The sequence below is a fragment of the Saimiri boliviensis genome, chromosome 1 (genome assembly GCF_048565385.1).
Source record: "Saimiri boliviensis isolate mSaiBol1 chromosome 1, mSaiBol1.pri, whole genome shotgun sequence".
NCBI lineage: Eukaryota > Metazoa > Chordata > Mammalia > Primates > Cebidae > Saimiri > Saimiri boliviensis.
The window spans coordinates 33,260,849-33,332,937 of NC_133449.1; the positions used below are offsets into that span (position 1 = coordinate 33,260,849).

The 72,089-nt window shown below is 39.9% G+C and overlaps 1 protein-coding gene, 1 non-coding gene and 1 pseudogene across 2 annotated transcripts; 2 read left to right on the forward strand and 1 right to left on the reverse strand.

Annotated features, from left to right (window-relative positions):
• Nucleotides 1-25,124: 25,124 nt before the first annotated feature.
• Nucleotides 25,125-41,605, reverse strand: FAM98A (family with sequence similarity 98 member A). Its single transcript, XM_003926819.4, has 8 exons — nucleotides 41,448-41,605; nucleotides 37,816-37,964; nucleotides 34,103-34,237; nucleotides 30,080-30,264; nucleotides 28,985-29,065; nucleotides 28,314-28,430; nucleotides 27,014-27,181; nucleotides 25,125-26,929 (listed from the first exon to the last, which is right to left on the reverse strand). The coding sequence occupies exons 1-8, from the start codon at nucleotides 41,498-41,500 to the stop codon at nucleotides 26,252-26,254; spliced, it is 1,566 nt and encodes a 521-aa protein (XP_003926868.1). The 5' UTR covers nucleotides 41,501-41,605; the 3' UTR covers nucleotides 25,125-26,251.
• Nucleotides 41,606-43,738: 2,133 nt separating this feature from the next.
• On the forward strand, nucleotides 43,739-44,563 carry LOC120368094 (V-type proton ATPase subunit e 1-like; annotated as a pseudogene).
• Nucleotides 44,564-54,574: 10,011 nt separating this feature from the next.
• Nucleotides 54,575-54,677, forward strand: LOC120361993 (U6 spliceosomal RNA). The gene has a single exon (XR_005578008.1). It is a non-coding gene; the product is annotated as a U6 spliceosomal RNA (small nuclear RNA).
• The last annotated feature ends 17,412 nt before the right edge of the window (nucleotides 54,678-72,089 follow it).

The following is a 72,089-nucleotide window of genomic DNA, read 5'->3' on the forward strand; positions in this document are numbered from 1 at the left end:
AGCACACCAATGGGTTTTTACTTTTTATCCAATTTGCCAGTCTGTGTCTTGTGATTGGGACATTTGGCCCATTTACATTTAGAGTTACTATTGTTACTATTGTGAATTTGATCCTGCCATTTTGATGCTAGCTGGTTGTTTGTTGTTTTGCCTGTTAGTTGATGCAGTTTCTTCATTATGTTGATGCTCTTTACCATTTGGTATGTTTTTGGAGTGGCTGGTACTGGTTGTTCCTTTTTATGTTTAGTGCCTCTTTCAGGAGCTCTTGTAAAGCAGGCCTGGTGGTGATGAAATCTGAGTAATTGCTTGTTCGTAAAGGATTTTATTTCTCCTTCACTTATGAAACTTAGTTTGGCTGGATATGAAATTCTAGGTTGAAAGTACTTTTCTATAAGGATGTTAATATTGCTCCCCACCCTCTTCTGGCTTGCAGGGTTTCTGCCGAGAGAACTGCTGTGACTCTGATGCACTTCCCTTTGTGGGTAACCTGATCTTTCTCTCTGGCTGCCCTTAGCATTTTTTCCTTCATTTCAACACTGGTGAATCTGATGATTATGTGCCTTGGGGTTGCTCTTCTTGAGGAATATCTTTGTGGTGGTCTCTGTATTTCCCGGCCTTGAATATTGGCCTGCCTTGCTAGATTGGGGAAGTTTTCCTGGATAATATCCTGAAGGTTGTTTTCCAGCTTGGATTCATTCTCTCTGTCACATTCAGGTACAACTATCAAATGTAGATTAGTTCTTTTTACATAATCCCATATTTCTTGGAGGCTTTGTTTGCCTCTTTTTTCTCTAATCTTGCCTTCTTGTTTTATTTCATTGAGTTGATCTTCAACCTCTGATATCCTTTCTTCTGCTTGATCAATTCGGCTATTGAAATTTGTGTATGATTCGTGAAGTTCTCATGTTGTGTTTTTCAGCTTCATCAATTCATTTATATTCTTCTCTAAGCTGTTTATTCTCATTAGCATCTCATCAAACCTTTTTTTCAAGGTTTTTAATTTATTTGCATTGGGTTAGAACATGTTCTTTTAGCTCAGAGGAGTTTGATATTACCCACCTTCTGAAGCCTGTTTCTGTCAATGCATCACACTCATTCTCCAACCAGCCTTGTTCCCTTGCTGATGAGGAGTTGTGATCCCTTGGAGGAGGAGAGGCGTTCTGGTTTTGGATGTTTTCATCCTTTTTGCACTGGTTTCTTCCCATCTTTGTGGGTTTATTTACCTGTGGTCTTTGTAGTTGGCAACTTTCAGATGGAGTCTATGTGGACGTCTTGTTTGTTAATGATGAAGTTGTTTCTTTCTGTTTTTTAGTTTTCCTTCTAACAACAGTCAGGCCCCTCTGCTATAGGACTGCTGGAGGTCCACTCCAGACCCTGCTTGCCTGGGGATCACCTGCAGCGGCTGCTGAACAGTAAGGGTTGCTGCCAGTTTCAACTTCTGCTATCTTTGTCCCAGAAGGATACCCGCCAGATGTCCGTCTGAGCTCTCTTTATGAGGTGATTCTTTGGATATACAGGGGTTGGGGAGCTGCTTGAGGAGACAGTCTATTCTTTATAGGAGCTCAAGTGCTGAGCTGTGAGCTCCATTGTTCCATTCAGAGCTACTGGGCAGGTACGTTTAAGTCAGTTGCAGCAGAACTCATAACTACCTTTTTTTCCTCCAGATGCTCTGTCTCAGGAAGGTAGGGCTTTATTTATAAGTTTCTGTCGTGCTGCTGCATTTTTTCAGGGATGCTCTGCCCAGCAGCTCTGAAGGGAGCAACGGATCTCCAAGCACAGCACTTGAGCTCTGATAAGAGACAAACCGCCTCCTCAGGTGGCTCCCTGACCCTGTTTATCCTGACTAGGAGACACCTCATGGAAGAGAGCTCTGGCTGACATCTGGAAGGTACCCTTCTGGGATGAAGTTACCAGAGGAAGGAACAGGCAGTTATCTTTGCTGTTCTGCAGCCCCCATGGGTGATTTCTAGGCAAGCAGGATGTGGAGTGAACTTCCAGCAGACCTGCAGCAGAGGGGCCTGTTAGAAGGAAAACTAATCAACAGAAAGAAATAGCTTCAACATCAACAGAAAGGACATTCACTCAGAAACCCTACCCAAAAGTCACCAATATCAAAGACCAAAGGTAGATAAATCTACGAAGATGGGCAGGAACCAGTGCAAAAAGGCTGAAATCAGCAAAAGCCAAAATGCCTCTTCTCCTCCAAGGGATCACAACCCCTCACCAGCAAGGGAACAAAACTGGATGGAGTTTGACTAATTGACAGAAGCAGGCTTCAGAAGGTGAGAAATAAAAACTTATCCGAGCTAAAGGAGCATGTTCTAACCCAATGCAAGGAAACTAAGAGCCTTGAAAAAAGGTGAGAAGAAATGCTAACAAGAATAACCAGAGAGTGGAGAAGAATATAAATGAAATGATGGAGCTGAAAAACACAGCATGAGAACTTTGTGAAGCATACACCAGTTTCAACAGCCAAATGGATCAAGCAGAAGAAAGGATATCAGAGGTTGAAGATCAACTCAAATAAAGTGAGAAGGCAAGATTAGAGAAAACAGAGTGAAAATAAATGAGCAAAGCCTCCAAGAAATATGGGATTATGTGAAAAGACCAAATCTACATTTGATGGTGTACCTGAATGTGACGGGGAGAACAAAACCAGATTGGAAAACATCCCCAACCTAGCAAGCCAGGCCAACATTCAAATACAGGAAATACAGAGAAGACCACCAAAATACTCCGCAAGAAGAGCAATCCCAAGGCACATAATCATCAGATTCACCAGGGTGGAAATGAAGGAAAAAATGCTAAGGGCAGCCAGAGAGAAAGGTTGGGTTACCCACAAAGGGAAGCCCTTCAGACTCACAGCAGATCTCTCAGCAGAAACCCTGCAAGCCAGAAGAGGGTGGGGAGCAATATTCAACATCCTTAAAAAAAAGTACTTTCAACCTAGAATTTCATATCCAGCCAAACTAAGCTTCATAAGCAAAGGAGAAATAAAATCCTTTATGGACAAGCAACTGCCAAGAGATTTCATTACCACTAGGCCTGCCCTACAAGAGCTCCTAAAGGAAGTACAAAACATGGAAAAGGAACAACCAGTACCAGCCACTGCAAAAACATACCAAACTGTAAAGATCATCAACACTATGAAGAAATTGCATCAACTAGCAGGCAAAACCACCAGCTAGCATCAAAGTGGCAGGATCAAATGCACACATAATAATATTAACCTTAAGTGCAAATGGGCTAAATGCTCCAATCAAAAGACACAGACTGGCAAATTGGATAAAAACTCAAGACCCATTGGTGTGCTATATTAAGAAAACCCATCTCATGTGCAAAGACAAACATAGGCTCAAAATAAAGGGATGGAGGAAGATTTACCAAGCAAATAGCAAAAAAAAAAAAAAAAAAAAAAGGAGTTGCAATCCTAGTCTCTGATTAAAAACTTTAAACCAACAAAGATTAAGAGACAAAGAAGGACATTAAATAATGGTAAAGGGATTCATGCAACAGGAAGAGCTAACTAACTACCCTAAATATATATGCACCCAGTACAGGAGCACTCAGAGACATAAAGCAAGTTCTTAATGACCTACAAAGAGACTTAGACTCCCACACAATAATAATGGGAGACTTTAACACCCCACTGTCAATACTAGACAGATCAAAGAGACAGAAAATTAACAAGGATATCCAGGACTTGAACTCAGATATGGACCAAGTGAACCTAATATACATCTACAGAACTCTGCATCCCAAAACCACAGAATATACATTCTTCTCAGCACCACATCACACTTATTCTAAAATTGACCATATAATTGGAAGTAAAACACTCCTCAGCAAATGCAAAGAAACAGAAATCATAAGAAATGGTCTCTCAGACCCCAGTGCAATCAAATTAGAACTCAGGATTAAGAAACTCACTCAAAACTGCACAATCACATGAAAACCAAACAACCTGCTCCTGAATGACTACTGGATAAATAATGAAGGCAGAAATAAAGATGTTGTTTGAAACCAATGAGAAGGAAGACACTATGTATCAGAATCTCTGAGACACATTTAAAGCAGTGTCTAGAGAGAAATTTATAGCACTAAATGTCCATATGAGAAGTGAGGAAAGAGCTGGAGGAGCAAGATCAAACAAATTGAAAAGCTAGCAGAAGGTAAGAAATAACTAAGATCAGAACAGAACTGAAGGAGATAGAGACATTAAAAAAACTTCAAAATAATCAATAAATCCAGGAGCTGAGTTTTTGAGAAGATCAACAAAATCAATAGACCACCAGCCAGACTAATAAAAAAGAGAGAGAAGAATCAAATAGATGCAATAAAAAATGATAAAGCATATATCACCACTGATTTCACAGAAATACAAACTACCATCAGAGTTTACTACAAACAACTCTGTGCACATAAACCAGAAAATCTAGAAGAAATGGATAAATTCCTGGACACTTACACCTTCCCAAGCCTAAACCAGGAAGAAGTTGAATCCCTGAAGGACCAATGACAAGGTCTGAAGTAGAGGCAGCATTAATAACTTACCAACCAAAAAAAGTACAGGTCCAGAGGGATTCACAGCCAAATTCTACCAGACGTACAAAGAGGAGCTGGTACCATTCCTTCTGCAACTATGGGTATCCTCCCAAATTCATTTTATGAGACCAACATCATCCTGATAGCAAAACCTGGCAGAGATACAATTGAAAAAGAAAATTTCAGGCCAATATCCATGATGAACATTGATGCAAAAATCTTCAATAAAATACTGGCAAACCAAATGCAACAGCATATCAAAAAGCTTATCCATCACAATCAAGTAGGCTTCATCCTGGGGATGCAAGTCTGGTTCAACATATGCAAATCTATAAACATAATCCATCACATTAATCCATCACATAAATAGAACCAAAGACAAATAACACATAATTATATCCATAGATGCAGAGAAGGCCTTCAACAAAATTCAACAGCCCTTTATGCTAAAAACTCTTAATAAACTAGGTAATAGAAATGTATCTCAAAATAATAAAAGCTTTTTATGACAAACCCACAGCCAGTATCATACTGGATGGGCAAAAACTGGAAGGATTCCCTTTGAAAACTGGCACTAGACAAGGATGCCCTCTCTCACCACTCCTATTCAATATAGTATTGGAAGTTGTAGCCAGAGAAATCAGGCAAGAAAAAGAACTAAGGGATATTCAATTGGAAAAAGAGGAAGTCAAATTGTCTCTATTTGCAATGACATGATTGTATATTTAGAAGACCCTATCGTCTCAGCCCAAAATCTCCTTAAGATGATAAGCAACTTCAGCAAAGTCTCAGGATACAAAATCAATGTGCAAAAATCACAAGCATTCCTAAACACCAATAGCAGCCAAATCATGAGTGAACTCCCATTCACAATTGCTACAAAGAAAGTAAAATAACTAGGAATACAACTATCAAAGGATGTGAAGGACCTCTTCAAGGAGAACTACAAACAACTCTTAAGAAAATAAGAGAGGACACAAACATTCCATGCTCATGGTTAGGAATCAATATCGTGAAAATGACCATACTGCCCAAAGTAATTTATAAATTCAATGCTGTGCCCATCAAACTACCATTGACCTTCTTCAAAGAACTGGAAAAAACCACCTTAAACTTTATATGGATACAAAAAAGAGCCTGCATAGCCAATACAATCCTAAGCAAAAAGAACAAAGCTGGAGGCATCATGCTAGCTGACTTCTAACTATACTACACGTCTACAGTAATCAAAACAGTACGGTACTGGTACCAAAACAGAGCTATAGACCAATGGAACAGAACAGAGGCACTGGAAATAACGCCACACATCTACAACCATTTGATCTTTGACAAACGTGAAAAAACAAGCAATGGGGAAAGGATTCCCTGTTTAATAAATGGTGTTGGGAAAACTGGCTAGCCATGTGCAGAAAGCCAAAACTGGACCCCTTCCTGACACCTTATACAAAAATTAACTCCAGATGGAATAAAGATTTAAACACCATAAAACCCCAAGAAGAAAACCTAGGCAATACCATTCAGGACGTAGGCATAGGCAAGGACTTCATGACTAAAACACCAAAAGCAATGGCAATAAGAGCCAAAATAGACAAATGGGACCTAATTAAACTTAAGAGCTTCTGTACAGCAAAAGAAACTATCATTAGAGTGAACCAGCAACCAACAGAATGGGAAAAAATTTCTGCAGTCTATCCATCTGACAAAGGGCTAATATCCAGAATCTACAAAGAACTAAAACAGATTTACAAGAAAAAAACAAACAAATCCATCCAACCCCATCATAAAGTGAGCAAAAGATATAATCACACACTTTTCAAAAGACATTTATGCGGCCAACAAACATATGAAAAAATGCTCATGATCACTGGTCATTAGAGAAACGCAAATCAAAACCACATTGAGATACCATCTGACGCTAGTTAGAATGGTGATCATTAAAATATCTGGAGATAACAGATGCTGGAGAGGATGTGGAGAAATAGGAACACTTTTATAGTGTTGGAGTAAATTAGTTCAACCACTGTGGAAGACAGTATGATGACATTTGACCCAGCAAACCACCTTGGCATGTGTTTACCTATGCAACAATCCTGCACAATCTGCACATGTACCCCAGAACTTAATTTTTTTTTTTTTTTTAAAAAGGCAATCTTTATAAAATCAGGAGACAACAGATGCTGCAAAGGATGTGGAAAAATAGGAATGCTTTTACACTGTTGGTGGGAGTATAAATTAGTTCAGCCATTGTGGAAGATGGTGTGGTGATTCCTCAAGGATCTAGAAATAGAAATACCATTTGACCCAGCAATCCCATTACTGGGTATATAACCCAAAGGATTATAAATCACTGTATTACAAAGACATATGCACATAATCTGTTTATTGCGGCACTGTTCACAATAGCAAAGACTTGGAACCAACCCAAATGCCCATCAAAGATAGACTGGATAAAGAAAATGTGGCACATTTATACCATGGAATACTATGCAGCCATAAAAAAGGATGCTTTCATGTCCTTTGCAGGGACATGGATGAAACTGGAAACCATCATTCTCAGCAAACTGACACAAGAACAGAAAACCAAACACCACATGTTCTCACTCATGGGCGATGAGAACACATGGACACAGGGAGGGGAACATAATACACCAGGGCCTAGGGGATGGGGGACTATGGGAGGAATAGCAGGGGGTGGGGAAATAGGGGTGGGATAACATTAGGAGAAATACCTAATGTAGATGATGGGGCGATGGATGCAACAAACCACCACAATGGCACCTGTGTACCTATGTAACAAACCTGTACGAACTGCACATGTACCCCAGAACTTAAAGTATAATAAATTTAAAAAAATTTTTTTTTAAAAAAACTCACTCAAAACTACACATCTACATGGAAAATGAACAACCTACTCCTGAATGACTACTGGATAAATAATGAAATGAAGGCAGAAATAAAGATGTTCTTTGAAACCAATGAGAAGGAAGACACAACACACCAGAATCTCTGGGACACATTTAAAGCAGTGTCTAGAGAGAAATTTATAGCACTAAATGCCCACAGGAGAGGCAAGGAAAGATCTAAAATCAATATCCTAATGTCATGATTAAAAGAACTAGAGGAGCAAGATTAAACAAATTCAAAGCTAGCAGAAGACAAGAAATAACTAAGATCAGAGCAGACTGAAGAAGACAGACACACAAAAAAACCTACAAAAAAGGTCAGTTAAGTCCAGGAGCTGGTTTTTTGGAAAACAACAAAAAAACAGACTGCTAGCCAGACTAATAAAAAAGAGATAATTGAATAAATGCAATAAAAAAATGATAAAGGGTATATCACCACTGATCCCACAGAAATAAACTACTATCAGAGATTACTACAACCAACTCTATGCAAATAAACCAGTATATCTAGAAGAAATGGATAAATTCCTGGACACTTAGACCCTCCCAAGACTAAACCAGGAAGAAGTTGAATCCCTGAATAGACCAATAACAAAGTCTGAAATTGAGGCAGCAATTAATAGCCTATTAACCAAAAAAAGTCCAGGTCCAGACGGGTTCATGGCCAAATTCTATCAGAGGTACAAAGAGGAACTGGTACCATTCCTTCTGAAACTATACCAAACAATACAAAAAGAGAGAATCCTACCTAACTCATTTAATGAAAGGAACACCATCCTGATACCAAAACCTGGCAGAGACACAACTAAAAAAGAAAATTTCAAGCCAACACCCATGATGAATACTGATGTAAAAATCCTCAATAAAATACTGGCAAATCAAATCCAACAGCCCATCAATAAGTTTATCCATCATGATCAAGTTGGCTTTATCCCTGGGATGCAAGGCTGGTTCAACATATGCAAATCTATAAACGTAATCCATAACATAAAGAGAACCAAAGACAAAAACCACATGATTATCTCAATAGATACAGTGAAGGCTTTTGACAAAATTCAACAGTCTTTATGCTAAAAACTCTCAATAAACTAGGTATTGATGGAACTTACCTGAAAATAGTAAGAACTATTTATGACAAACCCACAGCCAGTATACTGAATGGAAGCATTCCCTTTGAAAACTGGCACAAAACAAGGATGCCCTCTCTCACCACTCCTATTCAACATAGTATTGGAAGTTCTGGCCAGGGCAATCAGGCAAGAAAAAGAAATAAAGTGTATTCAGTTAGGAAAAGAGGAATTAAAATTATCTCTATCTGCAGACAATATGACTGTATATTTAGAGGACCCCATCGTCTCAGCCCAAAATCTCCTTATGCTGATAAGCAAGTTCAGCAAAGTCTCAGGATACAAAACCAATGTGCAAAAATCACAAGCATTTCTATACACCAATGACAGACAAAGAGCCAAATTATGAGTGAACTCCCATTCACAATTGCTACAAAGAGAATAAAATGCCTAGGAATACAACTAACAAGGGATGTGAAGGACCTCTTCAAGGAGAACTACAAACCACTGCTTAAGGAAATAAGAGAGGACACGAACAGATGGAAAAACATTCTATGCTTACGTAAGGAAGAATCAATGTCATGAAAATGGCCATATTGCCCAAAGTAATTTATAGACTCAATGCTATCCCCATCAAGCTACCACTTACTTTCTTCACAGAATTGGAAAAAAATACCTTAAACTTCATATGGAACCAAAAAAGTGCCCACACAGCCAAGACAATCCTAAGGGGTGGTGGGGGGCGGCGGGGGAAGCTGGAGGCATCATGCTACCTGACTTCAAACTATACTACAAGGCTATAGTAATCAAAACAGTGTGGTACTGGTACCAAAAATAGAGATGTAGACCAATGGAACAGAACAGAGGCATTGGAAGTAATGCCACACATCTAGAACCATCTGATCTTTGACAAACCTGACAAAAACAAGCAATGGGGAAAGGATTTCCCTATTTAATAAATGGTGTTGGCAAAACTGGCTAGCCGTATGTAGAAAGCTGAAACTGGATCCCTTCCTTACACCTTATACAAAAATTAACTCCAGATGGATTAAAGATTTAAACATAAGATCTATGACCATAAAAACCTTAGACAAAAACCTAGGCAATACTATTCAGGACATAGGCATAGGCAAGGACCTCATGACTAAAACACCAAAAGTAATGGTGACAAATGGGATCTAATTAAATTAATTAGATCTAATTAAATTAAAAGTTTCTGCACAGCAAAAGAAACAATTATTAGAGTGAACCAGCAAACAACAGAATGGGAAAAAAATTTTGCAAGCTACCCATCTGACAAAGGGTTAATATCCAGAATCTACAAAAAACTTAAACAAAATTACAAGAAAAAAACAACCCCATTGAAAAGTGGGCAAAGGATATAAACAGACACTTCTCAAAAGAAGACATTTATGCAACCAACAAACATAGGAAAAAATGCTCATCATCAGTAATTATTAGAGAAATGCAAATCAAAACCACACTGAGATACCACCTCATGCCAGTTAGAATGGCCATCATTAAAAAATCAAGAGACAACAGATGCTGGAGAGGATGTGGAGAAATAGGGATGCTTTTACACTGTTGGTGGGACTGTTAGTTCAACCATTGTGGCAGACAGTGTGGCAATTCCTCAAGGACTTAAGACGTAGAAATTCCATTTGACCCAGCAATCCCATTACTGGGTATATACCCAAATGATTATAAATTATTCTATTATAAAGACACATGCACATGTATGTTTATTGCGGCACTGTTCACAATAGCAAAGACTTGGAACCAACCCAAATGCCCATCAAAGATAGACTGGATAAAGAAAATGTGGCACATATACACCATGGAATACTATGCAGCCATAAAAAAAGGATGCATTCATGTCCTTTGCAGGGACATGGATGAAACTGGAAACCACCATTCTCAGCAAACTGACACAAGAACAGAAACCCATACACTGCATGTTCTCACTCATAAGTGGGTGTTGAACAATGAGAACACAGGGACACAGAGAGGGGAATGTCACACACTGGGGTCTGTCAGGGGGTGGGGGTTAGGGGAGGGATAGCATTAGGAGAAATACCTAATGTAGATGACAGGGTGATAGATCCAGCAAACCACCATGGCACATGTATACCTATGTAACAAACCTGTGTGTTTGCCACATGTATCCTAGAACTTAAAGTATAATTTTTTTAAAAAGTTTCTATTTGTGCATAAAGATAAAAGAAATGTGGGAAAATACCAAAATGATGACTCTCGGTAAAGGGTACACAGATGGTCATTGCACTATTTTTTAAACTTTCATAAAGTTTTGTGATTTTTTATAAAGTTGGGAGAAAACCATTATTCCTTCTCTTACAGGAAATCATTTTAAAAACCATCAATGAGAATAAAAACAAACAAGTTCAAGAGCATCAGAGATTGATCAGAGAGGCTTGCAGGAGGACAAGGACTGACACTGCTCTGGGAGAGAAGGATTCAGTAGCTGCAATTATTTAAAACATACACATAGGGGCGGGTGCGGTGGTACACACTTGTAATCCCAGCACTTTGGGAGGCCAAGGTGGGTGGATCACTTGAGGCCAGGAGTTTGAGACCAGCCTGGCCAATATGGTGAAACCCCACTTCTACTAAAAATACAAAATTAGCTAGGCGTGGCAGTGTGTACCTGTAATACAGCTACTGAGGAGGCTGAGGCAGGAGAATTGCTTGAATCCAGGAGGCAGAAGTTGCAAATAAGCCAAGATCGTAATCCAGCTTGGAGTAAGGCACTGTCTCAAATACACACACGCACACGCACACGCACACGCACACGCACACACACACACACACACACACACCAGGCGACAGCAAATATCCCTCTCAGAGAGAAGGGACACACCCTGCAGTGCAAATCCTCAATCCTCATTTACAACAGAAGAAATAAGGATATACCGGCCAGTGGCAGGAACTTCCTGGGCCTGTTTGGTTCTGAGAAGCAGGAAAACCAGGGCACACTAACCAGCAATATTTGCTAGAAGCAATCTGAGTCTGTGACAGCAGAATGCCAGAGGGTTTTTATGATGAAACAACAACAACAACAACAACAAATCCCATGTTTGCCAGTCCCCAGCAAGATGTTAATACTAACAAAACTCACATTCACACTCAATACTTAGGATCATAAGAGAAATTCCACCTGGCCTGAACACTACTCTGGTTCCTTTCCTACATGAACTTCCAATAAATTATGAATAAAAGCATAATTACAACAGAGCTAAAACAAAAGCCAAAGGGATATGAGAAGAAAATAAAAAGGACCATTAGACAAATGTCAGAAAACTCACCAGAAAACAAAACTGCTACAGATCATAGGAAAATTGTTTCTCCAAGAATTAAAGCTACTTAATGAATTCCTGATTCACAAAAATCATGGTAATAACAAATGCTTACTGTTTTATGTTACTAGATATTAGGGTATTTTGTTACACAGTACACATGAAGACAATATCCTACAAGGCAATTAAATCATAACTTTGAAGTTATCTTCTCTACTGGACAGAAATAATTTACACATCTACCAGATAAAAATCGGTTGTATCTTACCCATTTTCTGGAAGTCAGAAACTGAGCCCTAATCCACAGTAAATAGTAAATTTTTAAAAATTACATTCCCCTAAAGAGGATTCCTACATCTCTGTACTATTTACATTTGGGGCAAGAGAATTCTTTGTTGGGAAGTGGGCCATCCTGTGCATTGTAGAGTATTTAACAGCATCCCTAGCTCTGCCTTCTAGTTACCATTAGTACTTCCTTTATAACTAAAAATGTCTTCAGACATTTCCAAATGTCCCCTAGGTGGCAAAATTGCTCCTGGCTGAGAACCACTGTCCATGCATCAGCGTCACCTGAATGTTTGTTAAAACACAGATTGCTGAGCCCCATTCACAGAGTTTCTGATTCTGCTGGTCTGGGGTGGGGCCTGAGAAGTTGCATTTCTAAGTTCCCAGGTGATGCTGGCGCTGACCATGCTAGTTGGGTACTGAACTTGAGAACTGCTTCTAGAAAGTCAAGTGGCTCCAAGGAAGGGTTGTTAGACACTGCTGCAGAATGACACCAAAGGACAGACAGCCATCTTTTGCCTTATTTTCAGGTTTGAGATCACCTCTTTTGTAATTCTTTCTAAAGAAGTATAAAGTGAAGGCAATTCTACCTAGTTATAAAGGTCCACATTGCAGCAAAATTTTAAGTCTTCCTAAATATCAGAGTAAATGCAAAAACCAAAGCAAAGAGACTCTATATAAAAGATGTTTAAAAGCCGTAAAAACAGAAGACAGAACTGAACAGAACTAAGTTCAAACATCTGTTATATAAATATAAATGGGCTAAACTCACTTTTTTTTGAGAGAAACTCTTGCTCTGTCTCGCAGGCTGGAGTGTAGTGGTGTAATCTTCACTGACTGCAACCTCTGCTTCCTGGGTTCAAGTGATTCTCCTGCGTCAGCTTCCCGAGTAGCTGGGACTACAGGTGTGCGCCACCAGGCCCAGCTTTTTTTTTTTTTTTTGTATCTTTAGTAGATACAGGGTTTCCCCGTGTTAGCCAGGATGATCTCCTGACTTCATGATCCACCTGCTTCAGCCTCCCAAAGTGCTGGGATTACAGGCGTCAGCCACCACGCCTGGCTACTCGCTTTTTTCTTAAAGGATACTCAGACTGATAATACCACCACCAAAAAACCCCAATTCTATGCTGTGTACTAGAGACCAGCCATAAAGTGATTCAGGTGGTTGAAAATTTTTTTCAATGGGCAAATAATACCAAACAAATGCAACCAGAGAGAAAACACTGATCATAAATATAGTATCACACAAAATTAAATTCAAGGCAAAAGGCACAGAGACAAAAGTAGGGCCATTTTAATGCTAAAGGATACAGATCACAATCAAAATATAAATATCTTTGTACCAAATTATAGACCATCATCATTTATAGAATAAGAAGAATAGATTATTCAAAGATACACAGAAATATACTAGTGGCATAAGATATTTATTATCATCTCACTCACCTCATGATACAGCCAAGTACCAAGTACATACAAAATAAGGCGCTTAGACCTGTGCCATTCAACATGGTAGCCTCTGGCTACATGTGGCTAATTAGCACTTGAAATGTGGCTAGTCCAAACTGACGGGTGCTGTAAGTACAAAATATGCCAGATTTCAAATACTTAGTATAAAACAAAGAAGGTAAATGAGCTAATTTTTTTCTACTGATATATGTAATAATGTTTTTGATATAATGGGTTAAATAAAATTTCACTTATTTATTTTATTGTATTTCTTTGTCTGATGGAGTCTCACTCTGCTGCCCAGGCTGGAGTGCAATGGCACAATCTCAGTTTACTGCAACCTCTGCCTCCTGGGCTTAGGCAATTCTCCTGCCTCAGCCACCGGAGTAGCTGGGATTACAGGTGCCTGCCACCACGCCCGACTAACTTTTTGTATTTTTAGTAGACTTGCGGTTTTACCATGTTAGGATGGGTTCAATCTCCTGATCTCGTGATCTGCCTGCCTCGGCCTCCCACAGTGATGGGATTACAGGCGTGAACTGCCATGCCAAGCAAAATTTCACTTTTAAAAAAATTCCTTAACGTGGCTACTTTAAACTTAAAATTGAATGTGTGGCCTGTATTATATTGCAGTTGGATAGTGATGCTGCTTTAGAACTAATAAACAAGGTAGATCTAAATGCTTATAACAGCTAACACATGTATAATATTTATTTCATTCCAGACACTGTTCAAAATATTTTACACGTTAATGCATTTAGTCTCTCAATACCCTAAGCAGCCATTAATCATTTTACAGATGAAGAAACTGAGGCACACAGAAGTGATTTGCCTAAAATCACAGTAGTGAATCTGAGATTTGGTCTCCATCAATCTGGCTCCAGAGTCTGTACTCTAAACCATGATGCTACAATTGATAAATGTATGTATTGAACTATGTCCTTTGAAAACAGAGATATATATCTCCTGTTCCATCTTCTTCAGTGAAACAATCACAAAAATTGACCACAGATTAGGCCACAAGAGAAATATCAAGTTTCAATACTGGGAAATAATATAGAGGATATTATACCATAATGCTATAAAATTAAAACTTGACAGCAAAACTAGAAAAATGAAGTAAAGTTCAGAAATGAAAACAAAACAACACAAAACCCACCTCTTCCAAAGAGCTCTTGAATAAGAGAGGAAATCAAAGACTAGCAAATGATCATGAAAATACTGTTCAGCCTCAGCACTACTCACAGAAAAAGTTATAGCCTTAAATACATTAACAGACAAGAAAGTATAAATAAATGGCTACTCTTCTCAAATCCAAGCCAAAACAATAAATAAAAACCAAAAGTAGATACTTTTCTAGGAAAATAGAATTTACAAAAACTGAGAATTAAAAATGAAAAGTGGCCAGGTGCAGTGGCTCAAGCCTGTAATCCCAGCACTTCGGGAGGCAGAGGCAGGCAGATCAAAAGGGAAGAGATGAAGACCATCCTGGTCAACGTGGTGAAACCCCGTCTCTACTAAAAATACAAAAAATTAGCTGGGCATGGTGGCGCATGCCTGTAATCCCAGCTACTCAGGAGGCTGAGGCGGGAGAATTGCCTGAACCCAGGGGGTGGAGGTTGCGGTGAGCCGAGATCACGCCATTGCACTCCAGCCTGGGTAACAAGAGCGAAACTCCGTCTCAAAAAAAAAAAAAAAAAAAAAAAAAAAAAAAGAAAAGTACAGTTGTTGAAAAGCTACTATCAAAAACTATCGGGGTCAGAAAATTTTTATCAAATTTCTAAAGTTTGATAAAACTTTAAAGTAACCCATAATCTTACCTGTGTTTCTAGTCCAGGTATGATGATCAAAATCTCTCCTATAGGCTGGGTCCAGGTTTGAGAGTCATCATATGGCCAGTGACGTAGGTTCAGAAATGAGTCACCATCCCAACTGTGGGCTGTGCACATGTAGTAGGGTCAAATTACCTACGTGCCCAGGCCTGTAGATAATTTCGGTGTAACTTACATTGTTTTTAAACACAAAAAACTTTTAGAAGCTTTTAAATGAAGGTAATATAACATTATTCTGCAATAGGACTGTGAAAAAATAAAAAATAAAATGACAACACAACAATAAAAACAAAATGGAACATTGATACCAAAACCCAATAAGAATTGTCCAAATTGGCCGGGAGCGGTGGCTCAAGCCTGTAATCCCAGCACTTTGGGAGGCCGAGGCGGGTGGATCACAAGGTCAAGAGATCGAGACCATCCTGGTCAACATGGTGAAACCCCATCTCTACTAAAAATACAAAAAAATCAACTGGGCATGGTGGCACATGCCTGTAATCCCAGCTACTCAGAGGCTGAGGCAGGAGAATTGCCTGAACCCAGGGGGCGGAGGTTGCGGTGAGCCGAGATTGCGCCATTGCACTCCAGCCTGGGTAACAAGAGTGAAACTCCATCTCAAAAAACAAACAAACAAACAAAAAAGTACACCATGATAATTCCAAACAAATGAGTGATTTAAAATGGAAAGAAAAAGAACCACAGAAATGAACCATATAAAAATTATTTTTAATTATCTTGGACAGGGGTGTGTGACACAGTGCTAAGTGTGACACAGTTCTCAGAAGCCATAAGAAAGAAGAGTGACAAAAATCTGCCATGTAAAAAGTCTGATTGGCTGATTACACAAAAAGTTAAGGGCAAAAATAGACAAAAAATACTTTAAAACATTTGCAAATCCTATCACTAACACAGAGCTAATTTACCTAATATATAAAGATCTACAAATTCATAAGAAATGTAATGTCCTGGTTTCAAATAAAATGAATTAAATAAGCAATCCACACCAAAAGAAATCCAAGGGATTCATAAAACCACTTCACATCCCTCACAAAGAAGAAATGCAACTTAAAAGCACACTGTGGGCTGGTAGATGTGGCTCAAGCCTGTAATCCTAACACTTTGGGAGGCTGAGGTGGGCAGATGCCTTGAGTCCAGGAGTTTAAGACCAGCCTGGGCAGCAGGCTGGTGGCAAAACTCCATCTCTACCAAAAATACAAAATTAGCTGGGCATGGTGGTGCACAGCTGCTTGGGAGGCTGAGGTGGCAGGATCACCGGAGCCCCGGGAGGTCCAGGCTCCAGTGAGCCTTGATGGCGCCACTGCACTCCAGCCTGGCGATGGAGTGAGACTCTGTTTCAAAACAAACAAAACAACAAAACTAACTGTGATAACAGTTTCACTCATCAGACTAAAAAAAATTTGAATACTCTCTTGGCTCAAGTGTGAGAAACAGACATTCTATTCATACGCCACTACTGGGAATCACTACTGGGCAGATCACCTGAGGTCAGGAATTCAAGACCAGCCTTTCCAACATGATGAAACCCCGTCTCTACTAAAAATACAAACATTAGCCAGGCGTGGTGGCAGATGCCTGTAATCCTATCTATTGGGGAGGCTAAGGCAGGAGAATCACTTGAACCCAGGAGGCAGAGGTTGCAATGAGCCGAGGTCATGCCAGTGCACTCCAGCCTGGGCAACAGGAGTGAAACTCTGTCTCAAAAAAAAAAAAAAAAAAAAAAAATTTAAATAGTAACATTAGCAATAATAGTAACAGAATGATATGGATCCTCCTTAGGGTCTATGTCACAGAGGAACAAAGGGAGGCAAGGTAACAATGACAAATGTGAGGACTGACTGCAGCAGAATGTCTAACTACCCTTTTCATAATCACATAATGAAATAGAAAAACCCAGAACTAGTTATTAGAACTGAGACAAGAATCTTAAAAACTCCTAATACAATCCTCTTTCCATCACTCTTGTTTTTCCTATAACTAAATGACTTCAAAGGTGGTATTCTATCACAGAAAATCGTAGAGGTTGTAGTCTGAAAAAGAAAGTTGGTCTGCTATATCATATTCAGAGAAATCCCTCTCTGGTCTGGGACAGTGTATTAGTAATGAAGTATCCCTTAGACACACAAAGACATTTACCAAATTAGTGGTCTTTAAGCCCTTGTACTTACCTGCTCATTTTAAAGTTTATATACAAAATGTTTCATCATAAATTTAAATAAGCTTATTGTTTGCCATAAGATGAAATGAGCATTGACTGTGATTGGAATAAAATATTTCATGACATGATTTGACAGCCTAGGTTTTAACTAGCTTATTGCATTGAGAACCCTGAATGTGAAAGAAGTCATATAACAGTTTACTTTAATATATCTTAATAGATTTGGTTTTCATAAAATATTCTAGTTACACTGAAAACAACCCACATAACTAACCTATATTGTCTTGGTTGGTCTGAATTCAGAATATCCCCAGACAAGCCAATTTGATCCTTAAGGGAAATACAGTACCAAAGGATTTAAAGGGTTTGAATGCCTTCTTTATGTAAATTGGGAAAAGTTGTTTTCTCAGCTTGTTTTGGGAAAAAGTAACTGAGGAAGATGATCTAGAAACCAATTTCCTTGCTTAAATTTACTTGACTTAGCAGCATATCTCTTGAAGTGACATGAAGTCACTTAATCCATTTTGGAAAACACTATGCTAAATCACAGGCATCAATCTACCTTCTTACTGTGTTTTTATTTTATTTTTTCTGAGATGGAGTCTCCCTGTTACCTAGTTTGGAGTACAGTGGCCTGATATTGGCTCACTGCAACATCCCCCTCCCGGGTTCAAGTGATTCCTCTGCCTCAACTTCCCAAATAGCTGTGATTACAGGTGCACACCACCATGCCCTGCTACTTTTTGTACTTTTAGTAGAGACAGGGTTTCACCATGTCAACCAGGCTGGTCTCGAACTCCTACCTCAGGTCATCTGCCTGCTTTGGCTCCCAAAGTGCTGGGATTAAAGGTGAGCCACCACACCCAGCTGTATTTTGATTTATGAGAGACAAGGTCTCACTGTTGACAAGGCTTAAGTGCAGTGGCACAATTACAGCTCACTGCAGCCTTAAACTCCTGGGCCCAAGCAGTCCTTCTGCCTTAGCGTCCCAAGTAGCCGGGGAATACAGGCATATGCCACCATGCCCAGCTAATTGTGTAAAAGAAAAAAAAAAAATTTTGGCACAGATGGGGCCTTGCTGTGTTGCCTAGGCTGGTCTTGAACTTCTGCAGTGATCCTTCAACCTCAGCCTCTCAAAGTGCTGGGATTACAGGTGTGACCCACTGCACCCGGACTATTTTGTTTTTGATGGGAAAATAAAAGGGTGCCCAATGAGAGGGAATGTTCCATAGGGACATAAAAAGAATTCTGTGGCCACAGCGGCTTATGCCCGTATTCCCAGCACTTTTGGAGGACAAGGCAGGTGGATAATGAGGTCAGGAGATCAGACCATATTGGCTAACACGGTGAAACCCTGTCTCTACTAAAAACACAAAAAATTAGCCAGGTGTAGAGGCTCACGCTTGTAATCCCAGCACTTTGGGAGGCTGAGGCAGGCAAATCACCTGAGGTCAGGAGTTAGAGACCAGCCAGACCAACATGGAGAAACCCTGTCTCTAATAAAAATACAAATTTAGGCAGGCATGATGGCACATGCCTGTAATCCCAGCTACTCGGGAGGCTGAGGCAGTAGAATAGCTTGAATGTGGAGGCAGAGGTTGCAGTGAGCCGAGATCGCACCACTGCACTCCAGCCTGGGGAGCAGTGAGACTCTGTCTCAAAAAAAAAAAAAAAAAAAAAAAAAAAAAGGAATTCTGTAACATGAGCCAATGACTCACTCCCTTTGTTGACCTTAACAATGCTGTTACAGAGCAGCTCTATTCTATGCAGTCACATGCTGAATACTACTGAAAAAATTTCACTAGAAAAAAAGCTAAAATACAAAAGCAGACTTGAGCATCATGTTTTACTGTTTTTTTTTTTTTAAAAAAAGCAAAAAGATGCAGAGCAGATTGCCCATCATAGATTCTGTATGTGTGGGTACTCAGGGTATCTTAGGCTGTTTTGAAGTTGTAGGAAGGGGAAATAATTGGGTGCTATGCCCTTCTTTGCAACATGTGTTCCAAACCTGAACCAGTAGGAGTAAAGAGATTTCTCCCTGAGATTGTGCTTAGAAAGTTCCTGAATATTAGTTATATCTGTATTGATAATAGCTAAACACTGAGTATATATTATGTGCTATACATTGTGGTAGGTATTTTACAGGGATCATCACAATCCTCCCAGCTCTTCTAAGAAGGTGGGAATTACTTTCACTTTAGAGATTGGAAGATGATGGGTTAAATAATTTACTCAACATCATGTAGCTAGTGTACCAGACTGCCTCCTGGAAATTTAAATGAATTGTTAGGCAAGTATTTATTGTATCCACTCATTGCTCTCAAATTTTAACATGAAGCTTCTAGAACCAGAGTGGTCCCTTGGTATACATGAGATTAGTTCCAGGACCCCTGAACTAATGCACACACCAAAATGCACACATACTCAGTCCACAGTCAGCCCCGTGGAACCCACATATATGAAAAATCAACCCCTCCCTATACAGAGGTTTTGCATGCTGTGAATATATTTTCCAGCAGCATTTGGTTGAAAAAACTTTCTCATATAAATTGACCTGTTGTTCAGGGTCAACTATAATCTAAATTTATGATTTCTTATCTAATTCCTTCCTTAAGTCCAAAATACTGGTCTCGTTTTTATTCTGAAACTGCTCTTGAAAATGCCACAAGAAAAAGCAACACAAAAACACCACAAGACATAATGGCTATTTTTCAACTGCAGTTGGTTGAATTTCTCTGTAGCGCCTGGAATTGTGCGTTACTGGGCTCTGGAGCCACATGGCCCTAGGCTTATTCCAGCTCCCCTGCTTACTAATTATATGGATGTGGGCAAGGCTTCTCAACTATTCTGGCTTCATACTCTTTACATGTGAAAAGAGGGGTAATAGTGCTTGTGTTGCTCTCAATAAACAGTAATAATAGTAACAATTACTACTCTTACCACTGATCCTAAGCTCCCATGCCACTGTTCTCTAGGTGTCCTTCTTACTCTGTGACCCTGCTCCATCTACTCCTTAACAGATTATTCGTTAAGATCCCATCCTTGGTCCACTGCCCCTTTCCTCCCTTCTTGGATGGTTTAATTCAGAATCATTTTTTCTGACAAAATGTTCCAATGCAAAAATCAATAGATGTCGATCATTCCCAAACTTCTATCTCCAGGCATTTTCTGGAGTTTCAGACTGAAATCATTTCCTGCAACACACCTTTACCCCTTCTTATAATTTCTATTTCAATTGGTAATTCATCATCCACTCAATCACAAACCAAAACAAAACCAAACCAAGGTTCACACTAAATTTCTTGTTCTAATACACTCCTATAACATTTGCCTCCTACATAATTCCCAAATCTGTCCCTTCTATACCTTTATTATATGACATTAGCTTAAGCTCTATGCTTCTGATTTCAATCTTTTCCCTCCTTGAGTCTATCCCCTCTTCTTGAGCCAATCATTTACATAAAACCAAACTTGAATATGCCATGTTGCTGACAGACTACCGTACACAAAGTAGGTCCAAGTTACTCAGGACAGCATGGAGAGGCCTCTATTATCTATCTGACTCCTGCAATCTTTACAATTTCTGCCAATTTCCACCCCATATAAGCAATACGGAAACACCAGGCTCTCCTAGTACCCACACATTATTTTCACTAGTATTTATGCTACAATTATCTATGTTTTTGGCTCTGTCACTAGACATTTCTAGAGGCAGGGACCTCCTACCTCAGCCCAGTCCAGCGCTGCAATATAGCAGACACTCATTTTTATTGAACTGAACTGCAGGCTTTTCCTTTTTTTTTTCTGAGACAGAGTTTCACTCTGTCACCCAAGCTGGAGTGCAGTGGTATAATCTTGGCTCACTGCAACCTCCCACCTCTTGGGTTCAAGCCATTCTCCTGCCTCAGCCTCCCAAGTAGCTGGGATTACAGGCGCCTGCCACCACACCCAGCTAATTTTTGTATTTTTAGTAGAGACGGGGTTTGGCCATGTTGTCCAGGCTGGTCTTGAACTCTTGACCTCAGATGATTCACCCACCTTGGCCTCCCAAAATGCTGGGATTACAGGCGTGAACCACCGTGCCTGGCCAGACCTTTTCTCTTCTTGAATATATTATAACTCAATTTAACAAAGAACTGATCATTTTGAGAGATTCCCCCCGCTCCCAGGATTCCCTGCCCTACCCAAACTCTAGGAAACATGGTGTTTTTGTTTGTTTGTTTGTTTTTCTAATTCTGCTCCGCCACTGGCCTCTTTATTTACATTTAGTGGGCAGGAAATGTTTACTGTGGAAGTTCTAATACCAACAAGTTATGTTTACTCCAACTTACAACCACAAATCTGCAGATGACTAAAATTATGAAAGAGGAAGGCCGGGCGCAGTGGCTCAAGCCTGTAATCCGAGCACTTTGGGAGGCCGAGGCAGGTGGATCACGAGGTCAAGAGATCGAGACCATCCTGGTCAGCATGGTGAAACCCCGTCTCTATTAAAAATACAAAAAAAATAGCTGGGCATGGTGGCGCATGCCTATAATCCCAGCTACTCAGGAGGCTGAGGCAGGAGAATTGCCTGAACCCAGGAGGCGGAGGTTGCGGTGAGCCGAGATCGCGCCATTGCACTCCAGCCTGGGTGACAAGAGCGAAACTCTGTCTCAAAAAAAAAAAAAAAGAAAAAAGAAAGAGGAAAAGTGAGCTGAAACACTGACACGCATACCTGTTTCAATCAGTGATTTGAACCCTAGAAATACATTAATGTATACAAACATGGGAACAACAACAAAAAAAGCATTTCTACTTATTTCCATGGTAATGATGAATGAGAGAAAAAAGAAAAACAGGAAAAAAAAATAATTCATAAAATGCTAAGTATTTTGTGATAAATGTATTTTTTAATTTACTCTGGCCCTCTCTGTTAAAAAACAAATGGATCAAATGCTACCCAAATTACCTAAGGAGGCAAGGGGATGATCAAATAAAATAAACATCTTTAAAATTTATTTTCAAAAGGATGTAATACAGGCAGACAAAGTATCCAGAAAGATATAATGAGCACAATCTAAAATATTTAAATGTAAGGAAGAAGATAATCTAGGCACTGAGAAATCAATTAAGTATATATAGAAATTATTCAAATGACTTGTCTCAGCAAGAATTTGCCTATTCTGTCTGCCACAGTTGGATACTAGATTAGTTTGGATCTAGAGCAAGAAATAAAAATGATAGTGTTACATCTTTAATAGTTTTCAAAGGGCCGGGCACAGTGGCTCAAGCCTGTAATCCCAGCACTTTGGGAGGCCGAGGCGGGTGTATCACAAGGTCGAGAGATCGAGACCAACCTGGTCAACATGGTGAAACCCCGTCTCTACTAAAAATACAAAAAATTAGCTGGGCATGGTGGCGCGTGCCTGTAATCCCAGCTACTCAGGAGGCTGAGGCAGGAGAATTGCCTGAACCCAGGAGGCGGAGGTTGCGGTGAGCCGAGATCGCGCCATTGCACTCCAGCCTGGGTAACAAGAGCGAAACTCCGTCTCAAAAAAAAGAAAAAAAAAAAAGTTTTCATAGAGAATATTGACATTCTAGTTCCTGGTAGTAGGAGGAAACAGGACATTAACAAAAGGTACTGTCTGTCTCACTGTATCCATTTTAAGAGATAACAGTTTAAGATTTCACATGTTAAAAATTCTCTCCTAATATTTTTCCTTGTTTCTCTAAGACATTCTCATATGCCCTAGTCCAGTAAATCATTATTTACTACCAAGTTAAGGTTAAGAATGTGTATAAGATCAAAAGATACTCTTTATATAAAACCTAAGAACTTTAAGATAACAACAAAACTAACAGGTGGTTTGAAATATCCTTTTTCTAGAGGACTTCATTTATGTTCAAGAGAAAAAACTCAATTCTTTTATGGTTTCGGAGTGGGGAAGGAAGGGGGAGAAACAAAAAATGCTGGTAAGGTTCCAGAGAAAAGGGAACACTTACACACTGTTGGTGGTAGTGCAAATTAGTTCAACCATTGTGGAAAGCAGTATGGCGATTCTTCAAAGAGCTAAATGCAGAACTACCATTTGGCCCAGAAATGCCATTACTGGGTATACATCCAGAAGAATACAGATCATTCTACCATAAAGACACATGCATGCATATATTCACTACAGCACTATTCACAATAGCAAAGACATGGAATCAGCCTAAATGCCCATCAGTGACTGACTGGATAAAGAAAATGTGGCACACGTAACACCATAAAATATTATATAGCCATGAAAAAGAATGAGAGCCCATCTTTTGCAGGAACGTAGCTGGAACTGGAGGCCATTATCCTTAGCAAACTAACACAGAAACAGAAAACCAAATACTGAATATTCTTATTTATAAGTGGGAGCTAAATGATGAGGACCCATGAACACAAAGAGGTAAACAACAGATAGGGGTCTACTTGAGGGTAGAGTGTAGGAGGAAGTAGACAAACAGAAAAGATAACCATTGAGTATTGGGCTTAATACCTGGACAGTAAAATAGTCTGTATAACAAACAGCTGTGACACAAGATTACCTATATAACAAACCTTCACATGTACCCCGAACATAAACAATTTTTTTTTTAAAATAATAATGTGGGAAGAAAATCTAGTTTGAAGCAGGAGATGCAGATTTCAGAAAGAAATGTATCATTTGCTTATTACATGCTTATATTTGAAAAAGCAATCTATTAACCATAAAGATAAATCAAAATTATATTTTTCAAAAGAATGAAACCTGAATTCATTTTGCAATCTGAGGCTACAAAACAGATCAAATACTAACCTAAATATGAATACATCCTAAAGATATGATAACCTTGACAATGTTATTCTAACAGGAAATCCTATATAAACATACTTATTGAACAGTTTAAAGAAACCAATACAACATTCAAGACAACTTAAAACTTTAATTTACTTTAATGATAAAAGTTGAAATTGTCTTCAAATTTGAACATTTTAAAATAATCATAAATGATGGCTGAAAAATAAACAGGTAAAGTTAAAAGGATCAATGTGGGCTTTAAAAGATGGTTTTAGTTATTAGAAGAATATGCTTACCTCAGTAGCAAGTAGATTATTTCAAATGGCATGACACGAGTTGATTCTTTAAAAAAGTCCAATTTAGTAGTAGAAAGACAATACAACTTCTCTTTTAACAAACATATTTATATTTTCAGTTACTTCCTTTTAAGAAAAAAGTCCCCCAATCTTAGGAAGAATGGAGAAACAAAATTACCCAAAAAACCCTAAAAACTTAAGACACTGATCTTTGCTTAGTATGTGTAGCAAGAGCTACACCCAGTGGCCAGAGATGAGTAGTGACGGTTTCTAGCTACGTTGTTTTAAAAGAAAACCTGGAGCGAGCCATTTTTCCATTTATTTAAGGTTTTAGGGTTAACAGTCACCTTTCACTAAAATTAGATTTTAAGGAAATACTCAAGAATCTTTGGGAACAAAATCCTTAGCTCAATAGTTTGACACAAGAGTCCAGAATAATTCAGCAGCTAAAATAAAACTCAAAGCAAAGAAAGAACTTAACAGATACTTTATTGCTCACCTTTCACACAAAGCACACCTCCAGCCATTTTCTTTCACAGCTTGACAATGTTTACATATACAAAAACCCAGCAAGAAGCATCATATTATGTAGATTTCGGTAAGGGAGAATGTAAAACATCGACTCAGCCAGGCTTTTGTTTTCTGCAGCAATAATAAAGGGCCTCCTGCACTTGGCAAAAATCTGTCTTAACTTTGTAGTGCATTTCTTCCATTACAAAAAGTCTCCTGCCTAAAGCAAACTAACTTGTATTTGCTGAGCCAGTGGTATTCACTCATGCATAAAACAAATTTCGGTTTGCTGTTTCTCCTAGCAAATTTCAAGTAAAAATAAGGTTGAAGGAGGAATTTGTTTTGGATGGATGCAGGTCAGTTTGAATTGCTATACTTAACTAAATGCCTACATGTACTATAGATTCACAACTTAGTTTGCTTTTATAATCTTTATGGATTTTGGCCGTGTTCAAGGTTTTCAGTTGAGCATATGATACAGTATTCCATCAACGAAATAAGGCTACTGAATGTGCTATCTGCAGAAGAGCTCATTTAATAGGAACTGACCTAGAGGATCTATCACAAAGCACATGTGGCATAACACCTCTGAATAAAAAGCCAACTGGGGGCAGAACTGTGCTTGGAAAATAGGCATTGGAATACTTTAAGCAAAACACATATAAATGGATTATTAATATGAGGAAGGTTTCCTAGTAGTAAATCTAAAAAAGTCTAGGCGAATCCTCATTTTCAAAACTGCATATTGAAAACATGAAAACTACTTATTCAAGTAATTTCTTCAAAAAAGTATGCATGTTCTGACTGTGGAATTAGTCTACTGGTCAATTAAAGGCAATTTTAATCACCTTTTAAAAAATTTTTCATAGAAAGGAGAGATGTTACGTGTTTCTCAAATAAACAGCATTATGTAAGTCCAATAAAAAAATTCAACAGAATTGAATGAAGACCTACAAATGCTTATGCCAAGCAGGAATCTGCCTGCCACCTGTGGTCTCACATTAATTCAAAACAGGTGCTGAATTCAGGGTTCTGAAACTAAGTTTCTATTACTTGAGCTCTAGCAAAATACAAGGTTCGGTAGCCTCAACTAGTATAATGTCTTCCCTGTCCAAATCCAGAATGATTATACTGATAACCTCCATGCTGGAAATGCTGTTCAAATTGACCCCCTTGGTGATAATTCTGGCTTCCTCTTCCTCCCCAGCCTCCTCCCTGACCTGCACGACCACCTCGCCCTCCACGACCACCTCGCCCTCCACGACCACCACCACGATCACCATGGTGCCCGCCATCTTGGTATCTATTGTCCTGCTGGTAGCCACCACCCTGGTATCCACTTCCTGTATACGAAGATGTCTGGAAGCCACCATAACCTCCGCCTTGATAGCCACCACTGTGGCCACCATGATAGCCACCTGGCTGGAAACCTGAATCTCGATAACCACCATCTTGGTAGCCACCTCCTCCTCCACTCCCTCCATCTGTCCAGCCTCCTTGATGCTTATTTCCTCTTCCTCCCCCTCGGCCACCATGGTCATAGCCACCACGTCCACCTCTCCCGCCTCCTTGTTCATGACCTCCTCGTTCATGACCTCCTCGTCCTCCGTATGAGGAATGTTCATAGCCACCTCTCCCTCCTCCTCGGCCTCCTGTTTGCTGCTGGGGGCCATCTTGCCTCTTCTGCCATGGTGGCATCTCTGGGGGTGGAGGTTCAATTTCATTGGGTCTACCACCTCTGTCAGGCACCCTGCCCATCAACACCTACAGAATAGGAAAGGTATTTTAAACTTCTATTTTATGAACAGAAATAAATGCATTGGAAAAAATTAAAGGTACTCTAATCACCTTATTGATAGCACAGGCAGTCTTTTCTCTTATAGAGCCGCTGCTTGTCCTTAAAATCTTTGACAAGTCCTGTCTTGCAGCCAAAAGATGGGCAACAGAAATAGTACTTTTAGGGGATAAGACTGAACGTTTCGGCTGGTAAACCTTGGCTAATTTTTCCGTCTGACTCTGTTGAAAGAAAAGCGTTGAAAGAGAAATGTCGATTTTCAAAATGACATAAGAAGCACATACTAAGTAAGTTAAAGGTCTCCAAAATATCTGATGAAGATATTTACTAGGCTCCAGATGGTAGGAAAAGTTAATACACTCACTACTGCTCCTATCTAGTCAAGCACTACCTTAAAGGTACAGCTGCCAGACTAGTTGACACAACAAGGAGTGACGGGGACTGTTGGGGCAGGGGTGGAGTGGGAGGGCTTCCCTTTAGGGTTACGAAGCCAACATGATAAAAAGGTTCCCCCATCACTGGTCTCAGATCAAACATACTCATTTTCTCTATTTAAATATATGAATGTAAAGTTATTTCAACAATTTTGTTTTTTAATTTTCCTATCTTTGGTTTCTATGAGGTAATAATTATCTGTTGCATGACCAAGGTCTTTACCTGGATTATCTCATTTAGCTGAAATAAAACTTAAATCTTACTAGAATTCTCCAATTCTCTAGAAATCATACTAAATCCAATATTTCTAACTTCCATTACCAAATTAAATTGTTAGCTTGAAGTAAACAAATAATTTGAAATCAATTTATTATTTTAGTAATTTTCAAATAACTCCACTTCTCTCACTAACAGGTACTTCCAATAAGAACTAAAAAATTCAGATTTCTGGCCGGGCGCAGTGGCTCAAGCCTGTAATCCCAGCACTTTGGGAGGCTGAGGCAGGTGGATCACGAGATCGAGACCATCCTGGTCAACATGGTGAAACCCTGTCGCTACTAAAAATACAAAAAATTAGCTGGGCATGGTGGTGTGTGCCTGTAATCCCAGCTACTCAGGAGGCTGAGGCAGGAGAAATGCCTGAACCCAGGAGGCGGAGGTTGCGGTGAGCCAAGATCGCGCCATTGCACTCCAGCCTGGGCAACAAAAGCGAAACTCCGTCTCAAAAAAAAAAAAAAAAATTCAGATTTGTTAAAAAATAGAAAATTGAAAAACAAATCTTTTCATTATTGCTGAATGAAAAATCCCGATGTGTGCCTTCTATGTATTTCTCACGTAGTCTCCATGTATCTAAACTGTTTATATGTTTAGGGATCATGTCTATAAATAGTCTGCTCTTTTAAATTATTTAATGTGTACCTTAGCTCTGTCAGACCAGCCAAAGGACTGTACAGTGACATCCAAACGTTTTATTAGCAGCTTTCTCCGGACTTCATATTCATTGGCTATGGCTTGGTTAATTGCTTCTATCTTTTCCTAAAGCAAAATTAAAAAGACTAGTTAGAATTTAAATCTCCTTGATCCTCTGAACCCAAGGGGCAGAAACTGTGTCTATGTCATTCATAACTGAGATCCCAGCATTTAACAAAGTTCTTATTCCACATAATACACTAACAATTAATGAAGCAATAGGCAACAAAAAGCTGATTCTCAAAACATAATGAAGAATATATGAAGGACACAATTCTTATTTATCTCTCCCATAATTTACTGTGTGAAGCTCGGCCCAATGACGTTTTTGGCTTGAAGGGAATCTATTTGGCAATAAGAAAGAGGCATCATACTGAATTTCAGTTTACTTTTATCAGCTGTGTGAAATATTTACAGATTATGAGAGAAGTGCTTCTAATCTCACACAAATAAAATTATTCCACAGAAATCCTGAGATTCACAAAATGATTCTAAGGGTGTTCAACTAGAAAACTATGTATTAGAAAATATAATTTTAAAAGCACAAAATATAAGTGTTGACATGAAAATCCTAACTCTATAGTTGTTTACAACGCTTACTCAATGTGATTACTACTCACCCAGTGGGCTGGTCCCATTGGCTTCTTCAGTAAAGGCTTTCCCACATGATTAGGTGGAACTTTTGCTAACGTTTCCTTTAACTGACACAAAAACATGAATAAATGAATAAAAACTCTAAAAGTCAAACATCCTCATCTTCCCAATTCCCATCATATCTTGCCATCAAAAGAAGATTCCTGACAGAGGCAAAGGTGGAGGATGTTTTGAAATGCAAATGTAAAAGACCCACAAGATAAAGACACTCACTGGTCCCACTCCTCAAGCCTACAGAAGTCCTTCATTGCACCTAGAACAGTGCCTGACAACAGTAGGCACTCAATGAACATTTGCTGAATGAATGAATGAACACACAGGAAAATATGGACTATGGATACACTGCTGCTTCCCTGTAGAGTTCAGCCAAATTTGTGCATCATGGTGCTGGTCTACCCCACAATGCAAAATGTACCAATTCTTAAGAGTCCAGCAGATAAGCATATAGGGAATAACTCTGCTATAACAAATACCATTCTCTTCTACTCATTTTTTGTTAAAATTGCTTGTTCCTAATTAATTATATAGAAAATCTTAACTGATAATCTGTGGTTTAAAAATAATTCTAATTTCTTTTCACATACTAGATTATGTTAGCAGTCAACAAATCAGTTTGTCAACTGAAACATGAGACTTGAAGTGACTGGATTAAAAATCAAAAATATTAACATCCTTTTCTGTCCAGTCAATGGGGAGCAGGGTGGTAACATTTAATGATAAAGACCTTAAATTGACTGTATCAAAGCTCAATGATAAAACAATTTTTAAAAGGACTGAAATCTTAATCCTTTTTACATTATATCTAGCTTACTTTAGCTTACAAACCAGTGTAGAATTTCCTTTTTGAAAAAGAAACATGGTAACATGTTTTTAGGAAAATACTAAAATACTAATTTATCTTTAAGGCATCTAGGATTTAAAACCCAAAATTCATTTTGTAACAATTACTTAATAATATGCACATTAGGTTCCCATTAAGAGAAAGTAAATTAATTGCTTCATTTCAAACAAATGTAGGACTATGCCTTTGATACACTACAATTTGGTACTAAAGGTCTTACTTTTTTTTCAATCCCGCTGAAGAATTGGAACATAGTTATATTGGCTGGAGGTTTGGACATTCCTAGAGCAATACAAATGCCTTTCAACTCTTGAAAGACCTCACTACCGCCTCCTTCTTGAGCTTTTTTTGGAGGAGCATTCACACAGAGCATTCTGGCAGCTTCTAGTTCTGAGATGAGGTATGCTGAAGTAAACAAAATAAGATTTCAAAATGAGATACAGCTATAGTTATAGTCATAAGTCTGGAGTCACAACTCTATAGACCTAATGATATGTAACTGTTAAAGCTGCAAGAATGGATAAAAACAAGAAAGAAAAACCACTTTTACCTGCAAATGAAACAAGATATAAACTGGTTATGTAATTCAGGTATTTAAGCGATACGTAATGTTTAAAGGTTAATTTAAAAATAAGCGATTCTCCTTTGAAACCAAAGTCTCAAGGTAAGTAACGTGTAAAAATTTGGATTCTTGAATTCCAGTATTTAGAAAGCTCCAGAACAGGGGTTGGCATCTGTTAAAAATTTTGCAAACGGTGGCAGGTGACCAATTTTTAATGACAATTTTTTTTATTTTTTACTTCTCACTACTTGCAAGCATCAGTGATACAACTACCTTGCTCTCTTGTCTCCCAATGCTTAGGTAGCCTGTCTAGAAGAGATGTGAAACAACATTTATAAGTTAAAGCTTAAGTTACAAAAGAAGCAGAAAGGCACCCCAAAGTTCCTTTCCCACAGTCTCCAATTCTTACGTTGCCCTCTGGCTGTTCAAATAGATTCCTCTTGCATCTATATTCTTCTCAGGGCTCCCTTCCCCCTACCTTCCTCAACCCATTCCCTTCAAAACAACAATAAAACTTTCAAAACATTTCTTGGCATAGTCCCCTCCTTCATGTCAATACCATCCTCTGTGTGCTGATTTCAGCCGGGTATAATGACGGCTGCAAACTGCTTCAGGTAATTCAGTTGAAAGTATAAATATTCAATCCTGTTCCTTTAACCTTCCCAAGGACATTTCAATTTTTATAAAAGACAATTAAGAATCATTTGAATCTTAGGATTTCAGGTTACATGATAAAGTGAGACTCTTCTGACAATACAACGAAACCAGTTTTGGAAAAGATATTTTCAAGGCCCTTAGGGTCCTATTAGAAGTAGAAAAAAAGTCAACTTGTGTATCAAATTTCCTATACCCAAAATGTAATCCTAGAAGGATAGAGGCCATAATTTTGGCAAATCATTTCCGAAAGGCTGCCAACTCCTGTTCTAAAACAATAAATAAGCTAAGTTTTTGGAAAGGTCATACTAAATGGGTTTGACACTGTAAAATCTTAACATGTTCCATACTGCAAACTGTATTTATGAGTTAAAACATCCAAACAGTAACACCCCACTGTTATGACAATAACCACTGTTTCTGTACAGAAGGTTTTATTAGAACACTGCCAGACTCATTTATATATTGTCTATGGCTGCTTTCATGCTATGACAGCAGAGTTATGTAGTTGTGACAGAGAATGCAGGGCCCACAAGCCAAAAATATTTACTATCTGGCCCTTTTAGAAAAAGTTTGCCAACCCTTGTTCCAGAAAATCATACACTTACATGATTTAACATGTTGGTTCGGTAAATTTGGGATAACATAGTTCAGGTATTCACAAAATTAGGTCACCAATAATTACTGTGAAAAAACTTTAATCATAATTAATGTGTTCAAAGCACTGGGAAAGGCACTGAAGATATAATTTTTTAAAACATCAAAAAGATTATCCCTTCCAACAATCTAGTTAGGAATAAAGAATATATGCAAAAATAAAGATGAATAGTTCTTCACCTACTAGGAACTCAGATATCTTACTTAATTTACATAAGGGAAACACTGAGAATCATAAAAGGCCAATGAAGAGCCAGATTCTTTAATCTGACGTGAGTTTTTCAGCTGCTCATTCAAAGGCTATTCTATTTTACCAACAATTCTAATGAGACTAGTTTGTTTCCCCCCTAAAATACAATGTGATAAAAGGTTTGAATTAGTGAGGTAAGGGTGCTGGAAAAGTAAAATTATAGCGTCCAGATGTGACAACTGATACTTCGAAAGATGAGAACTATTTACACAGACCAAGTACATGTAGGTAAATGCTAGAATGAAAGAAAGGTTACAAACTGGGGAGAATATTTTAGAAAGGGAGAAATGGCAGAAGCAATGGTAACAAGGGAAACAGTGTGTAAGTAAGTATGTATGTATGAAGAATATAAAAAGTGAGTGACCTCTAGATGATTTAGTCATTTAATTGAAGAGCAAATAGTTGTATATTCTTGAAAAGCTTTTGAGGTGATAGCACATTAAAGTATAGAATTATGACCCTGATCCAAAATAATGTTCACTGAAGTCTGCTTAAGAAACAGAAAAGTGGGCCAGGCACGGTGGCTCACACCTGCAATCCCAAGCACTTTGGGAGGCCAAGGCAGGTGGATCACTAGATCAGGAGTTCGAGACTAGCCTGACCAACATGATGAAACCTCATCTCCACTAAAAATAGAAAAATTAGCCGGGCATGGCAGCATACGCCTGTAATCCCAGCTACTCAGGAGGCTGAGGCAGGAGACTCGCTTGAACCCAGGAGGTGGAGGTTGCAGTGAGCAGAGATTGCACCACTGCACTCCAGTCTGGGCAACAGTGTGAGACTCGTCTCCAAAAAGAAAAAAGAAAGAAAGAAACAGAAAAGTGTAAAAGGCATCTTATATTTACATTCAAAGTGGTTTTTATAAGTATCAGTGCTAAAAAGACCCAACTCTGAGCTCTTTGGAAGAATTAGCTATTCAGGGTCATAAGTAAGCATTCCACACAGCTATTATTGTCCTATGTAGATAACATATCCTAAGTGCCAAATATCGGTAAGGATAAGCAATGCTATAAAGGAATTATCAGCTGAGTACCCTGCTATTGAATCAGTTACAGAAATTACACAATACGAAGAATATTGAATGAATATGTAAGAACCAGCAACAGCAATATCAGTAACTAAAGCAACCCCTAACCTTATGTGCACATTCCCACAATAACAATCATTTCACAGACAAAGTGGAAGTTACAAAAGTGATTCTGGAACAACTTAGTGCCTAAGTATAATGGCTATGAACACTTATTTTTTTTCCATTGAACCTTAAAAACTGAAGTTGCATCATTTTTCAGAAACCATAATAGAGTTGTAAAGACAAAATATTTTTAAAACCCTCTGAACTGTCTGTCATAATGAGAACTATTAATAGCTAATTAACCAAAGCTTAATGTAAATGTGCTTCGGAATGCTACATAAATTCTGAGTTAAGACTATAGGTTGTATTTATTGCAAAGTTTATAGAAGGCAATAAAATTTGTGAGTCTACTTACTGTTTTTCAGTGTGAAGAGACAAAACAGTAGTATGTAAAAAACATGGAAGGAAAGAACTTTTTATAAAAATTGTATTTCCCAGAATGATCAGTAAGTACAAGAACAATCCAAGTATTATTCCAGAATATTTACAAACAAAACCAAAATCCCCAATTACCCAATCACTAAGAAATAACAAGACAAAATACTTCACATTAATCATTAACTGTATCTACTATTATAAACACTTACTCTTCTCAAAGAAATTAATTTCTAAACACAATCTCCATTATTTCCATACTATCTTCCTAGTATACCTAAAAACATGCTTCTAGTCTAAAATACAAAGGTTTAATGATCACACACTTGAACAACACTCCAGCACTACCAGTGATCACATGAGGAGAAGCACAACAGCCTGACTACCGCTGAAGCTGAAATACTGAACAAGCATCAATTACAAAAACAATAATGCTACCAGTGCACACGTCTACCATCAGCTCCTAAACTGGAAATTTAAGAAAGTTTTCTTTTAAAATGAATTTTGAATTATATCCATAATGAAACAAACAAACAAAAAACATGATCAGTTTATTAGTCATGGAAAACATAAACAGAAAATAACAGCTCTATTCTAGTATCCATGAACTTACTGAGCAAGAGGAGGCAGTTCTTCTGAATGAGAAGGCGCTTGGTCACATCGCCAGATGTCAGTGAAAGATACGGGCAGTTCATCTCCCCTAGCAGCCCACTCACCTCAAGCTGGAATTCTTCAGCTTCACTCGGACCTTTTAAGAATTAAAATAATCTTACTTAATGATAATGATTGTTCTTCCATTAGCATAACAATTATAAACATGTAAAATTTTTAATAGGATTTTCATAACTTGAGTTTCTTTCCCTTCTAATTTATCCTTTCTTACACCACTGCGAATCTTCTTTTTCTTTCTTTTTTGAGATAAGGTCTCTGAGGCCCAGGCTGGAGTGCAGTGGTGTGATCCCAGCTCACTGTAACTTCAAACTCCTGGGCTTGAGGGATCCTCCTGCTTTAGCCTCCAGAAGAGCTGGACCTACAGGTGTATGCCACCATGCCTGGCTATTTAGAAAACTTTTTTGTAGAGACTGGGTCTCACCGTGTTGTCTAGATTAGCATCAGACTCCTCACCTCAGGTAATCTTCCCACCTTGGCCTCTTAAAGCACTGGGATTACTACAGGCATGAGCCACTGCGCCCAATCTAAAATTTTCTTTCTCAAACATTCATTAGGTCATTCCCTTATTTGAGAGTCTGTAATGGCTCCCTAATTTCTCCCTCATCTAATCTAATTTTTTCTGTCTGCTTTCAAAGATTCTTCATAGCTGCTTAGGTTTGCCCTTCCTGGCACATTCAGCTATAATGTCCCCTACTTTCCCTCCACAGATATTCCCTCTGTTTGTTCCAGGCCAGTCTCCTCATTGTCCCATGAATAGCCAGTCTTATCTCCACTCTATGCCTTCATTTAAGTTATTCCCTGTAACGGATATGCCCTCTACTCTCTTCCTCTCTTCCCGTCTAGCAAATCCCACCCATCCATCAAAGCCCAGTGGTTGCTCCTTGATGAAACTCTCCTTAAATACCCTTGTACTTGCTAATTTCTTCTCTCTGTGAACCACAAAGTGGTTCAGCATTTAAGTACTGTACTTGGCCGAGCATGGTGGCACATGCCTGTAATCCCAGCACTTTAGGAGGCTGAGGCAGGTGGATGGCTTGAGCTTAGGAGGTCAAGACCAGCCTGGGTAACATGGCAAAACCCCATCTCCAAGAAAAGTAACAAAAATTAGCCAGTCATCGTGGCACATGCCTATAATCCCAGCTACTAAGGAGGCTGAAGCTGGAGAATTGCTTGAACCTCGGAGGCAGAGGCTGCAGTGAGTCCAGATAGCACCACTGCACTGCAGCCTGGGTGACAGAGTGAGACCTTGTTTAAAAAACAAACAAACAAAAAAGGACTGTACTTATCTCTAGTTGTTTCATTTGTGCCTAACATTCCCAGCTAGACAAAATTAGAAGACAGTAAACATGACTTACAGTCCTGTATGCCCATAGCATATTTAAAAAAAAAAAAAAAAAAAGCAGAGTTCACTGCGTGAAAAAGGAAAAACAAAGCTCTTTCCTCATTATTTTTTATTGTTCACTATTCAATATCATAAAGGAGAATAAATTAACAAACTTGGAGAGAGTCACTTGACCACTTGAGTCCATTTTCTAATCTGTAATACAGTAAGACTACATTATGAATGTTTTACAAACTGTGATCTGTGAGCCTCTGAGTTCCACAGAGCTCTTTTAGAGGCAGCTGGCGGGGGGGGGGGGGGGGGGGGGGGGCGGAGGAGGAGGAGGAGGAGGAGGAGGAGGAGGAGGAGGCGGCGGCGGCGGCGGCGGCGGCGGCGGCGGCGGCGGCGGCGGCGGCGGAGGAGGAGGAGGAGGAGGAGGCGGAGGCGGAGGCGGAGGCGGAGGCGGAGGCGGAGGCGGAGGCGGAGGCGGAGGCAAGAGTTGGCTTAAAGTTACTTCATCTCTACTTTGTTAGAACACCTTTTCACCTGTTTTATATGATGGCTTCTGTATCATGTTTCATTTGAGAAAAAGGGACTCCAGGTTAAAAATAGGTATCATCTAGTACTGGTGTTTTCAAAGGTTCCTACAGTGTCTGAAATATATGGTCAAGAGGTAGTATAGGCCGGGCACGGTGGCTCAAGCCTGTAATCCCAGCACTTTGGGAGGCCGAGGCGGGTGGATCACGAGGTCGAGAGATCGAGACCATCCTGGTCAACATAGCGAAACCCCGTCTCTACTAAAAATACAAAAAACTAGCTGGGCGTGGTGGCGCGTGCCTGTAATCCCAGCTACTTAGGAGGCTGAGGCAGGAGAATTGCCTGAGCCCAGGAGGCAGAGGTTGTGGTGAGCCGAGATCACGCCATTGCACTCCAGCCTGGGTAACGAGAGCGAAACTCCGTCTCAAAAAAAAAAAAAAAAAAGAGGTAGTATAGCACAGTGCTTAAGTGCACTGGCTCAGAAGTAGACTACCATTCCGGGGGTGAACTACAGGATGACCTCAGGCAATGTATTTTAAATTCTCTAGGCTTTCTTGTTAAAGGTTTAACAGTAATAAAACCTGCCTCATAGGGTTGCCCTGAGGTTTAATGAGTTAACACGTATGAAGTGTTTAGAACATAGTGAGTACACAATAAATGTAAGCTGCTGCTACCATTATTGTTACACTATACTCTCCTTAATAATTGGAATTGAATGCAACTAACACATACAGGTACACATTAAATATACTAGCATGGAAGCCATCATCCTCTGCAAACTAACACAGAACAGAAAACCAAACACCACATGTTCTCACCCATAAGTGGGAGTTGAACAATGAGAACAAATGGATACAAGCAGCGGGAACAACACACACCAGGGCCTGTTAGCGGGGTGGAGGGTGAGGGGAGGGAACTTAAGAGGTTGGGTCAATAGGTGCAGCAAACTACCAGGGCACATGTCTACCTATGTAACAAACCTGTGTGTTCTACACATGTATCCGGGAACTTAATTTTTAAAAATATATATATTAGTATCCAAGAAGGTGAGCTCTTCAAAATGCAATTATGTGGAAAAAAAGGAATTATATGTATAGAACTCCATAAGGGTGGATTAACAGGTAAGTATTTTCCTTGATCTCCTATTATAGGTTTACCTATAGCAAGAAGGAACCAGATGGTGGAGTGTCAGATTCAAGCTTTTGCCTCTTTTGCAGTGTCGACAAACTAATGCAACTGTGAAAATAAAATTGGCAAATGCAGAACAGCTCTTAGGCCCATAAATTTGATTGTCCTGGGTCTCACTGTGATGTATCTAACAATGCATTCCTATGATAAACAAAACGTCTTAACGAAGTGTTCCTTTCTCCCCAAGCATAACAGAATAATAATGCATTTACTCTATATGCTATAGATGCTTCTAAAATCTGGTAGTCCTAAAAGAAAAGCATCCAGTATCTAGTTATAGCCATCAATCTAGGATCTTACATTTCACATCTTACAAAATATAAGAAGGTCATATATTCTATGCTTGTGGTCTCCATTTTTTCTGTATCTCAGTAATAGGGTCTTTTCAGCCTCCACACATTTTTAAGTTACATGACTTTATTCTGATATTTCAACTTCCGAATCACCTCTAAAAACAATGGAGGGAAAAAAAATCTTGGCTCCTTTACACATTTTTCTTTACATTTACAAAAAACTTGGAACTTTCAGCTTTAGTACTGATAATGTTCAGCTGACAATACCTCAATATTATTTTCATACTTTGTACTTAAAAGTGAATGTTTACTTACTGTTAGTTGCTTGTACATTTTCCTCTAGTTTACAGAGCACTCTTAATTCAGACACCAGCCAAGCACACAGTTTGGTAAACTCAGGGGAACTGGCTCCAGCAGAGACCGCCTGAGAGAGCGCTCCATCTTCCAACAATGGGCCCTTGTAACTGGTGAGTAAGAAATTATATTTCAGAAGAAAATACAATCACACCTAATATATTGCAGATAAAACATATCTATGTCTTATTTATACAAGCAATTTAATAAAGATAAGTTACGTGATCAATTATAAATGGGTAAATATAAACAAAATTTTGAACTATACTGAACCATTAGAAAAAGAAGCTAAATAGCAGCTATATTTCAACCATTCAAAACGTAGGTTAGTACTTAACAGAATTGCATATACTACTAACTTATGTCAACTTCTGTACATTTACTAAAAGTTTTCATTGTAAAAAGTTTTATTTTCTTACTGTAACTGAATTGAGTATGAAAAGCAAATTAACAAGTAATAGCTAATTATACTATAGCTTATTATTTCAGAAATAAAACTTGTTATCTTTTCTAGAAATTTTTCAGAAAACAACAAGGTTAGGTTTTTATTTTATTTTATTTTTAGATAAGGTCTCACACTGTCACCCAGGCTGAAGTGTAGTGAAGGCACATGCCACCAAATCTGGCTAATTTTTACATTTTTTATAGAGATAGGGTCTTACTATGTTGCCTAGGGTTGGTTAGGTTTTGAGTGTGTGTGAGTGTGTGTGTGTGTGTGTGTGTGTGAGTGTGTGAGTGTGTGTGTGTGTGTGTGTGTGTGCTTCGTTTTTTTTTAAGACGGAGTTTCGCTCTTGTTGTGCAGGCTGGAGTGTAATGGTGTGATCTGAGCTCATTGCAATCTCCACCTCCTGGGTCCAAGTGATTTTCCTGCCTCAGCCTCCCAAGTAGCTGGGACTACAGGTATGTGCCACCACGCCTGGCTAATTCTGTATTTTTTATTTAGTAGAGATGGGGTTTCTCCAAGTTGGTCAGACTGGTCTTGAACTCCTGACCTCAGGTGATCTGCCCGCCTAGGCCTCCCAAAGTGCTGGGATTACAGGCGTGGGCCACCATGTCCACCCTGATTTCCTTTAAAAGTTAAACCTTTCCAGTTAACCATTTATATAATTTTTATAAATTTAATGACAGTTAAGACTAGTAAGACATTCTAGTACCAGAGAATGTCAAGGCTAGTTTAATAACCATTGGCCAGTTTATGAACTGGGGCATCTGAATCCTAATCCTTTGTAAGTAATCCTAATGTAATTTTTAAAAATTTAACAATGTTCAAATGTTCATAAAAGATGATTGTCATAATGAACTCCAATCACCAATATTCTAAAATTTAAGATTTGTCACTCCAAGTATTGTTTTATATTCTTAAATATTGATAACACTTATTCAAGATGATACATTAAATATGCTTGATAATATAATGTTTAGAGATACAGATATGTTAGAGAAATGACAGTTCTCAATTCCTTTAAAATACGATTGTAGGTTTATACAGTATATGCAACAGAATGAAAAAAATCATACACAAAAAAATGAGATTGCATGTAGTCTGGCATCTAGATTTACAAACTACATATTATTAGATACCAGAATCAAAAGACTAGCCTAGAAGTTTCTCCCTGTGTTTCACATTTAGGCTTTATTAGTTTATTCAACAAGTAGTTACTGAATACCTACTGTGTGCCAAGTAAGAGACAAAAGAGTCATTTGCAGGATCAGTGCATACACCTGTAGTCCCAGCTACTCTGGAGCCTGAGGTGGGAGGATTGCTTGAGCCCGGGAGTTGGAGACTAGACTGGTCACCAGAGAGAGACCTCATCTCTTAATAAATAAATAGAAAAGGTAGTCGTTTAATTCTAATATTTCCCAGTGAATCCCTGAAAAGTACATTTCAATTAATTAAGACTGACTTTTATGTCTGAACGCCACCACAATAAGTAGTTAGGGTTAAAATGTATAATAGTTTTAGGAAAATCCATTGTTTAGATTACAATTTATCTCAAGCATTTATGTGATTACAATTACTACAGTAACAATTACTTGTATAGTACCCAAAAGAATAAAAAGTTTTTTAAAAAGGAGGGAAAAAAGAGACAATGGGAAGAAACAGCATCTGTGGCCAATTCTTAAGTGACCACCATCCATGCAGAAAGATTATATTTAAATAAGGTCTTCCTACTCCCTTTCTTCCACTCTTCCTTCAGTACTACAGTGTCATTTATTTCAGAAAGAAGCTTCTAGGACTTCATTTCCTTTCCCTCCTCAGGGCTTCTCGCAGCATATTTTCCCCAGTATCCTGTGAACCCTTCCTCCACCTCACTTTGTACCCTAAGTACCCAACACTGATACAAAGCAACTGTTCCTTAAAAAGGCCTAATGAATGAATGGTTTCATGTGTGAGCAAGCTAGAGACTATTTTGCTGAATGACTTTAACATGTGCCCTAATGAAATAAGCCCCCTAAAGTCTGGAATATTTATGAAAATTCAAAGCAAGTTTCCAAGAAAAGAACAATGGTATTTCACTTTGACAAAGATAAGCACGACTACTTCTTTTCCTAAAAATTTCTACTAGGGTGATAAATGATTCAAATAGGCAGACTTTGGGAATCCTCAAGATGTTTTTTCCTAAAGAAAGGTTTCTCAAAGATTTCCTTGTTATGGAAAAACGAGAGAGTTTTGATAAAGAACTTGTTACTTAGCTAGCTAAATTAGCTAAATCTGTACTTTGTTCTGAAACCGTACCTGTAGGTAAATATCTAATCACATAATTTGTTTCTGGAACCACATTTAGCCCAAGAAGTTCCACGTTCTCAAGTTTAATGGCGTACACTGATCTCGGTGACCCAGTGAGATAACAAACCCTATTTCCAGCTTCTAGATCCTGTTGAATTACGGTTTAATAACCATCAGGAGGAGGAGAGACAAAATGCAAAACAAATACGCAGATTCTTCGAGGGTGAAGACGACCCTGGTCTAATGGGGCTCAAAGAGGCAGACTGTCACGGAATCAAGGGAAACTGCCGGTGGTTCCCAAGGAGGTGGTGATAGGTTAGACGTACAAGTGAACTGGCTCGCGGAACAGATGCAACGCTCATACATGTGGCTTAGGGAAGCCTGGGTGCACGCAGAGATGACTGAGCAAACGATAAATTTTGAGAGAAGTGGGGTGAGGTAGGACTAGGGGCTTAAGATGGGAGCAGGAAATTTGGAGAACAAGTAGGAAAGCAGAATCAACTTTGGCAAATTTAGAGTTGGGGGGTTAAGGGTAGGGCAGGAGAATGAAGCAAGGAGGGAAGCTCGGGGAGTGGGGGTGGCGAGAACCAGAGCCCAGACAATGACACGCATGACTGACAAACGCTGCGAGTAGCTCGTCTGCAGGAAGCACCGGGCAGGCCTAGGGGTGTAGGGATTGAAGGACCCCGAGGTAGCAGTGCAGACAGTGGACGTGGCATTGGGGGTTCCGGGGCCAAAGGGAAGAGACAGCCAGGAGCCACGGGGTGCGGCGTGGAGAGGCAGGTGTCTCAGACTGGGGTGCTGGGGGTGTTCCCAGGGGGCCGGCAGTGTAGGGCTTGAGAGACCCGTGTCCTGGCTACCTTACCCTAGATCTTCCAACGACTCCAAGATGTCAGTTTCCATGAGGTCACACTCCATGCTACTGTGGTATTCAAATTTCCGAGTCGTCAGGCTCCCCTCTTCGCCGGCAACGCGTACACTCGCGCATGCGCGACTTCCCCGGAACTTCCAAATCGACAGCTGGCGCCTCAGCTCCCGCACTGCGCATGTCCGGAGCGTGCGCAAGAAACTTGGTCCCACCGACTGCCCCACCCCTGCCAGCTAAGGAATTGTAGGGCTGCGCAGTTTTGCACATGCGTGTTACTGGATAGTGAAGCCAGCCGCCAAAGAAGGGCAGGAGGACCGGCTGCGTGGCAGCTGGGTGTGGGGACCACGAGAGGGGGAGAGGTCTCGGCACTCTTTATTGGGTGTACGCATGTGCGAATCTAGGGGGCGAGGCGGGCAGGGAAGAAGCTTGGAAGGAACTTGGTATCGGGACTCGGGTGGAGTTGGCTGTGAAACCGAATCTCTGCAACCCAGACAGGAGATCCGGTGGCTCTTCGTAGCGTGCCGGCGTGTGCTAGCCTTAGCTTGCGGGTCATTTGTCCAGGACTGAGGTAGACGGCCCAAGTGCAGACGGCAGAGAGCGAGACATTTGGTTTCCTTGTGGCTGCAGTGGCTGTATTTCAGGGTTAGGGAGAGTCAACTTTCCTTAGACAATGGATATTCGGAAAGTTGGGTCGTTTACCCCCATGCGGACTCTACCTGATTTCTAAAGCCCTTCCCAGACACTAAGCATGTTATTTTAAGGATAAGTGGGAGCCTCACTCCATAGCAAATTGAATAGAATATATTTAAATCCACGTAGTTTCGACAGTGAATAAACGTTTTGGCTGTACTGTCAGTGCTTTTGACATTTGCCCGGGTGAAACATTGAGTTCACAATGTGTTAAGGTATCTTGGCAGTTAATGAGTGTGTGCTTAGAAATTACTGAAAACTGCCCGAGCTGGGTAGCTCACGCCTGCAATCCCAACACTTTGGGAGGCCGACGCGGGTAGATCACAAGGTCAGGAGATCAAGACCATCCTAGCCAACATGGTGAAACCCCATCTCTACTAAAAATAGAAGAATTAGCTGGGGATGGTGGCAGGTGCCTGTAATCCCAGCTACTCGGGAAGCTAATGCTGGAGAATCGCTTGAACCAGGGAGCCTGAGGTTGCAGTGAGCCGATATCGCGCCACTGCACTCCAGCCTGGCGTCAGAGTGAGACTCCGTCTCAAAAAATAAAGAAAGAAATAAATTATTGAAAAATGAGAAATTGTTTTCAAAGTGATGGCATATTTAGAAAACTGTATTTACCCATAGTTGGCATACTGTTAAATAGTGTAGACATTTAATAAAAATTTTCATGTTGATACCAGTTGATTTTATTCTGTGGTTCTTGATGGATGTTCCTATCCTTAGTAGTACGTTTTTCAGTTCCTTATTTTGCATCTTCTGAAGTTGGGGTAAGTTTTGTGCACTCACTGTGTGCACTTGATAATGGCCCTGCTCCACTGACCCACATTATGATGCAGCCACCATAAGGCTGTGTAAATATTAGTCACATTCTACAGATGAGGACAATAAGGCTGAGGCGCTTAATAATCCTCAGTTTTTTTTTTTTTTTTTTTTTTTTTTTTAAGACACTAGACATGCACATCTTCAGAGATCTTTTTTTTTTTTTTTTTTTTTTTTTTAAAGGACGGGGTTTCACCATGTTGGTCAGGCCGGTCTTGAACTCCCGACCTCAGGTGATCCGCCCGCCTTGGCTTCCAAAATACTTGGATTACAGGCATGAGCCACCGCACCCGGCCATAGAGATCTTAATGCCTGTAAGTATGGAACTAGATTTTGAGATTGAGACCTATCTGAATCCACATTCCTTTTTATTTGACCAAATAAGGATTTATGTGCAGGATGTGCAAAGAGGAAAATTTAGCTAGTTGAATTGTTTAAACTTGTATATATTGTACATAATTACCTTATAATAATGGAATAATTACTTTCCTCATAGGGTTGTTAAAGGTGCTAAACAAAAAGTAATGCTTAATACAAAAATCAGTTTTGAAAGAAAAAGGTTTTCATTCGTGACTCACTTTTGATGTGTGCTGCAACACAATATTAGTGAATGAATGAGTGATGACCTACCTAAGAGTATTAATATTCTCTTTCTTTTTTTAAAAAAAATCCAACTTTTGCAGGAATAATATTCTCTTTCTAATGCATATCATTAGCTTAAATGAAGAATTGCTGATATGAAATCTTTATGTATTATTGTTTAAAGTAATTCTACAATGGCTTTCTCTGCAATTAAAAAAAGCTTTTAAATATCACTTAAACAAAATTGTGTTCCCTAGCAAGCAGGCTCAGAAAGAAAAAAAACAATTGTCATCATTTTAATGGGATCTACTAGGAATCTTTTGCATTTTATTTGGAAATTATTTATGTTTATATTGTAACCTGATATCTGAATACCTCTTTCAAGCTGAGTTTACTAGATTGAAAGGGGCAATGATTTGAGAATTAGGAAGCTCTGGTTTTTGCATCAGATCAGTATAAGAAGGAATTTTCTAAGACTTTAAGTGTATTCTTAAAGAGAGAAAGAAAGAAGAAAAGAAAAGGAAGGAAAGAAAAAAAGAAAGGAAGGAAGAAAGTCTAGGGCCTGGTGTGGTGTTCAGACCTGCAATCCCAGCAGTTTGGGAGGCTAAGGCAGGAGGATTACTTGAAGCCAGGAGTTCAAGGTCAGCCCGGACAACATAGCAAGACCCTGTCTCTGTTAAAAAAAAAAAAAAAAAAAATTAATTAATTAATTAATTAAAAATGACTTCCCAGTGGTACCCAAGTGAGAAAGAGGAGCGGGGGATGGCAGCACCAGCGGTAAGCATGAAATCAGGGCCTCACCATACCACTCATTGCAATGAGCGTGTTTTAGGGCTTCATTGGTTTCTTCCTACCTTGGTTCATGCCTAGGGTCCTAACCAGAAAGTTATCATTACCATGTTGGTGACCTGTTGAGTTTGTTACATTCTCTTTTGGCTGATTGCAAGTCTGGCCAACTCAACCCTCTCTTCACACTACAGGTGAAACACGAAATCATCTGGTATCTGAAGCATCATTGACCTTGAAGAAGACAGGCTTTACAGTGCTCAATCTTTGCAGTCATGAGAAAAGAATTCCATCTAGGTGCAAAATCACCTCCAAACCACACCACTTTTCTTGACTTGCTTATTTTGGGCATCCGCTGCCTTAAACATTCACACCACATTTGAATGTCTAACACAATGCAGCATCTTTTTCTTCACCTTTTTTATGCTTTAATGAATTATGTGCCTATTTCACCTAAACTGTGCCAACTCCTTAAAATGATAATGCACTCTTCTGAGAGAGAAGATGCTTTTCTTCTGAGAAATATGTTACTCTGTCCTTGGAATCTATGTATTTGTAGATGGCTCCTGCCTTCTGACAACATGGGAATCAGTGAACTGTTTAGAAAGTGCTGCCTGACAGGACTCTAGTGGGGCAGTCAGTAGGAGGGCACATTCACAGGAAAGAGCTCTCCCAACAGAATTACACCAAATTCTGCCTGCCTGCCTTCTTTCCTTCCTTCCTTCCTTCCCTCTTTTCTTTCTTTCTTTCGTTCCTTCCTTCCTTTTCTTTTCTTCTTTCTCTTTCTCTCGCTTTCTTTCTCTCTTTCTTTCTCTCCCTCTTTTTCTTTCTTTCCTTCCTTTCTTTCTAACAAAGTTTTACTCTGTTAACAGGCTGAAGTGCAGTGGTGATCTCGTAGCCTCAACCTCCTGGTGATCACTTCCAAGTGATCCTTCTGCCTCAGCCTCCCAAATAGCTGGGACTACAGGCACAGGCCACCATGCCTGGCTAATTTTTTTTAATTTTTTTTTTTTTTTTTGAGACAGTGTCGCTCTTTTTACCCAGGCTGGAGTGCAATGGCACGATCTCGGCTCACCGCAACCTCCGCCTCCTGGGTTCAAGCAATTCTCCTGCCTCAGCCTCCTGAGTAGCTGGGACTACAGGCACGCGCCACCATGCCCAGCTAATTTTTTGTATTTTTAGTAGAGACGGGGTTTCACCATGTTGACCAGGATGGTCTCGATCTCTCGACCTCGTGATCCACCCGCCTCAGCCTCCCAAAGTGCTGGGATTACAGGCTTGAGCCACCGCGCCCGGCCATTTTTTAAATTTTTTAGTAGAGATGGTTTTGCCATTTTGCCCAGGCTGGTCTCGAACTCCTGGGCTCAAGCAATTCACCTGCCTTGGCCTCCCAAAGTGTTGGGATGACAGTCATGAGCCACTGCCCCTGGCCCAAGCTATATTTTCAGTATGAATTTCTAATTTCTGCCATCTTTTGAAATAAATCATGTTTCTGTTTTCTGTGGATAAAATAAAATATAAAATAAAGCTGTTCTAGTATTCATCTTTGAGGGAGACTGATTACTGTCCATATTCTTACTGCTGCTGTTACAAATTACCACAAATGTAGAGGCTTAAAACAAGACAGATTTATTATCTTACACCTCTGGAGGTCAGACATCTGAAATGGGTCTCACTTGGCAAAAATGGGTAGGTTTGCGTTTCTTCTGCAATCTCTAGGAGAAAATCTGTTTTATTCTCTTTTCCAGTTTCTAGAGGCCACCCACTTTCCTTGGCTTGTGTCCCCTTTCCTTCATCCAGACCAGCAACACCATTCCAGCCCCTGCTACATGGTAGTCATGCCCTCTTACCTTCCTGCCTCCCTCTTTCACTTATAAGGATCCCATTCTTGTGATGACATCGAGCCTGCCCAGATAATACAGAATAGTCTCCCAATCACTAGATCTTTCATTTAACCACATCTATGAAGTTCCTTTTTTTATACTCTCAGGTTCTGAGGATTACAATGCAGATAGCTTTGGAAGGGGTCCATTAGTCTGTCTACCATACTGCCTTTCCTAGAGCATAGAAACAATGAGTGATCTTAAAGACCAAACTTTTCTAACTCTTCTTGAAAAGAATAAAGAGAAATTATTTTTACACTTGTAAAAGAAATATAAATGGGAAAATTGAAAACTGATTTTAGTTTCCAGAGGAACATCTTTTATAAGTCATAACCTTAAAAATTATTAGATGGTTTTGATTTATATAGTAGCTGAAAATTTATGCAGCTGACATTTTTAAGAAAGTTACTTCTAACATCTATAGAAGTAATTTTTTTATCATGGAAATGAGGTGGGTATAAACTCAAATATAAGGTTTGTCATAGATTGGTTTCTAAGAGATGATTAAATAGGCATCTAAAAAATAACTTTTCTATCTGAAATAAATGACGACTGTCTGAAAAATAGCAGCATTTTCCATTTTTGATGAATTTGCCTTTAGAGTGACCCTCCAGCAAAGAGAAAATAGAAAGACCATAGATTTTGTCGGGCATGGTGGCTCACACCTGTAATCCAAGCACTTTGGAGGCCAAGGCGGACAGATCACCTGAGGTTGGGAGTTCAAGACCAGCCTGACCAACATGGTGAAACCCTGTTTAAAAAAAAAAAAAAAAAAGATCATAGAGTTGCTCACATTGCTCAGAAATGCAAGTTTGTATATGCTACTAAATAAAGTCCTTTTCAGCTTGCAAAGTGAAAACACAACTCTTTTTATAAAAAAAAATTAGCATGTAGAATCAAATCTTCTATGGTTTTGAATACTTTATATTACTAAGGAATGCTCTTTTTCAAATCATTTCTCTGGATATGTTAGTAAAGTTTCTGAGCCCCGGCAATGTTTAGAGTACATTGCAATGTTTGAGAACAACACCTTGCCTGTGTTTAAACTAAACAAAGGAAGTGGTATGTGTGTGTATATATATATATATATATATATATATATATACACACATATAAATACACACACACTCAGATGTATATATATATATTTAGTAGATGTATGTATGTGTATATATATATACACACTCACACAAACACAAACAGAGATATATCCAGATAGTTCCTGAATAAAAGCTTTAAATTTGATTTCTGTTGTTCTCCCAGCAAAGCTTCAGCCTAGTTGCCATTTTCTGCAATCAGGCACACAGTGAACCAGATAGACACCCATCTAATTTGGATGCAATAAGAGCTTATTAGACTGAAGCCTAGAGGTAATAAACCAGCCTTCACACCAGGCCAAGAGTTGTATTTTATTTGGCCTGATGAATAATTGAAAGAATTGAGCCTACATTTAAAAGCTTGGAGATTTTATTTTAAAAGTCTGAATTTCTAGCTTTTCTGGGGGGAAAAAAATGTCTGCTGATTTGGCAGCACTGGAACCTCATGCCCATCAAGGCAATGATTGGCTTGGGTTGAGCAGGTTGCCCTTTCAACATGGGGCATGGATCTACCAGTTCCCTCTGATTTCTGGACCCTATAAATCACACAGTATGTCAGATGCATGAACATCTAGGCATTTACTTGCCCCGCATTTGCGTTTGGGATTTCCAATCTTGTTTAGTCTTTTACTTCTTAAGCAGGTCCATCCCATTTTCTACCCTGTCTCTCATGGGCCTCTCCTCCTTTCTCCTCTGCCTATTCAAGTCACATGTACCTCCTGCTATTCACTTAACATAGCTTGCCCTTTCATGCCTCTACACTTTTGTACAAATTTGGCCTGGAATCCCCTTTCCCTCATTCTCTCTGCCTGGCAGATTCCTCTAGCTCAATCTTCGAGACTTAGTTTGGGAGACAGCTTTTCTTTCTTTTTTTTTTTTTTGAGACAGAGTTTCGCTCGTTACCCAGGCTGGAGTGCAATGGCGCTATCTCGGCTCACCGCAACCTCCGCCTCCTGGGTTCAGGCAATTCTCCTGCCTCAGCCTCCTGAGTAGCTGGGATTACAGGCATGCACCACCATGCCCAGCTAATTTTTTGTATTTTTATTAGAGACTGGGTTTCACCATGTTGACCAGGATGGTCTCTATCTCTTGACCTCGTGATCTACCCACCTCGGCCTCCCAAAGTGCTCGGATTACAGGTGTGAGCCACCACGCCCGGCCTAATTTTTTGTATTTTTAGTAGAGACGGGGTTTCATCATGTTGACCAGGATGGTCTCGATCTCTTGACCTTGTGATCCACTCACCTCAGCCTCCCAAAGTGCTGGGATTACAGGCGTGAGCCACCGCGCCCGGCTATTATTATTTTTGAAAGATGGGGTTTCACCATGATGGCCAGGCTGGTCTTTAACTTGTGACCTCAGGTGATCTGCCTGCCTTGGCCTCCAAAGTGCTTGGATTACCAGCGTGAGCCACCACACCCGGCCCCGAGCCTTCCTTAGCATTTTGGCACAGGCAGCTTCAGGTGAGCACACACCTAAGCTCTCTGTCAGCTTCTCTTCTCACATCCTACCCTGTCCTCATGTCACAGGCCAACTAGTTCTTCTTGCCCGCTGCCCTAAAAGAACCAATGAGAACCGGTATTACAGCAAAGAAAGAGTTTAGTAATCGCAGGGCTGGTCAAGCAAGAACAGGGAGAAATTTCTCAAATCCATCTCCCTGATGGTTCAGAGGCTAAGGTTTTTAAAGGGTACTTTGACTGACAGGGCCTGGGGACCTGGAACAATTGATTGGCTGGGGTGAAATCACAACAGTGTCTGAAACTGTCTTTGTGCAGCTTAATCAGTTCTCAGGACCAGGTGGTACTGAAATGCTGAATCTAAAAATATCTCAGAGATCAGTTCTTTAGGTTTCCTTAACAGTGAAGTCACCTATAGGAGTAGTAGAGGAAGCTATAAATTTTGTGGCCCCAGCTACATGACTCTGGGTCAGTTAGCAACTTGTAGGAAAACACATTAAGCAATGGCAAGTCATTGTTTGTGTCTATTTTTTAGCAAAGTTCAAGCCCCTACGGCAATTTTACCCTTGTCTTAAGAATGTGGCTTCAATCTCTGGATAGTATGTGTGGGTATGGTAGTGTGAGGTTGGGAGGGTTAGTTTCCTTTGCCTCCAAGTTTAACTATAAACTAAATTCCTCTCATAGTTATCTTGGCCTCTGTGCTAGAATAATAATAATAATAATAAAAATTTAGCCTGTGAGGTTAGAAACAAGACAGAGCTAGCCCTGTTAGACTTCTCTTATTATTTATAATTCTGCTATAATTCTGCACAGATAGTTCCACTCAGGGCCCATCTCAGCTTCACTGCTCCACAAAAAAGGTGTTCCCTAATAGTATTGGTTAAAATTAATTTTCCTCTTTTATGGATTTCTAAGGTAGTGGTGCTCAACTGAATTGATTATCAGAACAACCTGGCAGACTTAAATGCAGATTCCTGGGCTCTGACTTTGATGAATCTATGTCAGCATTTCTGATATTATGGCATGCTGACATAGCGTAGCATTTATGGGGTTGGTTTCTATATTTCCTTCCTCCCTCTCTTCTTCCCTCCCTCGCTCTCCTTTCTTTCTTCTGAGACAGAGTCTGGCTCTGTTGCCCAGGCTGAAGTACAGTGGGGCAGCCTCAGCTCACTGCAACCTTCACCTACTGGGCTCAAGTGATCAGCCTCCTGAGTAGCTGGGATCACAGGTGCACAACACCATGCCCAGTAAAGTTTTGTTATTTTTTTGTAGAGACGGGGGTCTCATCTTGTTGTCCAGGCTGGTCTAGAACTGGCTTACCTTGTTGCCCAGGCCGGCCCAAGTGATCTGCCTGCCCTAGCCTCCCAAAGTGCTGGGGATTACAGGTGCAAGCCACTGTGCCTGGCTGGAATCTAGATTTTTTTTTTCTTTTTTTTTTTTTGAGATGGAGTCTTGCTCTGTCACCCAGGCTGGAGTGCGGTGGCACAGTCTCAGCTCACCACAACCTCCGTCTCCCAGGTTCAAGTGTTTCTCTTGCCTCAGCCTTCTGAGTAGCTGGGATTACAGGCACATGCCACCACACCCAAATGATTTTTGTATTTTTAGTAGAGATGAAGTTTCACCATGTTGGCCAGGCTGGTCTCAAATTCCTGACCTTGTGATCCGCCCCCCTCGGCCTCCCAAAGTGCTGGGATTACAGACGTGAGCTACTGTGCCCAGTCATCTAAATTTCTTTCTTTTTTTTTTTTTTTTTGAGACGGAGTTTCGCTCTTGTTACCCAGGCTGGAGTGCAATGGTGCGCTCTCGGCTCACCGCAACCTCCGGCCTCCTGGGTTCAGGCAATTCTTCTGCCTCAGCCTCCTGAGTAGCTGGGATTACAGGTACGCGCCACCATGCCCAGCTAATTTTTTGTATTTTTAGTAGAGACGGGGTTTCACCATGTTGACCAGGATGGTCTCGATCTCTTGACCTCGTGATCCACTCGCCTCGGCCTCCCAAAGTGCTGGGATTACAGGCGTGAGCCACTGCGCCCAGCCCCATCTAAATTTCTTAAAACCACTTCAGATAGTTTCATAAGTAGTCCTTAATAATTTATCATTTATTAGTGTTTTATTTTTATGTTGCTTATTTCATGTGTTCGGATCTTTTCTCTCCAGTTGTAAAACTGTAACCACCTAATGGGTTCTTCTTGTCTGCTGCCCAGATAGAGCTGATTTATCAAGGCAGGGAAATTGCAATGGAGTTGACTTCCTACAGAGCTGGGATTTCATGGGCTAGGGCTTTTCAAAAGTAGTCTGGGGGAAGTGATGGGGGTGGCTGCTGACTGGATGGTGGGTGCAATCAAAGGGGTGTTGGAAATGATCCTCCCGCAGGCTGAAACCTAGGTGGGGCCACAGGAGCAGTGGGCGGGTCCAGGTGTCAGACAGTCGAAAACCCTGAAATGGTATCTCAAAAGGCCAATCTTAGATTCTACAATAGTTATGTTATTTGCAGGAGTAATTGGGGAAGTTATATATCTTGTTACCTCCGAATAAAGACTGGCAATCATTTATGTCTATACTTTATCAGAATTCAGGCTCCTCTCCTCCTAGCCCGGAGTTCTCTCATTATTTTTACAAAGGCAGTTGAGTTTTGGGGAAGAGCTGTTATCATTTAAACTATAAACTAAATGTCTCCCAAAGCTAGTCCAGTAATAAAGGCAGCTTGATTGCTTGATGGCTAAAGGCAGGAGGGGAGGTGGCTAGATCAGATCTCCCCTACTGCCACAATTTTCTCACTGATACAATTTTTGCAAAGGCGGTTTCAACGCACCCATGTCCTATGTAATGCCAAATACATGGATGCCTATCCAGCAGCCACAAAAAATATTAATTCATTGATTGATGAGAAAACTTTTCTGTTTTCATAACCAGATTTTGCTCTCTTCTGAAAGAATAGTGGTTCTTTGGAGCGAATAAATAAGTATACAATAATGAATTATGCTCTGAGCTCTAGGATCATCCTGGAACTCAGTCAATGCCTATTTAAAACTTGGCTATTCTGGGAGGATGATATATTCTCTGCTGACTTAGATTGTTCTTAGCAACTTTGTCTTTTATCCTAGTGCAGAGATTCTTTTGGTGTGTATGTGGGGGAGGGAGGTGCATTAGAATCCTCAATGAGACTTTTCATGCTCTACAGCCCCCCTAGTCCCTATGAGAATCACAGCATTGTGATGAGAGATGTTACTGATTAGGAGTGTACTGGGAACAAAACAGGGTTAAATCAGAATAGTGGCTGTGAATCACTGTTCTAGAGAGTTTGCAAATATGACCATTATTATTAGATAAATGAACTAGAGGCTGATTTGTAATGTCTTCAGCAAATCATAATTTCCAACTCTTAGTTACAGTTATATATTTAAATTCTTCATTATCATAATAGAATCATTGTTTGTAATCACAATAGAGATAAGCCAAAACAATTTTATGCAAATCCTTGGTTGGATTACTTTATGTTTTAGGAAACTTGGGTTAAGTCACTGTAACAAAAAATAAAATTCTAAGACCTCCCAGCCATCTGAATGGGCTTTCTCCTCCACCAGGGCGCTCTTAAAATTTAATCTGAGAGACTGGTTCAGGCCATGATGGGAAGTGGGGGTTGGACATGCCTCATTATCCCCTCCAGCATTAACATCAACACTGACTTTAAGTTTAATAAAGAGCATTTACAGCCTGGGCACAGTGACTCCCACCTGTAATCCCAGCACTTTGGGAAGCTAAGGCGGGCAGATCATGAGGTCAGGAGTTCGAGACCAGCCTGGCCAACATGGTGAAGCCCTATCTCCACTAAAAAAAAAAAAAATTAGCCACGTGTGGTGTCAGGCGCCTGTAATCTCAGCTACTCCAGAGGCTGAGGCAGGGAATTGCTTGAACCCAGGAGACAGAGGTTGCAGCGAGCCAAGATTGTGCCACTGCCCTCCAGCCTGGATGACAGAGCAGAGACTCTGTCTCCAAAAACAAACAAGCAAACAAACAAAAAGAAGCATTTACAATCGATTCTCTCTGAAACCTGCTACTTGAAGGCTTCATCTGCATTATAAGAACTTTGGTCTCCACATCCATTATCTTAACCCCAACATTTCCTTTCTATATTTCTCAGGCCTTTAGATAAACTCAACCAATTGTCAACCAGAAAAATTTTAAATCTACCTATAACCTGGAAGCACCCACGTTTTCTCCCTTCAAGTTTTCCCCCCTTTGTGGACCAAACCGATGTGTATCTTAACCGTATTTTATTAAAGTCTCATGTCTCCCTAAAATGTGTAACATCAAGCTGCACCCCAACCACCTTGGGCACATGTTCTCAGGATCTTATATTTTCAGTGTCATAGGACATGGTCACTCCTATTTGGCTCAGAATAAATCTTTTCAAATATTTTATAGAGTTTGACTATTTTGGTTGATATCATGCAAATTAACTCTGAAGAAAACCTTGGGGGAATCAATCTAGATTTTTTTTCCCCTTCTCAACCACTCCTAAGAGCAAATTAAGCCCTCCTGCCCTAAGGCATGCATTGTATGTAATAACTAACTTATTTCCCAGTATCGTCTAGCATGCCGGCTTTCTACTTCTGAGAAATGACAAGTCACTGAAATAATTTTCTCTAAAGCTTCAGTCTCTCCTGCAATTGAGAAAGGCGAAATTACCTAGATTTCAGTGGTTTTCTAATGTTGGAGTGAACCCCAAGTTTCTCTTCAAAGAATCAGTATGTCAGTATGTTCAGCTCTCTTAGTCTTTAAATCTCTGTTTTAAAGTTTGACTTCCTTGTAACGCCAATAAACAACTTCTCCACAGATTCATCAGTAGTTCACGTCTGCTCCTCCCCGCTGGCACCATCCTGACTCATCCCAGTCACATGATCACCCCTGGCTATCTGCTCTGACACACCCCGTAACTGTCCTTCCCGCCAAACACCCAACCTGCTACTCCAGCTCAGACCCCTGCTCTTTTTAAAGTAGCCAATTGGGATTAGTCTAGTTTGTGGGGTCTAACCCTAGCCAACAGGGGATGACACAGCAACAGGGATGACCCCCGTCAGGGGGTACACCTTTTCCCCTTGTCCAAGTGTGGGGCGGCCATCATTGCTCCGTCCGTGCACCCCAAACCCTTCTACAGAAGTAGACTGCCTTGCTGAGAGGACATATCTTCCAATGCTATTTCTTTTGCGGCATTGAAATTTTACCTATAACACTAACATTGATCAGAATTATCTTGAGGTTTTTTAAAACACAGGTTTCCAGGCCCTGCCCCTATTCAGTAGGTCCAGGATAAAGCCCCCAAATTTGCAATTCTTATGATCCCTAGGTCCTAGGTAATTCTAATGCGGCTGGGTCAGGGACCATAATTTAGGAACCACTGATCTAGAGTTCTAACATTGTTTAAAAAGCTCATGTCAATCAATAAGAAACTCATTTTAAGTCATGTCTCAATACACTTAGGAACACACACACACATACCTGAAACAATCTTGAAACTGCCTTTGGAAAATTATAACTAAGGAAATTATGACAGGGAAAGATATCAGACCTAACCAACTCCATCTTGCTTGTAACCTTTAAGCTGTCCTTGTTTATTCCTGGGCATAGGCCAAACTAGCCTTGGGAAGGAACTTAGTTTGTAGTTTAAGTAACATCCCTTCTGAAAAGCTAAACTGTCCTTGTAAAATGAATGAAAGACCACCAGCCACCAAGTTAGAATGAGGGGCTGGAATTCTAAATATTAACAGCCATTATTCCAGAGGTCATAAGAGTCACAACTTCTTGTGCTTGCTTTGGCAGCAGATATACTAACATTGGAACAATACAGAGAAGATTAGCATGGCCCCTGCGCAAGGATAACACACAAATTCGTGAAGCGTTCCATATATATTTTTTTAATTAAAAAAAAAAGAATCACAACTTTTCCAATTACTCTTGAAGGTAACATCACTGTTGTGAACCTAAGCTTGGCCTTTTGAGATGTCTTTTCAAGGTTTTGCATTTCTATTTTTATTTTATTATTTATTTATTTATTTATTTATTTATTTATTTATTTATTTTGAGACAGAGTTTCACTCTTGTCACCCAGGCTGGAGTGCAATGGCGCGATCTCGGCTCACCGCAACCTTCGCCTCCTGGGTTCAGGCAATTCTCCTGCCTCAGCCTCCTGAGTAGCTGGGATTACAGGCACGTGCCACCATGCCCAGCTAATTTTTTGTATTTTTAGTAGAGATGGGGTTTCACCGTGTTGACCAGGATGGTCTTGATCTCTTGACCTCGTGATGCACCTGCCTCGGCCTCTCAAAGTTCTGGGATTACAGGTGTGAGCCACCGCGCCCGGCCTTATTTTTTGTTTTTTTACTTTTATTTTTATTTCTTTTGAGACGGAGTTTCGCTCTTGTTACCCAGGCTGGAGTGCAGTGGCGCGATCTCGGCTCACCGCAACCTCCGCCTCCTGGGTTCATGCAATTCTCCTGCCTCAGCCTCCTGAGTAGCTGGGATTACAGACATGCATCACCATGCCCAGCTAATTTTTTTTGTATTTTTAGTAGAGAAGGGGTTTCACCATGTTGACCAGGATGGTCTCGATCTCTTGACCTCGTGATCCACCTGCCTCGGCCTCCCAAAGTGCTGGGATCACAGGCGTGAGCCACCGCGCCCGGCAAGGTTTTGCATTTCTAACAACCAGATGGTCCCGGCTGGACCTGCCAACCAGTTCTGTGGCTCCCACCTAGGAACTGACTCAGCATAAGAGAACAGCTTTCTTTCTTTTTTTTTTTTTTCTAAGAGAACCACTTTGACTCCCTATTATTTCATTCCTTAGCCAACCAATCAGCACTCCCAATTCACTGGCCCCCTACCCACCAAATTATCCTTTAAAACCCTAATCCCTGAGTGTTCAGGGAGACTGATTTAAGTAATAATAAAACTCCTGTCTCCTGCATAGTCAGCTCTGCATGAATTACTCTTCCTCTATTGCAATTCCCCTGTCTTAATAAATTGGCATTGTCTAAGTAGCAGGCAAGGTGAACCTATCGAGCAGTTACAAATTTGGGGGCTTGTCTGAGATTGCCGTTGTTGCTATCTGTCCATAGTTCAGCAGCCCCGCTCCGGCAATGGATTCAGAGGCCAGCCCAAGCAGCCCCCTAGTTCTCTTGGACTGGGGACCAACTCTGGTACTTTTTCTACTGGTGGGGTGCTGCCAACCCAATGTGCAAGGTGCTAATTGCAATGGAGAAATAGTCCTGGGGAGACATCCCATAAATGTATCCCCATCACAGGGTGTCTGCCCATTGTGGGGTGTCTGGATTGGTGAGTATCGTAGGCACTGCTAATGCCTCCTTCCTTTTCCTGACTGGTTCTCTAGTCCCATGGTGGAGTGTCTTGTCTGTAGCCTCATTGCAAGGGGTATCTGTAGCTCCACCATGGGGTTTCTGTCTCAGTTTGGCTCCTGAGAGGTCTTGGCTTACTGCAACCTCCACCTCCCAGGTTCAAGTGATTCTCCTGCCTCAGCCTCCTGAGAAGTTGGGATTACAGGCACGCATCACCACGTGGGGCTAATTTTTGTATTTTTAGTAGAGACAGGGTTTCACCATGTTGGTCAGGCTGATCTCAAACCCCTGACCTCGTGATCCACCTGCCTTGGGCTCCCAAAGTGTTGGGATTACAGGCGTGAGCACGACACCCAGCCAGTGCTTTATCTTTTGACAATGGTGGCCCAGGTTCAATTCTTGGCTTCCGAATGATTCCTTTCTGGTTTATTTGTATAACTTTCCCATGTATTGAGGTTCCCTCCCTTTCCCCATGAATAGCTTCTGATTTCCTGTCTTGAATTTTCCTTTCTCTGAACTAATCTTGGGAAGATTCTAAATCATGTTAAAAAAAAAAAAGAAAGAAAGAAAAAGAAAAGAAACTGCTTATCATCTCTTGAAAATACCTGTGCTCAAGGCCATGTGCGGTGGCTCACGCCTGTAATCCCAGCACTTTTGGAGGCTGAGGCAAGCAGATCACGAGGTCAGGAGTTTGAGACCAGCCTGGCAAATATGGTGAAACCCCATCTCTACTAAAAATACAAAGAATTAGTCACCCGTGGTGGTGCACGCCTGTAGTCCCAGCTACCTGAGTGGCTGAGGCAGAAGAATCTTTTGAACCCGGGAGGCAGAGGTTGCAGTGAGATCATGCCACTGCACTCCAGCCTGGGCAACAGAAGGAGACTCTGTTAAAACAAAAACAAAAACAAAAACAAAAAACCTTATGTGTCCATGGTTAAGTTAAAACCTTAGTTAAGACTTACTAATTTCATGTGGGAGGTTACTCGGGTAGAATTCAAAAGCCAGAAATATTGACTGCCTTGGCTAGAGTCTGGTAATAAGAGATTTTAAAAAGATTTTTTTTTTTTAAACTAAAGAGCTCTGTGGTTAAAATTGGCTTAATTAAAATTGGATATCCAAGCTATATGTATTTAAAAGACCTTTACTTTTTTCTCTTCTTGAATCACGTTTTTTTCTAAAAAAAAGAAAAAAAGTTTTTCTTCTCAGTCAACTGAACTGTTTTTCTTCATTTTGTCTTCTTGCCACTGTTGATGCCCACATGAGAGAACCTAAGATAATTACTAACAGCCTGGGACACCTGGGGAAAAACAGGAGGTACCACAGACCCCATTCTGGGGAAAACTTCTGTTTTCCCATGGAACCCCAGGAATTGAAAGAAAATAAATCCCTCTCAAAATCTAAGGCTCTGTTCTGTTTTGCACTGTGTTAGCTGATGGTTTTCACCTTTGGGGGTAGCAAATTACTTTGCATTTTAGCCTTGGTGTGTAGTAACTAGGTAGGAAATATACTTTAAGGGATGACTGCAGCAGTTATGGAGAAATAGTTGGTTCTTTGAACACTTAGATCAGAGAAGCATGCTCTTGGCCACCTGGAAGATACGGAAACATCCCTACCCGACTCCTCACAGAGAGATGAGACTTCACTGGGGGAGAAGCTGATTACAAAATGAGTTGATTGTCTTTGGGTTGCCTTGCAATAAAATGCACAGTAGAGGCTGGTCCAAGTGTAGTGGTGTTTACAACTAATTGATCACAACCAGTTACAGATTTCTTCGTTCTTTCTCCACTCCCACTGCTTCACTTGACTGGTCTTAAAAAAAAAAAAAAGAAAGAAAAAAAAAGCATGGTAGAAGCACAACACTATCTTCTCCTGTATTATTCCCCTCCTTTTTGGGGATCCAAGATCTAGTATAAAATGGCACCCTTAATTTTGGGGATTTGTTTTTGCCGTCTAGCTGTGTATACTTATTAGGCCCTAGAAACTGCAAGCTTTCCTGATTCTCTTCCTCCAAGGGCTCCACCATGAAGTCAGTAATCCAATTAAGAAACTGGCAAATGGAAAATCTTATAACTCCTGGAACTTCTGTTTGTCTGTCTGTGTATTTATATGTGTTGTGTGTGTGATGTTTATATAAAAGAAATCTGATTAATTGGCTTAGAAAAATAAGTGCTTAAATAATTTTTTTTCAGAAAAATAGAAACTTTAGAACAATGCTTTTTGTTTATGTGACTTTAGTAATCTTTTGGAAATAAAGACAGCTTTAAAGATAATTGGTAAAATAAAAATGCCTTCAAAATTTGGACATTTGGCCTAAATTAAGGTAAAAGATCAAATTTGCTAAATGCTTTAAGGTCATAAACTGCTTCTTTGACTTTTGAAAATTGTCCGATTTACCTACTTTGGAGCATTAAATTCTAGATAAGGCCTGAGGACATGTGGAGTAAAATTGCTTACTTACCAGGTTTTTTATCAAAAATAAAATTTCCTGATTAACATTGTAACATGTAATTATGACTTCTAAAAATACAGTTTTACATACAAGGTGTGTAAGAAAGTAATATGTGTTTTTGTTAAAAAAAAATTATAAGTGGGCATGGAACATGGTTTTTGTTAAAGGAAATGTAATTTTTCTAGTTCAGAGGGTATTAAAGATAATCTTACCATAAAAGAGTAATAGGACAATACTTAAGGCTTAAGCAAATCAAAGAGGGTTCATGAATAATTGGTCTTGTTAAAAAAAAAAAAGTCCTGTGGGTATAATAAGCAAGTTGGCTAAGATTTAATGGTGATTATTTTTTTCCCCATAGATTAAACATTAAAATAAAAGCATACTGATGTGCAACCAGAATCTGGGCCCATGTGTCCAAGTAACAGGGTTTTCTTAGAAAATTAATTTGCTGGTTAATAAAAAAATTGTAAAGCATTCTAAAAAAAGTTTACAAAAATCTTACCTTATGATCAAACCAATTAAAACTGGATAGATTTTAAAATTTTATTTTAAAATTAGCAGTCACATATGGTGGCTCACACCTGTAACCCAGCACATTGGGAGGCCAAGGTGGGTGGATCACAAGGTCAGAAGTTTGAGACCAGCCTGACCAACATGATGAAACCCCGTCTCTATCAACAACATAAAAAATTAGCTAGGTTGGTGACACACACCTATAATCCGAGCTACTTTGGAGACTGAGGCAGAAGAATTGCTTGAACACAGGAGGCAGAGGTTTCAGTGAGCCAAGATCATGCCACTGCATTCCAGCCTGGGCAACAGAGTGAGAATTCATCTCAAAAACAAACAAACAAAAAACTAGCTTTAGTATTTAAGATGGACTAATGTAAACATAAAATTTGGTTTCCTCTTTTAAAAAAAATTTTAATGAAACTAAGAAACAATGAAAGATTTTTGTTTGCCTTTTAAGTATATTACAAAAAAAGTGGGGATGGAAGAGAGAAGAGACAGATTGAGTTAGCCTTATGCTATCTTATTGGGTCTTGTTTGGAAAACTGAGGCTTCTATCTAGCAGAGTTCTATCTATCTATCTCTTTTAAAATTTTTGAGTTATCATTTTGGCTAAATAAATGAGTTACAGTGACCTGAGACTCTATTTTATGATATCCAGTGTTTTAAACCTTTGATACTTGACAAACTTTCCATGATAAAATTCTAAGTTATTAAAATAATCATAATAATTAGGTCCCTTAAGTCCAAAAGGACATATTCATCTTATTTAATGTATTAAATCATGCAAGAAACTACCAAATATAAATATTCAGTATCAAACACAACAGGAGTTAACTGAATGGACTAAACTATTAGAAATCTGAAGTAGTCTTTTTTTTTTCCTTTTTTCTTAAAACATTGCTGATACTTTTTGTTTTCCAGAGCCAAGAAGACTTTTCTTTTGAGCTGTATACAGCTTTTAACAATTGAGTAAAACATATCCCTGTGAATAAAATTTGGAGCACATTTTTTTCTCTCTACCTGATTTCTCCAGAATTTGGAAACTATTTGTGAGTATTCTTAACTTATGGCAACATAGTTATTTGCATAAGGGCATTAAGAATGTTCTTTTGAAGAAACTGGTTGTTTCACCAAGGATTTTACTGGAATGGCATGCTTTCTTTTAAAGACTCAAACTTGACTTATAGAGCCAATAAAAACCCTTGGGAAAACTGGCCTCATACCTTGTCTACACAGTTCCTGTACAGGAATTCTTGTAACCACCCAAGGGGTTCATCTTGCCCACTGTCTTAACAGAGCTGATTCATCAAGGCGGGAATTTCAAGAGAGAAGGAGTAATTCATGCAGAGCCGGCTGTGCTAGAGACTGGAGTTTTATTATAAGTCAAATCAGTCTCCCTGAGCATTTGGGGAGCAGAGTTTTTAAGGACAACTTTGTGGATCAGGGAAGGCAGTGAGCCAAGAGTGCTTACTGATCAGAGATAAAATCACAGGGAATCAAAGCTGTCTTCTTATGCAGAGTCAGTTCCTGGGTGGGGGCCATAAGATCAGTTTTTTATTGATCTGATTTGAGCCAGCTGACCCATCAAGTGCAGGGTCTGAAAAAAGTCTCTAGCACTGATTTTAGGATTGATTTAGGGAGGGTCAGAATCCTGTAGTCTCCTGCTGCCTGACTCCTAAACCATAATTTCTAAACTCGAGGCTAAAGTTAGTCCTACAAAGGCAATTAGTCCTCAGGCAAGAAGGAGGTTTGCTTTGGGAGAGGGTTGTTACCATTTTTGTTTAAACTATAGACTATGTTTCTCCCTTAGTCCAGCCTACATGCAGGAATGAACAAGATGGAGTTGGTTAAGTTAGGTCTCTTTCACTGTCTCAATCATAACTTTGCAAATGTGGTTTTGTCCTGACCTGTGGTAAGTAAAGAATGTCACTTTCTAACAGGCCCAGGAACCCCAAATTATCTTGGGACTTTGAGAGGAATTTACGCAACTGGAAGGTATTTACGTGTACAAACCCATGGCTGGCCTCAGCTTAAAACAGTCTTATCTGAAATTCCTTATGGAACAGAGTTCTATCAAAGCCAATTTATAAAACCTGTATGAATAATAATTGTTCTTGATGCACTTTATACAAATAATCAGACCAAGTATAATAAAGGAAATTCTTCCTACTATGATTTGTCTTTAGTAAAAATGGAAAACTGGAGAGAGAAAAATTGTGTTTGAAAAACTATAGTACACTTGTTAGATGTTTTTATTTTTTTATGTGATGTAGACTAAATCCTAATTTTTTTGTGGGCTACAAGTTCCTAAATTAATGCTTTCGAATCTTTACTTTTAAAGCCGAGAATTGCACTTTTTATCCTAAAACTCATTATTTACCTTATAGGACACAGTCCGCTTAAATACTGTATTGAAAAGTGTTAGTATAGATAACAATACTAAAGCTTTTGTCATGTAAGCCTTGGAACCTCAGCCAGGGCTGCTGAGGATGCTCAGACAGTTGCAAAGCAGTTCTACTCTGCTCACTTTGGGCTCAACACCTACCCTCCCTACAAAAATTTAATTAGTTACAGTTTGTTTTCTTTTCTGTACTGTTTGTTTTTCTTTTCCTTTCCAATTTAATAGAATGTGTTTTTTTTTTGTTTTGTTTTGTTTTTTTTTTTTTTTTTGAGACAGAGTTTCGCTCTTGTTACCCAGGCTGGAGTGCAATGGCACGATCTCGGCTCACCGCAACCTCCGCCTCCTGGGTTCAGGCAATTCTCCTGCCCCAGCCTCCTGAGTAGCTGGGATTACAGGCACGCGCCACCATGCCCAGCCAATTTTTTGTATTTTTTTTAGTAGAGACGGGGTTTCACCATGTTGACCAGGATGGTCTCGATCTCTCGACCTCGTGATCCACCTGCCTCGGCCTCCCAAAGTGCTGGGATTACAGGCTTGAGCCACCGCGACCGGCTTAGAATGTGTTTAACATTGCATCTTAGACAATGTGATACTCATGAAGCCTTTGTGTAAGAAAAGAAGAAGAAAAGATAATCTATTAAGATCAATAGGGGTTTTCCCTGGTGCCTTTCAGTTATTTACTGTCTTTACAAAACAATGTAGGTAAGGAAAAAAGTTAATCTATAACAGAGAAACAAAGATTACATTAGCCTAGGTGACAAGGGCCTGCTTATGTTGACTCAGGTCCCGTTATCACATTCCCTTAGGGCTCAGATATTTTAAAGTTCCAACAGCTTAGATTTTAAATTACTTATTTTTATAGAGGAAGGATTCTGAGCATATTGTAAGACAATGACATTTAAGTGGACTTTTGGCCTAGTTCAAAGGAAAACTAGGCCTGATTCGTAAAGAAGGAAAAGTGAGGATAAAGAAGTGTAGGGGAAAAAAATTACCACTATAGGGGCATGACAGACATTTAGACTACAAGGAAGCCTGTTTAATGACCCAAAGTCCTTGAAAGGGTTAGGGGGAGGTGGTAATCAGGGAGAAAAGGCTCGTGTTATTGTAGTGGCTTTAGAATTGGGAAGACTATGGATGAAAATGTCAGCAGGATGGGCACCACAGTTACTCCAGAAGTGTTGTCAGGAGGTATGCTAAGAGATAGGAACAGACTGGCTCCAGGATTCACTAATGAGGACCGTCCGAAGACTGAGAATTTGTTTGGTGTGATTCACCATCTATAATTGTTCATCAGACTGATATATCCTGGGCAGTATAGTTACTTAGGAGAGTTTCTGGTTTGTGTGAACTGACCTGCTCCAGCCCATAAAAGGTGATGAACTGATACTGTTATTGAAATGCCACGGGTTCAATCTAGGACCCATTACTTGCCACACAGAAAGCCAATCACTGAGTTAAAAAGTATTGCCAGGGAAGAAGACTTTAATTGGTTGTTACAGCCAAGGAGACAGAAGAGCATTCTCAAATCTGTCTCTCTGACTGACTAAAATTGGGGACCTTTATACAGTGGAGGAAGTGATGTAGCTACAGGGGGAGATTGGCTACAGGATTAGAGAGGGATAAGGAAGCAATCATGATGAGTGAAGGATCTGATGCCTCATTGTCTGGATGTGGTGAGCTGATGAGTTTCAGTTCCCGAGGAAGGAACTCAGATGTGACAAATATAAGTTTAAAGTTTTAAGAACCAGGAGGGTCAATTTCTATGTTTATTCAAAAAATCATAAATATCATTTCTATGGGACAATTGGGCTGATTTCAACACCCAAATCCATAGCTTCTGATTCTCAACATTTTGTGTGTTCATTATTTTTGTTGTTTCTTGTTTTTTATCAAGAGGGTTTTCTGTATGTAAAAATACTTTTTTGATTGCATTGAATTGGTTGTACAATTGATCATAAGATATCCTATCAATATAATAACAAATTTTGAGAAAATAAAAATACTGCATGACATGCATGTACATTTTTTTTTACATTAAAAAATATTACATACTACAGGGTCATAATTAAGGTTTGTGTTTAATCCTTTCATGCATTTAAAGTCTGAAGATTCTTCTAGGTCACTTTTTACCACTGACAAACTTGCACAACATCAGGGTAACACGGATATCACTAGGATATGATGATTGAGCAAGATTGGGTATGAAGAATGACCCCCTAGGATGACTTTTGTGTGACTGAATGGAGGATGATGCCTTTCAGCTGCTATATGGAGCCATAGAAAAAAAGACAAGATTTATGGAACAAGATCATGAGATGAATTTTGGATATGTGGAAGCATTTTGAAACATTTCTTTGAGAAATTCAAATGGAGTTATCAAATAAACAATTGGGCCGGGTGTGGTAGCTCATGCCTGTAATCCGCGTAATTTGGAAGGCTGAGGCAGGTGGATTGCTTGAGCCCAGGGGTTTGAGACCAGCTTGAACACCATGAAAAAACCCTGTCTCCACAAAAAATGCAAAAATTAGCTGGATGTGGTGGCACACACCTATAGTTTCAGCTACTCAGGAGGCTGAGGTGGGAGAATGGGCCCAGGAGGTGAAGGTTGCAGTGATCTGGGGTTGAGTGGCAAGGTCTGTAAATCTGTGAGTTACCTCCATCAGGGTGGGACTTAATATCATAAAATGACATTTTATGAAGATTGGCAGTGGATAGGATTGAAAGTATTAGGGTATGGATAAGGTTTAGAGGTTGGAAGGATGGTAATCTAGCTACTTGGGAGGCTGAGGTGGAGGATCGCTTTAGCCCAAAAGGTCGAGGCTGCCGTGAACCAAGATTGCGTCACTGTACTCCAGCCTGGGTGATAGGGCAAGACCCTGTCTCTAATAAAAATAAATACATAGGCCAGGTATGGTGACTCATGCCTGTAATTCCAGCACTTTGAGAGGCCAAGATGGGTGGGACACCTGAGGTCAGGAGTTTGAGACCAGCCTGGCCAATGTGGTAAAACCTCATCCCTACTGAAAACACAAAATTAGCTGGGCATATTGGTACACACCTATAGTTTCAGCTGCTGGGGAGGCTGAAGCAGGAGAATTGCTTGAACCCGGGAGGCAGAGCCGAGGTGGCGCCATTGCACTCCAGCCTGCAAGAGTGGGATTCTGTCTCAAAAAAAGGAAAAAATAATAAATACATAAAAAATAGCCGGGCGCGGTGGCTCAAGCCTGTAATCCTAGCACTTTGGGAGGCCGAGGCGGGTGGATCATGAGGTCAAGAGATCGAGACCATCCTGGTCAACATGGTGAAACCCCGTCTCTACTAAAAATACAAAAATTAGCTGGGCATGGTGGCGCATGCCTGTAATCCCAGCTACTCAGGAGGCTGAGGCAGGAGTATTGCCTGAACCCAGGAGGCGGAGGTTGCGGTGAGCCGAGATCGCGCCATTGCACTCCAGACTGGGTAAGGAGCGAAACTCTGCCTCAAAAAAACAAAAAACCAAAACTAAAAACCATAAAAAATAAAAAATAAAAAAAGGAGTTGATCTGGCAAAGGAACCACATGGTCAACGAAAAGCCCATGACTAACTGAGTCCTAACAATGACCTTGGGTCATCAACCTGCTTTGGGCAGGAAGTAGCCTGAGAAAACTTCTCAGTACTCAGGGAGGAGCTTCTATCCAATTCCACTTCAAGCGTGGCCAAGGAGGGTGACAAAAAAGGAAGAACCTCCTAGAGGGTGAAGCCAAGGGTCAAGGTGGCAGTTTCAGAGGCTTCTTCTGAGTTTTTCCCGCTAGAAAGGCTCTTATTTAACAAGTCAGAGAGCCAATGGGAGGCGTTTTTTCAGCTGCTGAGTATAGCCATCCCTATCATACACTTAGGGGCTGGGGATATGAGCAGAGAGTGTGTTTATCTGACTAACGGTGAGATGGACTTGATCTATAACTTCATTTATTCTTTGGTCTCCATATGCTCTCATGCTAAAATGTGGTAGGCATGATGGCATTTTGGTTCTCTTCATACCTGTGTCAGCTCAGACTCTGTATCTCAGACATGGGTATTCCTTCTGCTCTGTGAACAGTTATTCTGAAAAACAGCCATATATGCATCTATATATTGGAATAATACTCTACATAAATGAGAATGAACAACAACTTCACACAACAATATTGATGAGTTTCACAAACATGAAGTTGAGTTACAAAAGCAAGATACAAAAGAGTACATAGTGTATGATTCCATTTATGTAATCCTTAAAAACAGGCAAAACTAGTTTGTCATCACTGAAGTCAAGATAGGCAACCATTGAGGGGCTAGTAATGGAGAAGGGAAAAAATACGGGATTTCTGATAATGGTTGTAATGTTCTTTCTCTTGATCTTAGTGTTGTTTTCATTGTCATTCTCTGAAAATGCATCAATCTGAACACCTATGATTTGTGCACTTTTTGGTATGTATGCTATATTATTAATATTCCTGTATAAGTCTTTGTGGGTGAATCTACTTTTTTTTTTTAAATTCACCTAGGTGTGGGTGGGCTGAGTCCAAAAAGAGAGTCAGCCAATATTTCTATGTCTTCATTTCTTTGAGATAGTTACCTTTAAGGAGGGCTATAGGGTCTAAGATATGTTTAATTATTATTATTATTATTTTGAGACAGGTTTCACTCTGTCATCCAGGCTGAAGTGCAATCAGTAGCACTATCACAGTTCACTGCTTGTCTTCCTGGGCTCAAGCAACCCTCCCACCTCAGCTTCCCAAGTAGCTGAGACTATAGGTGCATACTACCATGCCTGGCTAATTTTTTTATTTTTGTAGAGATAGTGTCTCCTTGTGTAACTCTTGGACTTAAGTGATCATCCTGCCTCAGCCTCCCAAAGTGCTGGGATTACAGGTTTGAGCCAGCACACCATCTTTTTATGGGTTATCTAATTTGCATGTCACCTAAAGTAATTTTAAAATTCCTAACCTAGTAAATTGAAAGATTAATGGTATTGAAAAGTATCAGAATATGCCACCCCCAAATATGATACTTTGGCATATTGATTATTTTGAGCTGAGGGCAGTTAAGATACAGCAAACACAAGAACTCTCTGCCCTCCCTTTTACTGCCTAAAAGTGGGGTATACATGTGCCTAGTCTCTTGTACCAGATTAAGGGGAGCAACCCTTATCACTGAAGATGAGATAGCTGGCACTGAGATGAGTCTGTATAAACAAACCTTACTAAAATAACCCTTATCTTCCACTAGTCTCCTCCATGTATTTTCTAGTCACTTTTCCACATTTATTGGCCCTAGAAGCCCAAACCTCTTTTCCTTTGTCTCATCACTTCTCCATAATTAATTGCCCTTGGTTAAAATGGTATATAAGCCTTGATTCTAACTCCTTCTTTGGATTTTCACTTCTTTTCTGTGAAACGCCTGTACACATAAAAATACTAACATCAGGCCGGGTGTCGTGGCTCACGCCTGTAATCCAAGCACTTTGGAGGCTAAGGTGGGCAGATCACCTGAGGTCGGGAGTTCAAGATCAGCCTGACCAACATGGTGAAATCCATCTTTAAAAAAAAAAAAAATGTATATATATATATATATATATATATATATATATATATATATGTATAAACATCAATAAAATTTGCATACCTTTTCTCCTGTTAACTTGTATTTTGTCAGTTTAATTTACAGATCTCAGTTACTAAATCTAAGGAAGTAAAGTTTTTTTTTCTCCCCTACGCCATATTCCTTTATTTCACTGTTACCAAGTAAAACTTTATTCATTTCTCACCCCCTTTCTAACAATAAAATTGACCTCTACAACCTTCTTTTGGCTTAGATTTCTAGTGAGTACAAATATTTCTATTTAAGGAAGGAGGCTTGGGAAGAAGAGAAAGAGAGATCTTCTCTGTTTTGCAGCTTTTGGGTGAGAGTGCTTTCTGTATCATTAAAAGCATTTGAATAATCTAATTTGATAAAGCACTAGAAACATTCATTAGACTCCTAATCTTGCTTTTCTGTGCAATAAAATAGATTCCTGTGAATATTTATAACTGTTTCTAACTTGTTTCTTGCTAATATTAATCTGTCCTTGGAAGCAAAATTTAAACAAAGAGAACTTGTAAAATTGCAGAGACTTTAGAAAATGGTGCTATATCCCATGAAAATAACCTTCAAAGAGAAACATGTAATTCTGATTAATTTTCTTACTTTTTTTTTCGCTCTCATAATAATGTTGAAATTGACATCTCTATATTCCTAAAGAGAAAAAATATTTATGAGATGTTTTTCTTTTCTTTTTTTTTTTTTGAGACGGAGTTTTTGCTCATTACTCAGGCTGGAGTGCAATGGCGTGGTCTTGGCTCACCGCAACCTCTGCCTCCTGGGTTCAGGCAATTCTCCTGCCTCAGCCTCCTAAGTAGCTGGGATTACAGGCACGTGCCACCATGCCCAGGTAATTTTTTGTATTTTTAGTAGAGATGGGGTTTCACCATGTTGACCAGGATGGTCTCGATCTCTTGACCTCGTGATCCACCCGCCTCGGCCTCCCAAAGTGCTGGAATTACAGGCATGAGCCACTGCGCCGCGCTGAGATGTTTTTCTTAAATCAGTTAACCTTTTTCCCCCACTGGTATGAATAGAGTGGGGAGTTGTATGACTGCTAAACTTCATCATTTTAAAATGATTAACAATCTTATTTATTTATTTATTTATTTAGAGACGGAGTTTCACTCTTGTTACTCAGGCTGGAGTGCAATGGCGCGATCTCGGCTCACCGCAACCTCCGCCTCCTGGGTTCAGGCAATTCTCCTGCCTCGGCCTCCTGAGTAGCTGGGATTACAGGTACGTGCCACCATGCCCAGCTAATTTTTTGTATTTTTAGTAGAGACGGGGTTTCACCATGTTGACCAGGATGGTCTCGATCTCTTGACCTCATGATCCACCCGCCTCGGCCTCCCAAAGTGCTAGGATTACAGGCTTGAGCCACCGCGCCCGGCAACAATCTTATTTAAATAAATAGTTGTGAGATATACTTTTATTAGCTCAAATGACTTAAATAATTTTCTTTCTTTCTTTCTTTCTTTTTTTTTTTTAAGACAGGGTTTCACCATGTTGTTGGCCAGGCTGTTCTTGAACTGCTGACCTCAGGTGATCTGCCTGCCTTGGCCTCCCAAAGTGCTGAAATTACAGGAGTGAGCCACCACGCCCGGTGACTTAATTTTTTGTGTGTAATTGATACGACCTGTTTCATTTTTGGGTGAAAAAAATCACTTCATATTTTCATCTCCACACACCTTACTTGTCAGGAACTTAAATATCTCCCACTTTTGTTTTCTTCTGTTCTTCCCAGTTGCCCAAGAATCTTTGGACTGAAGCTTTAGTGCTTCCACACATCAGAGAGCAAGCTGGGGAAGTCCAATCAGCCCATTACTTGATGGTTGCTTTGGATGCTGTTACTCAGTTATGCTGTTGAATATCTTGGATAGCCTGATGAACTCTTGTCCATTCTTTCAGTGATGACCTTCCTGGCACAGATCTTGGCAAAAGCTGCTATTGATGACCTGGGGTTGGGCTCCAAGGTTACATTTACATGCTTAACCCCATCTCCTGACACTGTCTGGCTATAGATCTACAGGGGCTCCAGACACAGCTCCACTTTGTATCAGGGTCAACCTCCACAATTTGCCTTTCAGTTGAGCCTGTGCTACCCCAAACGTCCTGTTTCCTTGCAGTTGTTCCACTTTTAGGCTCATGACATCTTTTTTAACCAATGAACTACTGCCTAAGCCACCCAGGTCCACCTGGGTCAAATGGGGCTTCAGTATCTGCTCCGGCCTGCAGAGCAACAGACAGGAACCCGGGCAAACCTATCGTGGATGAGAAGGGATGGGACAAGAGGCGCGAAGAATGGCAGCAAGACAAAAGTTCTGATCAAGCTGCAAAATTTATTTCAAAATGGGTTCCTTATATAGGGAGGGGAGAGGGTAGGGGAAAGTGGCTCTGATAGGTTGAAAAGCGAGTGCTCAGCTTGTGATCAGCAATCCCATTGGTGCAGCCGCACGTGATCAGCAATCCCATTGGTGCAGCCGCACGTGATCAGCGATCCCATTGGTGCAGCCGTGCGTGATCTTTGGTGGCCCGCCACCACGTCCGTGGTATGCTTCTGGCGGGAGGCTGATGCAATCTTTTGCTTTGATTGCAGCAGCTTAGCCTGGGTTCCCAACAAGTATCCACACCTTCCCCCACCTCTTGGGTCTTGGGATCCTTAGGGAAATTGGTCAATTCCTCCTTTTGAGTAGTGCATTCACGGGAGTCTTAGATGGGGACTCCTTTATCAAGCCCATGGGATTCTATTACATCTTCTTCCAGGACAATGGCTGTATGCCTGCCTTATATCTGCCATTCAAGAGATAGCTCACTTAACAAGACAGTCTGTTCCTAGGTAACTGGTGCCTCAACTTTGGAACCAGAGGCAGCTATCATAATTTTGAGTTTTTTAAATCAGAGACTAAACACCTATTGAAGGCCATATGCTACCAAATAATAGGGCCAATACAAGGAAGGATTTGAGGCCTGGACATGCAAAAGAAGTTATGTGTTTTTAGATCTGTTTGTGCTCATATTGTTGAGTAGAAATCTCTTTGTGTACCCAAAACAAATTAGGCCTCTGTCTGAGAACTGTAGAGGAGGAAAAAGCTTTTCCTATACTCACTCAGGGTTAGTAACTGGGGGCTTGTGAATTAAACTGATGAAAGATAGATTACCAAAAGAAAAAGCAGAGTTTATTTATGCTTGCAAAGTACATACAATTCTAATAACACCTTTATAATAAATTCTAATAACACCTTTCAATGATGAGTAACTGAAAGGTGTTATTAGAATTTGGGGCTTATGTACCATTTTAATAGATAAAGGGGAGGAACAGAAAGGCATTATGGGAAATCAAATAACTTTTTAGAAACTTAAATGAGCTCTATGGAGAACAGACAGAAGGTTCGAGTCTTGGGTCAATGTCCGTTTAGATGTGGTACCCAACTCACTCCTAGTCTCTGATATTATAGTTGCTTCTGGAGAGAGGATTTATGACAATTAGTTCTTTTGGGAGGCTCTAGTTTTAGGCAGATAAGGGATTTTTGGAGCTAAAATGCCTTAATCTCAAAATAATTTTTGTGACATAGTGGCATATTTTGAAGTGTCATATTTTGATATCCTTCAAAAAGGACCAAATTATTTGAACATCGTAACATATAACAAATTCGAAAAATTTACAGAGAATAGTTTATTGCCTGTTTATTTTGAAATATAATTCACTTTAAGAAAATTCATTTAAAAAAATCTAAATACTCCCAATCTCCTTACATAGCTAACCACAAGTAATTTTAACCCTACATATAGGCTTATTCCAATTAGATCTTGGACAAAGGAGCTTTGTGATCTTGGAATTTCCTTTACTTTGAAGCCTCAGCCAATAGCAGGAATGAATGCTGATGTCAATGTACCTCAGTGGTATCTCTCATTGGTCAGTTCCATGGTGCCTCCTAGCATGGGAGAGAGTACTGGTAGCCCATGTGGTATGTTGGTATAGGATGGGAAAATGCAATTAACTCACTTGATGAAAGCTTGGCTTCATGCTTTTAACTTTTCTGCTCTTTAGATTTTAGTGTTTAGTTGCTAAAATCTTAACAATTTTTTTTTCCTGCTTGACATGTTTGTAGCTACATGATGGCTTATCAGATTGGTTTATTTTTATTTATTTATTTTTTTTTGAGATGGAGTCTTGCTCTGTTGCTTACGTTGGAGTGCAGTGGCACAATCCTGGCTTACTGCAACCCCTGCCTCCTGGGTTCAAGTGATTCTCCTGCCTCCCTCCTGAGTAGCTGGGACTACAGGTACATGCCACCATGCCCAGCTAATTTTTGTATTTTTAGTAGAGATGGGGTTTTGCCATGTTGGCCAGGCTGGTCTCGTACTCCTGACCTCAGGTGATTTGCCCACCTCAGCCTCCCAAGATGCTGGAATTACAGGTGAGAGCCACTGTGCCCAGCCCAGATTGGTTTATTCTAATATCTACTGAAGGCTGGTTGTACGTTATTATTTTTACCTAAAAAGATAAAATTTAGAGAAAGTCTCATTTTCGGTCAGGAGTTCAGATTGTTTTATTTTGATTGGTTTATTTATTGGTTTATTGCCTGTAATCTCAGCTACTCGGGAGGCTGAGGCAGGAGAATCACCTGAACCCAGAAGGCAGAGGTTGTGGTGAGCTGAGATCATGCCATTGCACTCCAGACTGGCAACAAGAGCAAAACTCCATCTCAAAAAAAAAAAAAAAAAAAAAAAAAAAAAAAGAGAGAGAGAGAGAGAGAAACTGTCATTTTCAAGTCAATTGTGTGCCTATGAATCTAGAGAAGACAAAAGATTAGCTGAATAAGCCTTAATGAAGTGGAAAATATCTGTATTTTGTTAAAATAACTATGAGTCCCATAGCTTATAGGGACAGTTGGTTTTTTTATTCTATACTGCAGCAGATACTCAACAATGGCCTTGGAATAGGGTCTTCGTTATGTGGCCTGTGAAGTTTTCTTGCTGGTGGCAGATGGCAATTTATTTTTAAATTG

Bases quoted from the DNA above. Each gene is read 5' to 3' on its own strand.
- FAM98A (XM_003926819.4), bottom strand. From the start codon at position 41,500: ATGGAGTGTGACCTCATGGAAACTGACATCTTGGAGTCGTTGGAAGAT. The intron at 29,066-30,079 runs GTAAGACCTTTA...TTTTTGTGTCAG, and splicing joins TCAGCGGGATTGAAAAAAAA to TTAAAGGAAACGTTAGCAAA. The intron at 26,930-27,013 runs GTGATTAGAGTA...CCTATTCTGTAG, and splicing joins CTGCCTGTGCTATCAATAAG to GTGTTGATGGGCAGGGTGCC.